The 72,089-nt window shown below is 35.4% G+C and overlaps 4 protein-coding genes across 4 annotated transcripts; 2 read left to right on the top strand and 2 right to left on the bottom strand.

Moving 5' to 3' along the window:
- Positions 1-37,642: 37,642 nt before the first annotated feature.
- On the top strand, positions 37,643-38,921 carry LOC113326353 (leucine-rich repeat extensin-like protein 2). The gene is made up of 3 exons (XM_026574099.1): positions 37,643-37,753; positions 37,910-38,802; positions 38,853-38,921. Exons 1-3 carry the CDS (start codon positions 37,690-37,692, stop codon positions 38,919-38,921), a joined length of 1,026 nt encoding a protein of 341 aa, XP_026429884.1. The 5' UTR covers positions 37,643-37,689.
- Positions 38,922-38,933: 12 nt separating this feature from the next.
- Positions 38,934-40,184, bottom strand: LOC113326352 (putative glycine-rich cell wall structural protein 1). Its single transcript, XM_026574098.1, has 4 exons — positions 39,971-40,184; positions 39,641-39,790; positions 39,288-39,469; positions 38,934-39,176 (listed from the first exon to the last, which is right to left on the bottom strand). The coding sequence occupies exons 1-4, from the start codon at positions 40,182-40,184 to the stop codon at positions 38,934-38,936; spliced, it is 789 nt and encodes a 262-aa protein (XP_026429883.1).
- A 435-nt stretch (positions 40,185-40,619) lies between these two features.
- On the bottom strand, positions 40,620-41,207 carry LOC113326351 (glycine-rich protein DOT1-like). The gene is made up of 2 exons (XM_026574097.1): positions 40,937-41,207; positions 40,620-40,819 (listed from the first exon to the last, which is right to left on the bottom strand). The coding sequence occupies exons 1-2, from the start codon at positions 41,205-41,207 to the stop codon at positions 40,620-40,622; spliced, it is 471 nt and encodes a 156-aa protein (XP_026429882.1).
- Positions 41,208-45,282: 4,075 nt separating this feature from the next.
- LOC113326090 lies at positions 45,283-46,212 on the top strand. Its single transcript, XM_026573890.1, has 2 exons — positions 45,283-45,423; positions 45,551-46,212. The coding sequence occupies exons 1-2, from the start codon at positions 45,348-45,350 to the stop codon at positions 46,009-46,011; spliced, it is 537 nt and encodes a 178-aa protein (XP_026429675.1). The 5' UTR covers positions 45,283-45,347; the 3' UTR covers positions 46,012-46,212.
- Positions 46,213-72,089: the final 25,877 nt, after the last annotated feature.

Below are 72,089 nucleotides of genomic sequence, written 5' to 3'. Positions count from 1 at the left end.
TTTGTGGGCCAAGTTTGCGATGATGACTGTGAAGTTGTGCTTACGAAAAACAATTGGAAAGTGAAGAAATTATGGTAATATGACTCAAATCGAACCGTCCTAAGTTAGAAAGTCGTCAATTAATTGATACCACCGTTAACGACTCAAACCTGCAACTTTTTCAGATTATGAAAAATCGTCATGGTAATATGATGAACACCGACGATTCTAACAAGGGTCGTTATCTAAAAAATTTCACATTAACGACCCTCAAAATCAACGACTCCAACAAGGATCTTTAATGGACAATTAATTCTAATAAAGGGTCGTTAGCTTGAAAGATCTTTATAACAAAGAGTCGTTAGCTTGTTAGCTTCTAAACTCTTTGGTCGTTAGCTTCTAAGAGCTCTTTGGTCGGTACCTTCTAAGCGCTTTGGTCGTTAGCTTCTAAGAGCTCTTTGGTCATTAGCTTCTAAGCTTTTTGTAGAAAAATTTCTTCTTGACGACCCTTGTTACTTGGCCACCGTCTTTTTCTTTCTTTTCGCATGGAGTCGTAACTTTCAAAATGATCACCGTTTTTTTGCTTTCTTTACTCGTTGCGTCGTTAACTTTTAAAATGGGGTCGTTCGCAAAGGATCGTTATATGTTTCTATGTTTCGGTAACGACTCTAATTTAGAGCAAAAAAAATAAAAAACCAGAATTAGGGTCGTTATCTCCCTCCTCATATATCCTAACGATTTTTCATAGTCTCTACATGTATATCAAAAATCGTTAGGCTTTAGGATTTTCAGGTTGACGAACCTTTAACTGTCAATGATTTTTTTTCTTCGTATCGTCAATGAGATAGTTGAGAGAGGGAGAGAGATTCCATTTTCTTTGTTAAAATATGGAGATGAAATAAAGGTTTGGGGTTAAGGGTGAATAGAGTTTTAAGTTTTATTATTAACGAAGGACAAAATAGGATTTTCACTATATTTTGGAACCCCTAATATAAATGGAGTGGGTATAAATTTGGTGAGGCGCAGATGTAAATAATGTACCCAATAAATTTTCCTTTCAAAATTTGCCGGGAATGAAAAGTCGTTAATAGCTTGCCAATGGTAAGGTTTTCAATCAACTACCACATTTCCATTGAATTGTCAATGATAAGGTTTGTCCACTTGTCACGCAAATCACTTTCTCTTTTTTGTTTCCCCAAAAGAGGATGTGACATACATTTGTTCTTCTATTCCATTCGCTTGAGAAGAGATAGATCAGTATGCAATTCAGATGTTAACTTCATATATAGTTGGTTTGAATTGGAGTCTTATATAACTAAGCTGTAAAGAACTTAAGCCCACCTTACTGATTAGTGTTGCAGCGACATATGAGAAGTGATGGCCGATAATGGCCAAGTCCCCTATCATGGTGTCGTGAGTTCTTTTTTTCTTTTTTCTACGCCTATCATGAGCGCCCTTTTGACAATTCCGTGACAATATTATGAATGAGAACATATTAACAGTTCTACCAAGAGTCGTGAGGGTGCAAGCCATTTATTTATTTATTTTTTATCTTTTTTTGTAAGTTAAGTGCATTCAAAAGAACTAATTTAGGAAGTTAGTAATCCTTACATCATGATAAGTAGAGCCATCCAATATAGGATTGGAGATATCCATCATAACATTAGATTTATCTACTTCAAGAGCATTTTTAATACAAGAGGGAGGAGATTTACTCCAAATCAAATTCTGTCTAAAGTATTTAGCCTCCGTGGCTAAGATATCCGCTGCATTATTTGCAGCTCTAGGTACATAAAAAAAATCTAAAAATTTCGACAAAGATTAAATTCACTCTTGACTTCCTCCATTAATTATGGATTGGTTTTTCCATTCAATTCCTGATTCTTTTCCATTCAGATAGTCAGTGAGATTTTTGCAGTCTCCTTCCACCAAAAAGTTGGCCAGTCCATATTCAACTGCCCATTTCGCTCCTTGTCTCATACCTATTGCTTCCGCTTCTTCAGGGGTAGAAGCTGAGATTGGTCCTGCTCTGCTTTGCTCAAAATCACCTGCATCATTACGGAGAATTAAAGAAGAACCTGCAGGCAAAGTCTTAGAATTCCAGGCTGCATCAATATTGATCTTCAATTGATTTTTCTTTGGAGGTGACCAAGTACTAGAAATCAAATCCTTATCTTTCACCTGTGTATTAGAATGATTACTCCAAAAATCTAAGTATCTTTGAATTTCTAAACTTAACTGAGCACTAGATTGTTTAGTTTTTTCAAAAACCCTATTGCATCTCTCCTTCCATATAAACCAAGCTTTTGTTAAAATGAGCTCTATAGTGATAGTTGGGTTTAATTTTCCCATCCAATGTTTACAGATGTCTAGGAAGGTTATAGAACTATGAAAACATGGTGCTACAGGATTTGTCTTAGAAGCCCAAACAGCTTTAGCATAAGGACAGAAAATCAGAATATGCTTTATAGATTCCTCTTCAGAGCATCCAAAAGAACAGTAAGGATGAACATCTTCCATAAATTTGGATAATTTCAAATTTGTTGACATGGAATTTTGTAAGCATTTCCATGCGAAATTATTTATTATATCAGAAATATCTAGACTCCAAAGTTTTTCCCAGAAAGAATCAGGTTGTCCTAAGTTACAATGAGTCAATGTTTTCTCATTCAATTTATTGTACATGGATTTAACAGAAAAAATTCCAGACTTAGTAAGAAGCCATCTTAAAGTATCAGGTTTGCCTTTTGCTATCCTAGTATTAATAATTTTTTCAGCTATATGACTAGGGAACATTTCCAGAATTAAAGTAGAATTCCACTTCTCTGTGATTGGATCAATAAAATCTTTCACAAGTGTTAAATGATTGTTAATGACTGTTTTCCAATTACTAAGGTTATTTTCTAAGTCAGGGATCCACTTGTCATCCCAAATACTAGTATTGTTACCATCCCCTATTTCCCAAATGCTATTCTGTTCTACTAATTGTATACCTTTGTAAATGCCTTTCCAAATCCAAGAGCTAGTTGTTGGCTTTTTTGCCTTGAAGGATGAAGTGTTTCTAAAATATCTAGGTTTTAAGTGAGAAACCCAAAGTGCTTTTGGTTCTGTTAAGAGTCTCCAAGCTAGTTTAGCTATCATAGCTAGGTTAAATTTATGGGCATTCCTTAGACCTAACCCTCCCTTGTGTTTTGGTTTACAGAGACAAGAGTAAGATCTAGGGTAGTATCCCTTATAGTCTGTTTCTTTGCCCCACCAAAAATCTCTCTGTAATGCATCTATTTTATTTGTAATTTTCTTAGGTAGTATAAAGCAGCTCATTTGATAGCTAGCCATACTAGCTAAGGATGCTTTGTTTAGGACAAGTTCGCTTGTTTGAGCAAGCATTTTGCCCATCCAAATTTTTATTTTATTTTCCATCTTAGAAACTAAATCCTCGAACAGTTTTATTTTTGCCTTAGTAATGAAAAGAGGGGTTCCTATGTATGAGTCTAGGGGGCTAATCTTTTTTATTTTTAGGAGTTTACTTATCATTCTTTGGTGTTTAGGTTGTACTTTTTTACTCAAGAATATCCCAGATTTCTCAAAATTTATTAGTTTCCTGATGCTTTTCCAAAGGAGTCAATTGGAGTCAGAATGTTGTGACATCCCTTTAAGTCTGATCTAATGAATAACAAGCAGTCATCAGCAAAAAATAGATGTGAAATAGGACTATTCTTAGGGGTAATTTTTACACCATTTATTAATTTCTCTTCATCTCCTGATAAAAGCATTATGGAGAAGATCTCCATACAAATGATGAATAAATATGGAGATAGAGGGTCCCCTTGCCTGAGTCCCATAGAAGGTTTGAGATAATCTCCTGAACTTCTATTGAGTAAAACGACAATGGAATATGTAGAAATACATTGGTAAATGAGGTTACAAGAGGTATCATCAAAACCAAATGCTTTCATAGAGGACATCAGGAAATTCCAATCAATTATGTTAAAGGCCTTAGACATATCAATCTTTATGCCCATTCCAGCATGTTTAGCCTTCTTCTTCTTAAAGGAATGAATTATCTCTTGAGCAATTATGATGTTGTCAGAGATTTGTCTTTTAGATAGAAAAGCATCTTGGAATGGGGAGATTAAAGAATTGTGAAGAGGTTTCATCCTATTTGATAATATTTTAACAATGATTTTATAGATAGTATTGTAGAGACCAATTGGTCTAAAACCACTAGGATCTTTAGGATGCCTACTTTTTGGGATTAAGAATAAGAATGTTTTATTAAGTTCAGGGTGTAAAACACATGTTTCAAAGAAACACTGGATAGAAGAAACAAATTGATCACCCAAAATTTCCCAATTTAGTTTAAAGAAACTGATTGGGAAACCATCTGGTCCAGGGGACTTATTTGGTTTCAATTTTTTTATAACTTGCCAGATTTCCTCAACAAAAGAAATAGAGTTAACGGATATATTCATCTCAGGGGTAATGCAAGAATAATGTTCTAGAAGATCATAGGATTAGGAGAGGGAGGAGGAGAAGGGACACAGAAAATATTTGAGAAGTAAGCTTTTAAAGATTCTTGAATTTCTTCTCTTTTAAAGGAAATTTCATTATCGTTTCTCTTAAGGCATTCTATACTGTTCCACTTTATTCTTTTTAGAGTTTTAGTGTGGAAAAATTTAGTATTTTTCTCACCTAGCTGTACTAGGTTGTCTCTAGATTGTTGTTTTGCTATGGCTTCTTGAGTTGCATAGAGGTTTTCTAACTGAGAAAGTTTTTCTTTGATTTTGGTTGCCTTTTGGTAGACAAAATTAGACTTGTGTAAATTGTCTATTTGTACTAGCAATTGTTTTATTTTCTTTCAAGGAAGGCCAAAGATATGCTTTCTCCAGTAATCTAAGTTAATTTGAACAATCTTGAGATTCAAGATCAGAGAGTTTGTAGGATTCTCATTTATGATATGGTTTCATGATTCTCTGACAGTTTGAACACAAGTACTATCCTTTTTCCAAGTATCATAAAATTTAAAAGTAGAGGTTGTTTTAGTACATGTAGTATCTAGGTTTAAAGCTATAGGGCAATGATCAGAACCTACATCCACAAGATGTGACAATTCAACATTATGGAATTTATCACTCCATTCTATATTGGCTACAACTCTATCAAGCCTCTCTTGAATGTTAGCTGTCAGCTCTCTATGGTTATTCCAGGTATAGTCATAACCTTTGAAACCTATGTCACTGAGGCCTGCCTTGTCTAGAATATTTTGATAGTAATCACTATCAGTCTTCTTGAAAGGTAAACCTCCTAATTTATCATCCTGACTAAAAATCATATTGAGGTCTCCAAGCAAAACCCAAGGCATTGAGGTTCTATTAACTTGGATGGCTATGTATGAGAGGAAGTCCCAAGCGAAATTTCTATTAGAGGGATAAGGACTACCATAAAAGCAAGTCAGAAGCCAAGGGGAAGAATCAAAAATAGTTTGAACTAAAATGTTTATCATATTAAGGTTCCATTTGACTATTTCAAAATAGAAGCCATCTACCCATCCTATTGCTAAACCTCCGGCTAACCCAACCGGATCAACTGTATGGGTGTTAGGGAATTCGTTAAGAATTTTTTTGACTAGGTGTCGTTTAGATTTTGTTTCAGACAAGAATAACATTTTAGGTTTATCATTATTAATCAACTGGTTTAAATGATTTGCGTAAAGGGGTTACCATACCCTTGAACATTCCAAGCAATGATTTTCAAAATGCATACAAGGAAGAGAACTAAATTCTATAAAGTCAGGAGTTTTACACTAGGTGACTCTAAGATTTGTGTAATCTACCTAACAAGCTATGGATGAAATTAGAGAAATTTTTTTACTTAAGTCAAAATAAAGGCAAGCATGTAATTATATTGCAGTATTAAATCATCAATAATGTATCAAAAAATTCAAGAGAGTAGAAATTAAGAATAAAACAGCTATAGTTCAGAAGTTATTAGGGTTACCTGATTTTCAACTTTAGGCACTAATGGGGAATCTAGATAGAAGGAAATTGGTATGTAACCTTCCATTGATTGATTCTGTTCTTTGAGATTGGAACCATATTGGTTGAATGAATGCAAATTTTCAGCACTAGAAACCAAGATTCGAAACTCTTCAGATGAAGAAGAAGATAAGAAATCCGGGACTGATAAAGAAAATGCTGACTTAGGATGAGTTAATGGAGATGCAATATGTGGGTGAAATGCAATTATGCTATGAAATAGAAGAAGATGCAATGGATTCCACAGAGAGAGTAGGGGAAAGGTGTTCATTTGCATCAACAAAGAAGGGAGAAGAAAAGGAAAGTCTACAGTTAACTTGAATTGGTTCTGGTTCAGGCCTAATGGTCTCCGGAGTAGCTAATACTTGTTGCAGCTCAAAAACTTGTTCCGGGCTACTATGAATCGGTTCCATAGCCCTGATTACTCTATGAGTCTCAGAGTTACCCGATTCCACCGACTCAGATCTTGAACCATGAAGCGGAATGAAATTTTCTGGCAAGTTAAATGGGAAGGTTCTCTTTCCTAAGATTGAGTTAGACGCTAAAGGCATCTCTTCCTCATAAGTTACCGGACCTAAAACTTCATATTCACGATTTGAAACAGGCTGATGCCGGATAGGTTGTTCAGGCAATGGATGTTCTTCCCTGTAAAGATCATATAAAGTCTCTCTAGTTCCAAGCAAAGGCAAAAACTTCTCTAGTAAACCCATTTTCCCATGAGCATCAGCATTATCTTGTGGATTCCAAATTTGTATCGGAGTATTATCTAGGACAAAAATATCATCAGCCGACCCCGGGGATGACATGGAGATATCATATATATCTTCTGAAGGTCTGTGCTGGATAATGGCGCACTGATTAATCTTGTGGCCAAATTGGTTGCAGTGAGAGAAAAACTTGGATGGTAGGTTGAGATAAGAAAAGTATAGTTCTCTGACAGGGTAGTTAGCGACTCTAACTAGGAGTTTCTTAACCAATGGATTTTCTATGTTAACCCAGACTAAATCTCTTGGTTGAGCCCCCAAAAATGTCGAAGAACACTTCTAATGTCTTCAGTTTTATAGGTTTCAGTTGAAAAAAGTCTAGCTAGGATACTATTCTCTTTAATACCAAAGTCTCTCATTAACGCAGGCGGGGTAGGTAGAATACCAACATTTGTGTAGTTGGCATATCTTTGAGATACTGATATCCCACTGAGATGCTTGTATAAATTGTAATCACTCATAATGAATAAGAAAAATGAGGAAAGGAGCAGGAGAAGTAACTATGCAAGAGAAAAGGGGGAGAAGAAGAGAATGCAGAGTAAAAGCAAAGCAGGAAATGTTTAAGTAAATGAAACCGTGTCCGGAAAACACCACAAATTTGAATTCTTGGAAAACACAAAAAGAATAAATAAAAGAGAAGTTTAAGGATTAAATCTCGACCAATCAAAAACCGACAGCAAAAGCTAAAGGCTGCTAGCCTTCAGGGAGCAATTAATGCCAATTTAAGAGGATCAAAAAGTATCACAAAACAAAGACAGGATTACACAACATAAATCGAAAGTCGCATAAGAAAGAGTACCAAAGTCAGAATGACTAAACCACACGTTACACCAAAGACAGTTAAAAAAGAAATTATAAGCTTAGAGAGGGATAGGGATTCTATGAAAAGAGAATATCAAAACACAAGGACAAGACGAGGGATGAATGCAGATAATATCTGGGCCAACGACTTAAGAAAAGTCTAAGATATCCTGAATTCCATCAATGCACCGTTCCATTGCCCAACGATGCAAGGAATACGAAGAACACAAGAAGATAATGGAGCTGAATAGAATTAAATCAAAACATAAGAAAATGGGAACAAATTAATGCAGAGGAAAAACCAAGAGATCACAGGACTTATAAATTAGATCCCTGCTACCAGAAAGCAACCCACAACTGAGAAATTTAGAGAAGAAGAACAAAGATAGAAATGGCATGCAATCATTTTAGGATTTCTTTAGGAGCTCCAATATCATCAACTAAGGCCATACGTTGTCAAGAAGGCCAATTACATCGACTACAATATTATAGATGCATAGTTTGTCAACGGGAAGCATTTTTATATCCCGCTCAGACACAGAGGCTGGCTTTATGTAATTTGAGCCCAGTAGAGAAAGAAAGGTTGAGAAAACAGGTTATCAAAGACTTGCATACTCGATTGGCTACCGGTGTACCAGTAACTTCAACCTTTTTCTTAACAGAGTTTCCATCCTGTGTGGATTATGCCTATGCACATGAAAAATCCGTAATATATCAACAGGAAAGAGAGGGGGTTAATTGAGATAGACGATTCAGATGAAGAAGACCAAGAAGCCTAGGAGCCAGGGAGAAAGAAAGGCCACATATCAAGCAGAAGAAAAAGATATTTATCGTTTTATTTATTTGGTTATCTAATAGCTTAAGAACTTGTCTTTAAATTTCTAGTTTCTAATCGTTTTGTCTACCTAGGGTTCGAAATTTCTAGTTTTTGGTGCAAGCCTTATGTGGGTATTCTGATTATTTTTCTTAGCGAAAAATCCACCTTGATAAGTACAAATAATTTAGAAGATAAATGTATAAATGCATTGGCTCAAAAACAAAAACAAAAAAAGTATTAATATATGCCATCATAATATCATATCATTACCAACGCACAAGCTGCATTATTTTATAGTTTTCGGAAACAATTTGGAATTGATGTGGTCGTCGTTGAGATTAAGTTTAGTGTATATATTACATGTACATGGAATTGTAGATTCATCGATCAATTCATAGAGTTGGCCATCTTTCCCTTTCCCATGTTTGCATTTTCCACTAGTTTACACCGCACAAACTCACACTTATTTTTAACTCTTTGGATAGTTTCTTGCCAATGGTGTGCATATTTGATTGGACAATACAGAGGAAGAGATGTTCTTCTCTTTTTATATTAGAATGATTTGGACTTTGATTAGTCATAACAAATTACTTACTTCCACATCGACATTAACACGTTAACTTATATTCACAATTATTGTTATATTCTTCTACTGTTATTTCTATGAGGAATATATAGTTTAAGAAGAAATGAGAAACACATTTTTGATTAACATATACCCGTTGGAAATATTGTCATTGACATTCTTTTGTTGATTTCACATCTACCTAATTAAATTCGAATTAGGTTGGAATAGGAATCAGAGATGAGGCATAAGTAAGTTATGGCATGCAATGACATTGCAAAGTTTGAAGTACTGGTTTATCTATGGTGTCTGTCTATACTATGACTGTAATCCATTTGGAGATGATCCAAATTGACTAGTTAATCATGTGATCATGTATTGTGGGATTTACACACAATGTAGGAATAGAATATCGCAAATGTGTTATATGCGAGTAAAGGACAATCAGATGTGTGCGAAGGTTGTCGCTCAGCTGAGATGTGGTGATGTATTGAATGATGTCAGCCTAGTCACAAGTAAAGTGTGAAGATCTGTGCGAAGCTTGTAGAGTCTGTGAATATAACTAACGTACATGTGCGATAATAACGCACAGGGATTCCGAAAATAAAAGATCTCTTAGCTGTCATCCACTATGCAATACCCTATATAAAGAGTAGATGGTCCATGAAAAGAGGGAGTTCTTCTTAGAATCCTTGGTCAAGAAATCAGGAAAGAGAAAGATTGTATAGAGAGAGAATAAACTTAGAGTTTCCATTATCTTGTAATTGTTCTTGTGATTTTGATTAATAAAGAGATGATTTACATTGAGATCGGTTAATCATTATTAGATTCTCATACTTGTGTGGTTGTAGGATTTCCTGCAACTACACACAATGCACACGAGTTAACTGTGCATGACTAGTTTTTTTTTTTTTTCTTTTTCTTTTTCTTCTGGCTTATGCTTTATTTCTTTCGACGAGAGCAAGTCTTCTGTTGCAAATCCTCCAAGTTTCAAGTTCCATGAGACCTTTGCATTTGGAATGGATCTTAGAGGGTTACAAAAAGTTCAAAAGCTTCAGGTTTATCAATGTTGAGGGGCACTCCATTTTAAATCACCAGATCAACAGCCAAAAAACTTTAACCGAATAAACGCTCCAAAACCGCCGTACTAAGCATCGACATACTTGATACTTTAAGTTGGATGCGCCAAGCTATATCTTCCAGGTAACTTAACTTAAAGAAATGATGTTTGGAACTCTTCCATCAGAAAAATAAATAAATAAAATGTTTGGAACTCTACAACAATTAGACTTGATCCTCTACAAGTGTTTATGTATTTTGTACCCTAACTAATTACTTGGTTGCAAAACCACCGGTTTCAGCAAGTTCCATAGACATGCGTAAAAACTTACATGCATGCAACTTGTAAGTTTTTTTTTCTTCCAATTGTACCTGTTTTCCGCCTGTTTCTTTTTCCTCCGATAATAGTAGATACATGGGTTATCAACTTGACAAATTTCCATTGACACGTAACATGTGACCCACGTGAAATCTATAGCCGCATAATAAATCACCAATAATTGTTGTCATGATCTTTATTTTTTCTCCATAGTTTGTTGGTACCAACCAACCACCGTATCATAAAATTTATGCATTTGAAAATTTTATTGGTTTAATCTTCATTTCCAGTTCTCATAAAGGATATTCCAAACGGAAAATGGGTCATTTATCCAAATATGTTTAAATCACGGTTCAAATAGACGAGTAAAAAATAGTTTGGGTGAAATGGCCAAAAAGAAAATAGTAAGGATGAAACTGGTTCCATCATAGCTTGAATTTAAAAAATAGTAAGGATGAAACTGGATACATCTTGTATAAATTAAAAATAAGAAAAAATATTTGAAAATGGGCACGATGAAACTAGTTACATCCTGTCTATTTTTACATTTTTATCCATTTAAACACTATCAAAATCTAACTGTCCATTTCACCCAGGAATTGTTGATTTTGGTATTTTTAACCAATTTTGTGTATTCCAAAATGTTATTTGCCAAATTATTTTGTTATTTTTTCTTTTAAAAGAAACTTTTACATTAATGTAAATTCGAGGTTACGATGAGTATAAAATCGAAAATAAGAGAATATAAAGTAACAAGAACGTACCGTAAAATTACAATGCCGAAAAATCTGATAAGAGAAAGAGAAAGATTACCGGAGTAAGACAAATACAAGTATGAATAAGATCCGATTAAATCAGAGGAAGAATGATTTTTCTCGGAAGTAAATCCCAACCATTTAGTTTGTATTTCTTCTTTAGAAGGATATGCTCCCAAAATAGAAGTGATTTGCTCAAATTTCTTGTAACTAGTGATGAAGCTTCCGTCGTCAAAGAAATCACCGATGAAGATGAAGATTTCATCGTTGGAGAGTATCACTATCGATCTTAGAACCCAACCCAATAAACAAGAACCGCCATTAAAGCGGAGATAAACCTTAAAAAAAATAGATAAAACCACCATAATGGTGCAGATAATTAGAAAACATAATAAAAGTTAAGCTAAAACTACTAACTAACATAGAAAACAACAAATAATGAAGAAATCTGCTCAGATTAATTCAGTCCATATTTTAGACTGAATCTGAACAGAGAAGGGTTATTGTTGATGGTTTTATTGAAGAAGAAGGAGGAGTGAGAAAGAGGAAAGAGAGAGGAAAAAAAAGCTTTTAATAAACCTGGCTAAATTGGGGTCTATGCCACTTAATTGGGGACTTTAGCTACATGACAAAATAGGATTATTATGAAGTAATTTCTAGAAACCCCTTATCCACTATTTATGTTAATGCCTAATATGCCCTTATTAAATTAGTGATGATTAATTAGTGTTTGAGTTTGATGATAGTGTTAGGATTAGAATAGAAATTCATTTCCTCTTTTAAGGTTTGGAGTGAAAGAAAAAGTAGAGGGAAAATAGAAAAAACTAGGGTTTATGATTTTCTTAGCAAAAATGAAACTTTATAGTGATGATGAAGACTCTAGTAGTGATGAAGAAGTGGGTGCATCATATAATCATGATTTCGATCCTACCGAATTGGATAATTTTGTTGAATGAAGAAGAGAATGACAACCAAATAAGGCTTGAGGATATTATTCAAGCACAAAAACTATTTCTCCAGGAAGAAGAAGGTGATAATGCTTCAAATAGACAGGTATGAGTTGTAACGATATACAAACATGTATTTGCATGTCCCAATCGCCCAAAAAGGGATAATTTTTCAAAATGATAACCCAGAATCGGTTTATTCGATAGCACCACATAAACCGATTCTGGGTAAAATCCCCAAATTGGGTACAACAATTGGTTGTTGTTAGTCACTACATAAACCGATTGTAGTAAAATTTTGGGAACGATGGGTACGTGACGAAAATCGATTTTTGTTGGTTATGTGCCTAATCCGATTTCTTCACTTGAATAATCACGTAGAATACATGAAGTTCACAATTGGTTTATTTATGTGTATATGTAATCCAATTGTGGAGAAAAAAAGTTCCAGGAGAAATGAGAACAAAAATCGGATTACATGATACGCGACATGAACCGATTGTGAACTTTGATATTTTTTCGTCAAGTCCTTAATCAGACTTTATAATTGCACATATAAACCGATTCCTTACAATCGGTTGTCTCGACTGTGACACATGAACTGATTCTGAATCCTCAACTTGTCGATATATGTTGCAGATTGTTGGGGCGTTCGACAAAGATCAACCCAAACCCGTATCTCTGCTAGGTCGTGATACCTCTGCTCGCTATTTCACCGATTTGGAATGTAAATAAAGAAACGATGCAAAGCAATGTTTTATAGACAAGGTTCTAGAGATCAAATGCGCGTTAGTTTTAAGCCATCATTCAAGTGAAGATCGTTTGGAACTTGTTTGTGAGAGAGGTGGAAAGCAAGAAAGTCATTGGGTAAAGGACAAAATGTACGTGAAGAAGACGACAAGGGAATACATTACTAAATCAAAGAAGTATGGTTGCCTGTTTAAGATTATAGTTAATATACCCAAGGGGCCCAATGGTAAGGTATACAAGCTCTCTAAAGTGATGAATAGTTGTCATAATCAGGATGATCCGGAATCTCTTGTTGGACACGAGGCCGTTTGTGGGTTGAAACCACATCAATTGGAAACGGTGAGGTCGATGAAAGCGTGTAAACCAAGTGACATCCTTAGGAAGATTAAGGAGGACGATAAGGATAACTTGACCACTTTGAGGCAAATTTACACGGCAAGAGAAGCCTTTAAGAAGAGGTAATGAGATGGTAGAGCGGTTATGGAACAATCTCAGTGGTTAGCCGATCAACACAGATACACAATGAGGAAGCAGGTATTGGAAGGAAAAGTGACTCGTATTTTCTTGACTCGTATCTTTCTTAGGGCCGCTCTTTGTGATGGAAGAACGCCTAGGGATGAACGAGGTAGACCCCATGAACGTGTTACACCATATTGGAGGAGTATTACTCGAAACTTCCTGTAATCGTTAAGCCCTATGTGTTATCTACCGACGACATGGATGCAGATGGGAATTGTGGTTATCACGTTGCGTCGGAACAAATAGGCCATATAAGTTTGGCGGACGATGAGAACCTAACCCAATGTCAATACTTTAGAAAGATGATGGCCCTGCGCTTACAAGAAGACAAGGAATTTTACATATCGATGATGAAGGAAGGAAAAACAAGACAAGACAAAGAAGTGATTTTTGAAAAAATAGTTTCTAGAGTACAAGGAACAAAGGGGAATGGACCAATTAGCCGACAATATTGGATGCGTATGCCTTTATGTGGTCATCTCTTGGCGGAAACTTGGAGTTGCGTTGTTCATCTATTTGGTAAGGGATCATTCTATACATACGCACCAAAATACACCATTTGAGATGAATCTCTTAAGGATCGGAGAATTGTTTTATTCAACAATAACAACCTACATTATATCGGTCTTAGAGTACGTGATGTCTGTTCATTACCACCGGTATATAGGTTTCATGAGGTCTCGGAGGTCACCAAGGAGTGGCTAAAAAATGCGATCCCAACATGAGGCGATGAGAGGAATTGATCGGTCCGGATTAATTTGATGGTCTCCATTTGTTAGAATGAGTATTTTCCTTATGTTATATTTACAAAAATGGCTAATCTACCCTTGATTAATTACCACCAATAAATGTGATTAGGATAATTAATTTAATTAGTTAATTAGTTGATTAAAATTTTGAAATTAGGTTTTATTTTAGATTGAACTCATGGATGTGGGTAGATTTTTGAGATTTTTGAGATTTTTTTCTTTTAAAGAATTCTATTCGTAACGGAAATGAAATCGTACTACCCAAACACTTATAAATATGGGATTGTAGATCTGCTGGGCGATTTTATACTCAAAACTATAGACGGAATCAACATTTTCAGTTCTGAAAATATGAAAAGTCGGCAAGGTCTACGGATGAAGAACATGTCGAGTATATCTGGCCGGCAAGGTCTGCGGATGAAGAACATGCCGACAACTTATGGCCGGCAAGGTCGATAAAAAAATACCCTGCCGACTATAGGATTTTTGATATACAGAGAAGGTGTTACAAATGCATGATTAGTAGGCAAGGTATTAATTTCATAACTTGCCGACTAAAATATAGTCGGCAAGGTATAGAGATGGATATCTTGCCGACCCTGTAACTGCTAATTTCATAGATGAAAAGTCGGCATGGTATTCAACCTTATACCCTGCCGACTCTATTTTAGTCGGCAAGGTCGACAAAAAATACCCTGCCGACTTTTGGTTCGTTTTGATCCTTCGTTTTTTTCTTTTTTTATTTCACATGTATAGATAGAGTGTATAAGAAAGATTTTGATTTTTGTTTAATATTTTTGGTCGGCATGGTTTTTTAGTATGGGAAATTTGGTCTTTTAACACCTTTTAGACACCCCTTAGCACACTAGTTTGGTAGGAATAAAATGGGTATACCCCAATTAATCTGGGTATACACTATTTATTTTATCATTAGTACAAAACAAAACTAGGCTAAGTTAGCATGTGTTAGTGGTGCTCAGGATTTGTCCAGACAATGATAAATCAAGGGCTGTGATTCTCCTGACCACTCCTTACAACTCGCACGCGTGGCATTAATTCCAATATTATGAATGAAAAATGAATACTCAAGTCAAGATATGGATTTTCAAAAATTATAACGGGGAGGTTCGAACTCATGACCTATTGTGTCATAAGAGTGGCCTCTAACCAGTGTTCCACCTTGGTTGGAATTAATAGAAAAGATAAATCAATGGTGGTGGTTTGTTCAACTTAAATATCATAATTGCTTTATTTATTAGTGTTTCACTAATTGCACATAATAAATAATCTATTCATTATAAAGTGTTTTATTAATTAGTGTTTCACTAATTGCTCATAATAAATGACTAATCATTTTTTAATTATAAATATTTTCTTAATTAATATTAAAATATAACCTTGATTCATAGAATAAAATTACATACTTTTGGTTAGTAACCTAGCGAGAAGCTGGGATCCAACACCTTTTTGAATAGAGAAACCTAATCTATGAAAAATAAAGCTACCAACACCACTACTAGCATCATTACTAACTAAGCAGTTCTTCAGGCGCTTAAAAAAACATAAATACCAAAGTCTGAAAACATTTTAGACTTTGGTATTTAGATATTTTTCGTGTCAATAACCTAGCCGATCATTCATAATTGGTTAGGAGATCGTTTAAATTGAACTGATCCCAAACCAAAAGGACGAAAAAATGTTTTCATTTATTTCAATTCTGAAATGCATATGCAGTTGTAATTGAACCAACTTAATTAGTATTTAACTTTCTTAGAATCCTGTCTAGGGAACTGAGTCTTAGATGTATACATAAGGAAATTCGTGTGCAATTAAAAATGCAAGCACGGTTTGTGGAGGGATTGGCTAGGTCATTAATAAGTAATTATAATATTTATTTCTATTAATAAGTAATTTTGATAAACAATATCAATAGACATTTTTGACGACAATGAGTAGTAGAAGAGGTGGAGGATGAAAGATTAGTGGTGGTCAAGGGAGGCGCCAAACACAATTATATTTATTTTTGTTCTTTTATCATAAAATGGGATACAAAGTCCATTTTTCACATGTATCCAACTTGCCAAGAGTTTTTTCTCCCTCTTTCCTCAAAATCCTGGCTCTGCCCCTAGTTTGTGGTGGAAGAAGTAGTGACGGCTAGTGCTGGTGAGTAGTGATGAACAATATTAATTTTATGTTGTCGTTACAACATTGATAACATCGTAGTGTGGAAGATGTGGTTGGTTGTTTTTAACATTTTTGATAAAGGAAGGTACCATATATTTCAGGGATGATATTATACAAGATAATATTTTCATGATCGTAGTTGGATCGCCCAAATGGTACCCCTGTTATCTTTGGTACTCATGATTTTTTAATGTTCAAATTAAATTAATCTAGAATACATAGGACAGTTTGGATAACTTTGCCTATGTAAGTGGTGGTTAAGATTTACTCTCCCAAAAGATAAATCAATGGATATAGATGCTCCCACAAAAAATAAACTTACACCCATTAAATTGATGTCTCATTAATTGCTGATGATGAAAGATTTATTAAATTTTCATTTCTCTTAATTAATCTAATAAATACATAACTTCATTAATAAATTATTTTACTAGAAACTATATCAATATAAACTAATAACGGTTGTTTCTCACAAGTGATGGTTGTGATTGAGATTAGAAATGCATCCAATGGACAAAAGTTACTTATCATATCAATAATGTCTCATTATTTTTTACAATAATTTTATTATGTAATAATAAATGTCATACTAAAATTATAATAAATAAATTACTCCATTGATAATTATATAAATATACTTTTATCAACTATTGCTTAGATTTGCTAAAAATTATATAAGTTGAGTGGTGGTGGTGGTGGAGTCGGTGAGGAGTGGAGATGGCAAAAATGTTATGGCATTGTGGAAAAAGGCGGTGGAAGCTGTTTCGGTAGCAAGAGTGGTGGTGGTAATTATTGATGAACAACGGTGGCTGGTGAAACATAAAATGCGCTCATGTCCCTCAACCATAACAAAAAATATTTGATTAATCTTTTTTTGTTTCTCCAAATCAAGTTAGTTTCATAATCTTAAATCACTATCACTTTTTAGGTTGCTCATAGGTCATGTTTTATTTACTTTTCTTATATTTATATGACTTTTAATCTCAATCAGAACTAACGACTAAAAAATAAAATTGTATTTATTTCATCGAATATGGTATGATTTAGTTTAGATGTTCCATCGGGCTTTCGACAAACACATTTGGTAGGCGATGAGCTTTTTCTCAATTCTTCAATGGATTATGTTGTTTTCATGAAATTCACTTCCCCAAATATTATTTTCCAAGGTTGTCTATCTTATTTATTTTACTTTTTTTTAGCTAAACTTTGAAAAACTGAAACCCATTAAAATTTTTTTTTGAGTCTGATCGTTTTTCTTATTTATTTTTTTTATACATACTTTCTTGCATTTGTAATTCTGTTTTTTTCTACTTATTGTTTTTCCATCTTCATTTTCAGATTACTGCAAACAAAGTTCCTTAATGCTGGTGGAGATGAGTATTGAGAATCATAAATCATATATCATATACCAAACGAGAAACTCATCGTAAAGTTAACCACCTACGTATATTGTTCTTTATATGAATTAGAATGTGTTTTATATTTTGCAAATCATCCATTTCATTCGTGCTCTGACGTTCGACGTAGGGAAGGCAACAACGAGCACAATAACACTTTCAAATGCTTTATTCTTTTGTCCTACCAATTGGATAAGGGAGTCATCATCTTCGGATAACTAATTTGTTAGTGCTACTCTGTATGTTTTCTCCTCTATGATGTTAATTTAAGTCGCTTAATCCAAAATATTCTACGCACAAAAAAAAAAAATCTGTGTTTAGAAACATCCATTTCTTCATTCGACTATGTATAATTTAGATGCTTTAATACTTCAGTTTTATATTCACCTGCTAAGCTACATGGTTTGGTCAAATAACCACCCTGATAAAATCTATCGCTCATAATCTTTCTTTCTATTTAATTTTATTTCACCACAGAAATCACAAGCTAACCTTCTTATTCTTAGTCTTTATCCTATTACTAATTGTTATCCTTGAATGAATTACACTTTATTTGTTATATTCTCAAACTTTGATCACACTACTCAATATTTTATCTAACTTTGTTGTCATGGTTTTTTAGAATTTTAGTCTTTTGTAGATCACTGACAATGATATCGTGGTTTAAAAACAGTACTATTATAAATAGAACATATATTTCTTTTGCGCACATGTTTACTACTATAAGATAGTGGAAAGAAGATATTGATAACATACACATGTTTACTGCTATAATTTTGTCATCAAAATTGTTTTCCTACCTTACTAAGAGGTTTTTTTGGGCACACTTGAATGATTTTAAATTTTTAGGTAGCAAACGCAAAATAATGCCAAATGATGAGTCATAATATTGTAGTCAACAAAAATTAAGAGCTAACAAAATATGATTGTAAGAATTATTGCATCCAAGAGATTCCATAAGGCATTTCACAAAAAAATATTCCTTAACATCAATTTAATTAAATGATGGATAATTGAGTCTATTGTTATTAGGTTCAGTGGTTAACCATTTGACTAACTAGCTAACCATAGTTTCATCATTTTGTGCAGCGAATAACCACACATTTGGAAGGTCCGTAGAATGTGTAGAAGTTTTGAGGTACTAGAGATCTTATTGTGTTATTGAATTTGTAAGAACATAGAATGTGATATTTATTGTTGAGTCCATACTGATTTTTAATATCTTTGGACTATTCCTAAAAGAGAAAAAGTCAACAAGGATATGAACATTTTTAAAGCATACCCAACTATGTAGGACGAATGAACTCAGATGACATAATTTTTTTTAATAACTAACATAGTTTAATGTTTTGGTTTTGCACGGTCACTAAAATAAGGGAAATTCAGAAGTGGAGTATCATTTTAAATGACTCATATGATACCATTGTAAACTATAAAACACTATAACCTTTTTTGTTTTTAAGAAAGAGAGTGTGAAAATTAATTATGATAAACTCGTGGATTCAGGATACAACTCTAACATATTTGGGAAGATGTAAAAGTTTCAAACATACTAAAAATTAATTTTATATGGGTGCATGATAGACTGAGGACCGGAAATATCAATCAATTTTTTCTTCACTTTTAATAAGGAGGGTAACATGACAAATAATAACTATTAAATAAAAAATCTAAATGTCAGAAAATGCGTATCATCATGCCCGTGCCGTTACGGCACGGGTTAAGCCCTAGTTGCAATACAAAAAAGAATATATACACGGAAAAAAAATAATGAAACTAATCAATTAACGACATTTTGTTCAATCTAAACCTCATACATGGCATTTGTGATTGTAAATTAGAATTGCGCCAACCTACATGGGGTGGGCGGCAGTGATGGTGGCAGTGGTGGAGTCAAAATTGACATTGAGGAGGCCTACTTTAAAAGAAAAAAAAACATGTAAACTTTGGTGGACTAAACCATAAATATATATGGACAAAGTACTATTTATAAAAAAACTAAAAAATTTATGTAGTTATTAAAAATATAAGGGGTTAGAGCCAGGTTAGTCAACCCTTGGCCCTGCCACTAGGTGGTAGTGGATAAAAAAATGGGTTCATATGATGTTATGGTGGTGGCGGGTATTAGTGAACAAAAACATATTATGTTAATTTCGTAACGCCACAAAATATGTAACGTTATATTATAAAGTATAAAACGTGGTTGATCATTTTAATGTTAAAATAAACTCGATAAAACACATGTCCATTTTAAAAAATTGGTGCAATCAATTGCCATGTTATGTAATAACTAAACGAACGACACGAATCAAGATCAGAACATATGAAATTATTTACTATCGAGTGGTCAGGATTTGTCCTTGGCAAAGATAAATTTATCGCTGGGGTTTGTTTAACTTAACCATTTTTAAATGTTTTATTAATTAGTGTTTCATTGATTGTTCATAATGATTAATTAAATTTCTATTATAAATGTCGCTTTAATAATCTAACATAAATACATAATTTTATTAATAAATAATTGTACTAAAAGCTGTATTAATTCTAAAGGTGGTAGTGGAAGTATTATTAGTATAAACGGTGGCGGGTGTTTGTGAATGGTGGAGGAGGTAACATTACTATTGGTGGAAGAAATAGTGGCGGTGGGTGTTGGTAAGAGTAGTGGATAATAATAATTTTTGTTTTTTAGTGACTTTTATTGACCGAGTAAAAAAAAAAAGCTTCACAAGACATGCAACATTGTATTGTGAAAAATGTAATTGGTTGTTTTTAGCACCATTGATAAGGACAAAAATCAAATATTTCGAGGATGATACCGGAACGTATAAGACAATATGATCATGATTGTGGGGTCACTGAAACGGTATCCGTATTATATCAAGGCAATTGGTGTACCCCGCGTAAGAGAACATTATCGCTCATTCAAGTACTATTACATTTTTTTCCTGAAAGACCATCAATGTTGAGTTGTTTCGCGACAGCTACCTACAAATACAACAACTTTCACTTAATTCCCGATATAAAACATTATTGACCGGGAAAATATATTTGTATTCTAAAATATTTGTTTGAAAATTATGTTTGTTCATCAAAATCATCATAAAAAAACTCTAAATCATAAATCTAAATTTTTCCTCCGATGTTTATAGAATATTTTTTATATTTTAAATTCTCAAATCATGCGACCTCTTGATTACAAATCAACAATATCAAATTACGGATCAATATGTATAGGTTTCGTTCACTGGGTTAGAAGGTAGAGTAGATACATATGGGTAGATCACACAAAGCAGAACATGACTGAGAATACTTCAATAATTTGGTCAAGAAATAAGGTCAAAAATTTAAGATTAACTTTCTATATGACTCATTAGATTGGCTTCGATAGGAGCCGAATAAAATATGGATTAATAATAATTCCCACTAAGACAATTTCAAAACATAGTTTAGCTAACTCTACCTATGTAAAGAGTGGTCAAGATTTGTCCTTCCTCAGTTGCTATGTTATGTGAGAAGAAGGTGATATCTAAGATTGAGGTCCAATTCAAATCTATTAGATTCATACCATTTACAACTGGACGCTTTAAAAAAGATTGACGTGTTGTTATTATTATTACAGGTAAGGGATACATTGACCACACTTGCGCAAATAGCTCACTTCGCAAATGGCTGTTGCATGTACTGTCTAGAATACAACGATGAATTTGAGGAAACAAGGCACCAGAAGTAGTGTCCGGAGTATTTTGGAAATTGTAACTTAGACTCGATGTAATACTTATATTCTATTTTTTTTTAGTTTTTCCACAGTCTATTTATTTAAGAAAAATGAACATTGCATATACATAACATCAATAAAAATTAGACAGATTGCGTTTGATAATAATGGATACCGATGGTCCGGAAACGACAAAAGAAATGAATTGTTGTAGAAGAATTGTTGGGATATACGACGGATTACTTGATACGAGTGAAAGAGGTATAACTATTTCGATTCTGAAATCACATAAAGTTCACGGTAGAAGATGACATCAAGTTTAAAATTTGTAACAAACACAATATGGCTAACTAAAATGTTAAAAACAAACATGATATATAATATAAACTTAGAATGCCGTGGGACTTGAAGAGGTCAATTTCGAAAACTACAATCTTAGAAAGCAACGATCCACAATACCATAATTTTTTTTTATAAATATTCAACGTAGAAGATGTCAATTTTTGGTAAAGGATTTATTGACAACCTATAAATTTGAAATAGAATCAGGGAGTACAATGTGTTCAAGATTTTATATGAGGTAATGTGTCGCCAGATTGTATTCCAAGTGAAGTTAGGAACATATGGAAGTGACAAAATGTCCAAGACTTTTGAAATTACCAAAACTTTGTTAAGATGAACTGCTGGGCACAATACTTTGTTGAAGATTTAAGACCTAGTACTGTATAAAGGGAACACCCTTTAGTTGAAGCTGGACATTTTCTCCAATGTGTTGTATTACCAAAACTTTAATGTTTAGTCAAAATTATTCTATTGATATCTGAGATTCATAGGTACGGATTAACAAACTTAATCTATAGAATTAACAAAAAAATAAAATAAATTAGAAACATAAATAAATTGTAATTTAATTTCTTATCAAATTAGCAGTCACCCTTGGTCATTCCATATCATACTAACAGACGTATCGTATCATTATCAGTGGCTACTAATACTATACGTCTATACTGATACAAGATTTAATTTGCAAAATAACTATGGTGTCACGCGCTCAGGTTTCACAACAAAAATACATCTAGTTTTCCTATAAAAGAGTTGATGGAACACAAAAACCAAAGTCATTACCAGAAATGGCAACAACTAAAAGTTTCCCCAGTGCAGCTTTTCTTCATGTTCTTTTCATCCTTGCGATATTTGTTAGTGTGTTAGCAGGTAAGTTTAACTTTATTCACTTCTCTCATCCCAGTTAATTCAGCAAGTTCTCTTAGTTTCGAGATCATGGCAACATTTTCTCCTTTCTTGGTTTGTTTTCCTGTTAATTGATTAGCTGCCTTCGATGTTCTATGCATGTAGATATTGCAGCGGGGGACTACACTACATGTCCCTTTGGATCAAATTATAGACAAACACTCGCAGGTAACGGTGGTCGTGATTACAGATGTGGCCCCCAAACCTGCCCTGATAGATGCAACAACCTATGCGGCGGCCCACAAAGTGTACAGAAGATCCACTGCCAAGCAAACTCAGGTGCATTCGGTATCCAAACAATTTTTTGTGCATGTTGTTGTGGGGCTTCGCCTTCTCCTCCACCACCCCCACGTCAATCACCACCACCTCCTAGAGCTTCCCCACCACCACCACCACCTCCACCTCCACCTCCATCCCCACCACCACCACCTCCACCATCAGATCTACGAGATATGTGCGATGCCGGTGACACTTCTTTATCGACTGTAGTGGCAGCTTGCTCCCTTTGTCCAGCGTGTAATTGTGGTGCTGGTGTAACTCCAACACTTGAGGGGTGCATTTCTAATTACTGCAGTTGTTGTTGCCCAACTACCCTTACATCATCATCAACGACTCCTGGTTCAGCATTGTTCGCAGCAGCATAGCCAACAATATATATATATATATATATTTTGGTAAAACTATCACGCGGTGGTCATAAGCTAGCTGCAGCCAATGTGATTGTCTAATGGAGTGATCTTTATGCGTTTAATGGCAATAAAATAAGCAGCATGTAATGTATTTTATTTGTTTAAAGCATGTAGTGATCCATGAATTTTCATCTTCGATTGATGTATTTTTATTGGTACCATAAGATGCGGGTGTTGATCTACAGGTTTAGTAGACGCACTAACTAGTCATTTTATGCCTTTCGTTTAGTCTAAAGATCAAATTCAAAATTGATTTTTTGATAATTAAAGATCGGCAGTCCCCAATTATTGTTAAACTCTATCAAATCGATTGATCAACTTGTTTTCAATTGCTTCAAATTGAAATGAAATTGAAAAACCATGATGTAACACAAAAATAAAAACCGGTGGTGTAAGGCGAATTCAGTTAGGAGTGGTCATATCCATTCCGAAAAGGTGAACGTCCCAAAATACAAGAATGGTTAAAATCATATTTGAATGGCACTGATCCTTTGGCTTAAAGTTCATCACTTAATTTATTTTTCTTCACCTTTAGATGTAAGTAGATGGATGGTTGATAATAATTTTCTGGTTTTCTAAAATCCTTTTGGATATCGTTCTAATTTTTACCATCCATAAGATAAAACAACCCAGAGAGGGATATTTGTTTATCAAAAGAAATCAAACACTTAATCTCCAGAAAAAAATCTGAAAATAAATAGCGAGATAATTATTTTCTTATAAAATCTGTAAATGAGCAACACGCATCCTTGTCTCTACTCATCTCTGCATGGATATTCTATAAGGGGGAACAGATTGTTGCACTTCAATTTGTTAATGTCTAAGGGGAGCACAAAAATTATTGTAATATTTAAATGAATTATTGTGTCAATCTCACTTCAGAAATTTAATAGCAAAATAGGAAAAATCTTTAGCAAAATAAATTTTAGTGCCGCAAAATATATTTAATAACTTTATCGGAATTCTCATTTAGCCAAAAAACTCTCATACTTGTGGTTAGGTAGTTCGGATTTTTTTACAAACCCTTGTGTTTATTGATTTTTGATTCCGTGTAGAACTTGGATTTTATAAAAAATAAACACTAATTAGAATCTGGAATTTTGATAAAAATAATTCAAACTCGGCATCTATTTAGGTGAAGGAACAACCCCAATCAAGGTGGTTGTCCAAGGACATGGAAAGTATCATATTAACAAAATACTTGTAATAAAATAATTTCCTTCTTCACATTATGATACAACCCTCACAAAACAAAATATGTGTATAGTTTTTGTAAAAAGGTCCGTGTATTAATAAAAACTTCAATAGCGATACCATAACAATTAACCATGTCGAATAAATGACTTTCGGAGGAAAAATAACAAAAACAATTGGAACATTGTCAAACATATCTAGGCCTGAACACCACAACATTTATGTGCAGGTAAGCAGTTCTATAATACAGAGAGAGGAGAGCCCTCTAAATAGATAAGACGATAGATAATTTTTCTCAATTGTGATTGTCATTTTAACTGCACCCCAAGCTGAATTGATTTTTCTTCATACATATTTTTTCTCCTTAAATAAAACTTGTTTTTTCAAATAAGATTACAAATTATTTGAATTAGAAAAAATTCATATTCTCCATATTATTGATATCACGTTCATGTATTAGTAGTCGTGTTATTTCAAAATGAAAAGTTATAATGATAAAGAAAAAAAAAGGATATACAAAAGGGTGGGCATATACATATATACCCTGCTAAAATTTGTGCATAAAAAATCATGAAATCAACTTGCAAAATAAATCAAATGACATACCCAGAGTCTCGGACAAAAACACTTGCTCATACCCACTTCGATTAAAACAACCAAAAAACTAGAAAAAAAAAATCAAATTTATAGGAGCAACGGTAACCCTCCCTTGGCAAAAAAAAAAAAAAGACATACGAGAAAAGAAAAAAGAAATAACATGGGTGAGAAAGTCAACAATAAAGAAATAAGGGTGAGATTCACACATAATACTAATAATATATAATCCAAGTTTGTCAACAAGTAAACAAATAAAAATGTATGAGTGAGATGATGCTGTTATGCGGTTCAGATTTGCTCTTTTTTGTTGGTAACAATGTAGAGTTATGAAAAAAGATTATATCATCGAAATATTAGTTTTAAATTCATTGCCGTTTAAAATTTATGGAAAAAGTGATGTAAAAGTATTAAGATATTTGTGCGAGTAATGCAGTGAAAGAAAAATGACAATAGATGAAGATGGATAAAATGCTAGTTCACATGCATGAAACATTGAAATAGATTTAGATCATTGAAATTATGCTTCAAAAAAAACAAAATGATCATTAAAATTATAGGTACAACATCAGAGAATCATTGTGACTCATTTTGTTTTATGCCATGAGCAAATCTTTTTTCATTTCTACTTTGTCTTTCTAATCTTAGCGGGTTTTGGAGTATGGCATGGCACCGTGACAACTTTATGATTAGGTTAAGCCCGTGAAAATATCAATAAAACACATATAGATCCATATTTCACGATATTGTTACGGAAAAGACAACAATTTAGATGTGCTCTCAAATGGCAGTTGGGACAAAGCAATGGTCGTGACTCGTGACAGGCTGACAGCAGGCTGGACAAATTGGATTGAAGTTGGTATAGTAAAATTTCGATAAACGGAAATGCTATTCTAAGCCCCACTCAACGCCCTACTCAGCGTCCAAATGACGTGGCGGAACATGTTGTCAAAAACACAAAAAACACGTCACTTTTGAAAATTAACCGGTTTGAGCAACTTTCGGCGGAAACCAAATGTCTCGCGCGGGAACCAAATGTTTTGAAATCTGAATTATCTTTTCTTTTTAAGTCCACTTTATTCAGATCCGTTTGTCAAGGCAAATTGATTTATGCTCATGAGCAACTCCCAAAAATAATGAAGCTATTCCTCTTCCATTCCTTAACAGTTTTAAATGGAGATTTAACATCAAGATTCGAGACGAAGAATAAAGAGGAAGTTTTTTAAAAATGGAGAAATAAGGAGTGGACTTCAACTGCGAATGTAATGGTTACTATAAAATACTCTGGTTGTTGTTCTTTTCTATTTAAGAGAAATGATTTAGCAGGCTTTTAGTTTGGTCGTAAATTTCTCTGCACTAAGGGTGTGTATGGCTCTACAACTGTTTGACAAAATGTCTCCAACTCAAGATGCTAAGTTTATCTTTTTACAACTCTATAAAATGTCTGAGATTTGATTTCCTAAAACAGCTTATGTACGTAGTTTGTAGTGCTAAATTCAATTATTTTTTTCACGAACAAAAGGCAATATTACATTTCCATGTTATATGATGGCTTCTAATTAGTGAACGGTGAGCTGGTGAGTGTTGCCAGTTTTAGATGCAGCACAAGAAAGCACAATTGTGTTGTCTCCACTTAGCACACACAATGCACTAGCTAACATTTTTGTTGTTTGCACTTCTTGTGTTGCTATCATCCCCTCCCAGTTGAATGTACAATCCAATAATAATAAAAAAAACATCCCGCAGCTTGCAAGCACCACCAAATTTCAAATTGTAACTAGCATTATCAACACAAAATAACTTCAAATGAATAACAATTAAAACTGCATCACTTAATTTTCAATGTTATAAACTCATACAGTTAATAAGTAAGGTTGCTGAGTTTTGTTGTTCACATAATAACTACCAAAAAAACCAAAAATCAGCACAAGGTTAAATATTATGCACTATCCAAACTGTCCTCCAAACATCCATGGATTAAGCACGGCGGACAGATAAGAAAACGACGACCCTTGAGTCACTGCATTCGGGTCCTACAATAATCGCAACAAAAAGTTCATTACCATTCGGGTCTCACTATTACTAAGTGATCTAACTGAAAATAAGAAAGTTTAATTTTTCTAACATCTTACCATCAGCAGTCCTGCATAATTTGAATGGGGAATTGGATATAATCCCCATGGTTGGTATACAGGCGCTTGTGGTGGTACTCCATTGGACACGACACTCTCTTGTGTGGTTTTAAATTCGTTGCGCAAATTTTTTATAAAACTCATATGCATCAGTTGTAGTTTTAAATTTCATACCAAGTTGGGGATCTGTTGGTCGAATTTCATCTCCATCTCCTTTGGTAGCAATGTAATCAGACTTTCCATAGAAGTTATCCTATCACAATGAAACATTATATTAAGTACAGTAGAGACGTATTCATCTCAAAAACTTTATTACATATCTCAGATATTTATTCGAACAGTTAGTGAGCAAGACACAATTTATACTTGATTGGAACAATTTTTGAATTGAATTACATAAACCCTAACAATTCTTCCAATATCTAAAACCCAAACAAAACACTTACACTAAATTAGGTATTTCTTATGGATTTCTTAATGAGAGAAAATTTTAACTCACCTTTCCTTTGGCCTTCAATATTCTTTATTTTCTTCGTTTAGGATCACCATTAGTTAGTTATCAATGGCAAGTAACTTTCAGTCTTCTATTTCATTCATGTGCAGGAGTATGGTGGGTAAGAAATAAATAAAAGAATCGGAAAAAAGAAAAAGAAAACTTCAAATTTCGAAACAAATTTTTTTCCCGCCCAAATTTCGGTCAAATGCGCTTAAACTTCAAGAATGATGTGTTTTTTATGTTTTTGACAGCATGTTCCTCCACGTCATTTGGGCGCTGAGTAGGGCGTTGAGTGGGGCTTAGAATAGCATTTCCGTTCGATAAATTTATTTATTCCATAAATTAATAACCTTGGTAACGTGAATCTTTCTCTAGTCCCCATGTAATTATTTACTTGAATTACTTCTTCGAGAATTTCATAATCTCACTAGCTTGATAGAACTTTACGATCCCAGTTCCAATAAAAATACGGTAAGCGACTGTGTGACCCTTCTTAGGTCCTAACACCAAACCTCACCAATACCATTTAGGTTTCAAAATCTCTAATTTTCCCGAACATTTGTTTGACCACCAAGTTTTCACTCTTCAATTTTTCGCACCAACCCACTTACTTTTTATGGTAGCAGTTGGCCTGCAGGAATCATTTAATTGCAGCTTATTAAAATGGCTTCAAATTCGGCTCGGTGGCATTGTAGTGAAACTCCACCCAGTGGTACTTGTGGAAGCACATGGAACATCTCGAGGTAACGATCTTAGTTACGAATCGTGATTGTGAAACCTGGCATTGTTGAGTATAAAAAACTGCGTACATGTGCTGTTAGCCAAGTGGTAACTAAAAACAAGTGATCCAAATCCTACTCTTATTTCAAAGAAGATGATTGTTGTTTTTCTTACCATCCCTCGAGGTTTCTGACTTAAGCAGGACAAACAAAATCCGAGTCCAATCTTGTCTCTAAACGAATCTATGCATGCATCTTCTCATGGAAATAACAAAACAACAAGATTGAGATTCATAATCAAATACATGCCAGAACTTACAAAGATGGACGATGCTTATTCACATGTTTTATGACTGTGAAAGGATGAGATTCCCAATTGCTCGCAATCTCACTTGGTATATATGTAGCTATAATGTGTCCAAGTAAAATGCATGCTAAAATTAAAACAAAAAAAAAAGTGTGATTTACAACCAGTAAGATGCTTGTTCACTTTATTAATTAGTTTATTTAATTTTAAGCAAAGCCCCAAGCGAGGCTAAGGATCTGCCTGAACGGCGGTGGAAACGAAACAGGATGGTTGTGCACATGTTATATATGCATGCGGAATGGTACATTTTTTTATTTTATTTTTGACAAGAAAAGGGCAAATTTTATTAAGATATAAACTGTCACCGGAAAAGTGACAACTTACAAGAAAACATGAAAATAGTGATCAGAAATTATCAATCACAACATTCCAATTACAAATAAGCGCACTTAAAACATAGCCGTCGAAGATCTTAGTCGGCAGAGCCCAATTATAAAGAGTACATTTAACTGAGGTAATTAGATGGTCTGTATTCCTTCTTCTATTCCCACAAAGCCTTGCATTTCTTTCGTTCCAAATTGTCCACCAAACCGCAAAAGGAATAAGTCCCCATAATTTCTTTTTTTAAAATGTACGCTTTTTGTTAGGTCATTCCCAAAGAGTGGATTTTACACTATCTGCAAACACTCAGTCATGGTTAAAAGAGACAAAAACTAATTCCATATCTTGGAAGTTTCGGAACAGTGAAGGAACGGATGCATATTGGTCTATTATTCAACATTACAAAACATATATCTATCAGAATTCACTTTACCAGCTTTGAGTAAGAAATCCAACGTTGGAGCACCATTATAACAAAGAGTCCATACTAGGAAAGACACTTTTAGAGGAACCTTGGGATTCCAAAGTTGCTTATGAGGAAACACAAGAAAACCATCAACATCTAGAGAATCATAACAATTAGCAACATTATAATCATCCCCTGCTGCCCATTTCCTGTCATCTTCTATATTAGCATCACCTAAGATAGAAACTGGATCGCCAATAGTTTGAAGTAATAAAATGACTTCCCCCAGTTCATTCTCATTCAATTTCCTTTTGAAATTAAAATCCCAAGCATGATCGGAAGAAATAAAGTCTCTTATAGAAGATGATTTCTTTCTAGAAAGTTTGAAAAGAGAAGGGAAAGTACGTAGTTTGCAAGCAATTATTTTCTATCCATCTATGTTTTCAGAATTGCACTCTACACCCATTATTCACTTTAAATATGGTATTTTGAACAATATGATTATTGGATTTCAGAATCCCTGCCCATGAACTATTACCCACAGAATTAGAAGTAGAACTAGGCATAAAAGAATTATAAATACCTCCAAATTTCTCAAAAAAAATTCGCCTCCAAAGAGCTTTCTTCTCTTCCCCATATCTCCAAATCCACTTGCCGTGTAAAGCTTTATTGACAAATACCAATTCCACCTCTATTCTTTGGAACGTTAGATTTGGCCCAAGAAACCCAACTTCTTTTCTTTATAGATGTTGAAGATAGCCACAAAAAATCTCTAATGATCTTCTCCATGTCTTCAAAACTGCAACAGGCATTTGGAACATAGATAATATATTAGAAGACTTGCCAACACACTATTAATCAGCAAAATTATCCGGCCCTTCGAAAGGTGTCTCCTTTTCCAAGTTAAGAGTTTCTGATGCATTCTATGGATTATGATATCCCATATTGGTTTACACTTAGACTTACTTCCTAAAGGTATGCCAAGGTAATTCATTGGCATTTGAACAAGCTCATATCCAAAAGAAAGAGAACATTCCAATCCATTATGATTTGATCCAATACCAACAATAACACTCTTTCTAAAATTTACTCTTAAACCAGAAACTAATTCAAAAGAAAACAAAATGTACTCTTAAATTAGTTACTTGAATTTCATTGTCATACATAAAAATTAAGAGGTCATCCGCAAATTGCAAATGATGAATTATGGTACCTCCCGGAGAAACTTGAAAGCCTGATATCAATCCAAGATCACCAGACTTTTTAAGCATCAGAGATAAAACTTCTGCCACCAAAATAAACAAAAATGGGGAGATTGGATCCCCTTACCGAATCCCTTTTTGAGATTTAAACATAGAGGTAGCTTTACCATTTATGAGGATAAAAAACCTTGCGAAGGAAATACACCACTTTATCCAACTTCTCCACACATGACCAAAGCCACATTTCTCAAAAACCATGTCAATACATCCCCAATTTATGTTGTCGCATGCTTTCTTAATATCTACCTTGCACCAAATCCCCGATTTATCTTCTTTTTTTCTAGAATCTATCAACTCAGCTGCAATCAATATACCATCACTGATTTGTCTATCTAGTATGAAAGCACCCTGGTAATCTTAAATTAGAGAGGGGAGAACCGTCTTCAATCTATCAGCAAGTAGCTTAGAAATGATTTTGGTAGACTCCTCCGATTAAACTAATGGCCCTGAAGTTATGTAGAGAGACAACACCACTACATTTAGGAATCAACTTCAAGTTTGTGCAATTTAATATCCAATCGAGAGAGAAAGTAGTTTCAAACTCCTTAAACATCTTCATAAGGTCATACTTGATAATATCCCAAGCATGCTTAAAAAATTCCATTGTAAACCCGTCAGGACCCGGCGCTTTATTCTTGCCAAAATGCAGAATAACTTGTTTAACTTCCTCTTCAATAAAATGCCTTACAATATATATCTTGTCTTAAGTATATATTATAGGCATCATAAGATCATCCAAACCAGGTCTACAAGCATAATTCTAAGTAAAGAGATTAGTATAGAAATCAGTAGCTTCCTTAGCAATTCTGTTTTTATCATACGAAATATCACCATCAATATTGAGACAATTAATGCTGCTGACCTTATATTTGTAGGATGCCATCTAATGAAGGTACCGGGTGTTTCTTTCAGCATATCTGATCCACTGCACCTTGGCTCGTTGACCCCATTTCCTAGCTAAATCCAAAGCGAGAGGGGCATGTTTAATTTTAGCATTTTCTCTGGCTACAACATCAGTCACTGAGAGTTGCGAAATCTCTTCAGAGCAGTCAAGCACATCAATAAACTCTTCAATAGAATTGATCTGAAATTATAGGTTACCCAAAGATTTCTTCCAAGACTTAATGAAATGCTTCAAAGCTTGCAGATTCTTAGAAAAAACATAGCTAGGTTTACCAATCGAAGTTAAGTTATCCCACCATAACTTTAGATTATCAAGGAAAGATGGATGATATAAAATATAATTATCTAGCCTAAAAGGAGAAACATAATTGGAACCAGAGTTACAATTTATCATAACTTGTGAATGATCTGAGATGGGTCTTTTAAGTCTAGACTGAAGTAAAGCAGGGAATTGTGTCATCCAATCATCGGTGACAAGAAGTCTATCCAACCTCACCAGCAGAGGTGGTTGTTGACTGTTAGTCCATGTGAATCTACCACCATTACTTCATTGGGTACATTCTTTCTTTTTTTTTTTTTGATAAGAAGAAAAGATGTATTAAATATAGAAGAATATACAAACTTTCTACAAGAAGTAGATAAAAAATGGAAAGATTACATCAAAGCTAAACAAAAGGGTCTTCCCAATTATTAAAAACAGTACAAGCAAACTTTAGATGAACAATCTTTCCTGCCACATTCTCCCATGAAAGGATTAAGGATTCCACTTCCATCTCTAGATCATAATTTGTCTTGAATGTGTGATTTGACTCAAGCTCTATACAAAATTCCTTGCGTTGGAAAAGTTTCCATGATGCAAACCAAGAGCTAACATTCTCATAGTTCTAGGTATAACCCAGGACCAACAGTTGCTAGGAATTACCGAAGACCAAAGATTATGTGCTATTTTGCACTGAAGAAATATATGATCATGTGACTCTATATAGTCTCCACAAAGAACACAAGAATTGTATATATCCACCCCCTTATCCTGTAACATATAGACAGTATTAAGCTTTTCATGCATTAAGCACCATACTAGAAAGTTAACCTTTGAAGGAACTGACTTCTTCCATACGAATTGATATGGAAAATCTTGAATGCCACAATCTTCAACCATCTTGGCATATAGAGTTTTAACGCTAAATAAACCTGAGATGTGAAGGGACCATCTCCTGGTATCTTGCAGGCCATCTAAAACTGCAGGATAATCACCAATCCTAAGCATGAACTCAGCGAAAATATTTTGTTTCAAACTCTGTGAAGTACTGTGTAAAGTTGAAATACCAATTTCTGTCAGGAGATATCACTTCTGCAAGCTTAGAGTACTTGTTTCCAGCAATCTTATAAAGAGAGGGGAAAGAAGAAGCAAGCGATATGTTTCCACACCAAACATCATTCCAGAAAGAAATATTCCTTCCAGAGTGGATAATTAGCACTGAATTAAGACTTACCAGATGAGCAGTCTCTGCAATTGTCCCCCAACAGGAAACGTCATGTGAAGATTTAATATTTTTTGGCACCAAGCAAGAGTAATCATCACCATACTTGTCAGAAATAATTCTATACCACAACCAATTTTTTTTCTTGACCAAACCTCCCGCACCATTTAACAAACATTGCCAAATTCATTAATCTCAAATTACAAACACCCAAACCACCTTTCTCTTTATCAGCACAAACTAATCTCCAGTTTATAAGGTGGGAAACTTTTGAACCAGCACCATGTTCCCATAAAAAGTTTCTCATTTTCCGCTCTAGAATTTTAATAACAGAAGTAGGGGATTTGAAAAGAGAGAAATAGTAAATAGGCAGTGAACTAAGGATGCATTTAAGTCTAACAAGTTTACCTCCTTTAGAAAGTGAAATTTGTCTCCGAAGTGACAGTCTCTCCTCAAATTTTTCAATAATGGGATCCCATATACGCTTGGAAGTTTCCTTAGCACCAACAGGCATGCCGAAAACCAAGTTCAGAATCCCAAACAGATAACTCTGGCACATCGCCAATTGCTATGAGTCTTGTCTTGGAAGTATTAACTTTGAGACCACCAATATACTCAAAACACTTGAGAGCTGAGAAGAGATTATGTAATTCCTAAACATAATGCAAGTGGTTTACAGTAATACTAGAAGGATTACTGAGAAGCCACTGCAAATACTGAGTTGAGAAGATTTATCCATGAATCTAGGGAAACCCTCCATGGAAATATTAAAGAGAAGAGGAGAAACAAGACAACCTTGTCTCACACCCCTTGAGCTAGTGAAGTAGCCAAAAGAAGAACCATTGATTAACACTGAAAAAGTTGAAGTAGAATAACAAAACCTCAGCCACTTACACATTTTACTACCAAAACCCATTTTATGAATAATGAACTCCAGATATCTCCAATTAATCATGTCAAAAGCCTTTTCAAGATCAATTTTGCAAATAATACCATCTTTACCAGATCTAAGTCTAGAGTCCACAAGTTCATTGGCAATCAATGTACCATCTATATTTGTCTTCCTTCTTTATAAGCACATTGAACATGAGATATAAGTTTGTCCATTACCAACTTGAATCTTGCATGATGCTAATACTATGGAAATTGTTTTGTAAACACTTGTTAAGAGACAAATAGGTCTACAATCCTTAATTGTCTCAATGTAATCTTTTTTTGGAATCAAAGTGATGAAAGTGGAGATGTACTTACTATAAATTTGACATGTAGAACAAAACTCGTTCACAATATTCATAATACCATCTTTAAGAAAACTCCAACATTTGCTAACAAAAATGATTGAAAAACCATCTGGACCTGGGGCTTTATCATTTCCCAAATCTTGAATAACATGAATTACTACTTCTTCAGTGAAATTTGCTTCTAAGATTTCACTTTCTTGGGTATTTATCTTATCAAAAGTAATATTTTCAAGTTCAGGTCTAATTACCTCCTCATCAGTGGATAAAGAGTTGTAATACTCCACAATATGCTCCTGAAGTATCTTCTTGTCATCCACCAACACACCATTAATGTAGAGATGCTTGATTCTGTTGTGACTCCTTCTAGCTGAAGCTTTTCTCATGAAAAAAGAAGTATTTCTATCACCTTCTTGAAGCCACTGTGTTTTTGATTTAATCTTCCACGTGAGTTGTTTTCTCAAATTCAGTCTTTAAAGATAGCATATTGTTGATATCGTCTTCAGATAAAGTGTTGTCCTCAACAATACTATCAATACATTGTATTTCTTTCAAGATTTCACTAACTCTGGTATTTGTATACTTGAAACTTCCTTGTTCCATATGCTTAACTCCTCCTTTAGGGCTTTTAGCTTCATCCAAAGTACAGGACTGGGAGCACCTGCAAAATCAAAAGAAATCCACCGATTTTCTAGTAATTATAAAAAACCATTCTCCAAAAACCACATTACTTCAAACATAAAAGGACTAGGGACCAAACTAGGATCAAAATATCAAGAAGAATATGAATGTGATCATAGGTAGGCATGGATTTGGCAAGTTGGGAGATGAAAGGGAAATCAGTTTCAAAAGAAGGGGAAATGATGAATATATCTAGTTTGCACATCACTGGGTTTGATTGTCCATTGGACCACGTATATCTCGCACCCTTGAGAGGAAGGTCTATAAGATCATGTTACTCAATGAACAAATTGAACTGAGTCATGCTCCTTGGAATCTTAGTACCTTCTTCTTTTCATCGCACTTTTTGATAATGTTGAAGTAACCCCGAATGCACCAAGGAAAATCCTATAATCTGCAAGCATTGTCTAATTCAACCCAAAATTCAGTTCCCTCCACTGGATTATTTGGACCATAGACGTTAGTCAACATCCACTTGAAATTGTCTGATTTGTTGGTACAAGAGACAGAAAAAGTGTAATCTCCCACAAGTGAATCATTGATCTCCATTTTACTCTATTTTATCAACCGATTGTTTTTCTTCAAACAAATGGTCAAGGCATGTTACATGATATATAAGACTGTCGGATTGTACTTTTGGGTTTTGTTTATCTATTCTGTTCGGTTTATCTATATCATATAGTTTTAGTTGATTGGAACTTCTATATAAAATATAGACTGGTTTATCATTTACTACAGGTTCAAAACATTAGTTAACATTTCAATAATTTCACCCAATTAGAGAAAAGCAAAAATTTCACCCAATTAGAGAAAATCAAGTGGCATGCGCAAATTTTTACCATTCCCACCCACCCCAAAGTGGAAAGGGAAATTGGTCAAAGTGGATGGGCTAAGGTTTTACCTACGCAAAGTGGATGCGCAAAGTAAAAATGTTTATATACTTCTGCAAGTTCAGGTAAAGTATAAAAACATGAAATATAACTCCGCAGCGGACTACATTGCAAAAGAAGCTCGAGTAATGCATCTTCAGCACAGGGTTTTAAAATCTATTGTTATTTCCAATGTTTTTGATAAAAATGAGTTCATAAACATTTTGTACTATATTTCTTGATTAATTTAAATCCTTTTTACATCAAAAGAAGAAGAAGATGGGATTCGGTTTTACCGCTCGTCTTAATTTGAGGTTATATTTGGTGTAATAAGTGATTTAGCAGTAACGAAAAACTTAGGAGGAATGACAAAAAACAAAATATGCGAGTTTCAAGCACGAAGCATGCATGTTCAGCGGGGAAGCCAAGATTCGAACGACGGAGTGGCCATTTTCCAATCAACTTGTGACAAAAATAAAATCGAAAAATGCCTCCGCCACTGTGCATGTTCCATGCAAACTCAGAAAGCTGAACCGATATATAACCCTGATCTGTCGACATGATATCAAGTACCAAAGGAATCACCTTACGAGACTATAAATGTTTCTCAATAACCTGGGTCTCCTTATTCTTCACCAGAAATAAACTCAAACCCTCAACCCAATACTAGCGGATCCCAATAGAAAAATTATAATAGTAATGTTAATGGAAATGTAGAAAGATATGATGGACCAGGTAATAAAAAGGAAAAAAGGAACAACAGTCAGCTCAAGACGCCGCACAATCATCAACATTCAAGAGCTTTTTAAAAAGCAGGAAAAAATCAATGGCGTTAAAATAGTAGAGCATATGTACATGTCAAGACCGTCACCGAAGAGTTAGTTGTTAAGATGGTTACCAAGTTATCAGTATTAAATTGATTGGAAAAAAACGATTATTGATAAGGGGAAAGTTTTTCGTTAAATCCACCCAAAATCGATTTTTCGTCTAATAAAATTGGCTTTACCCTTAACAATTATCAGGAAAAGCAGTTCATATCCCCGACTATGGGTTTATTTGATTACGTAGAATTATATTTAACGTCTTATTGTTTTTTTTAGATAACTATTTAACGTCTTATTGTGATGCTTTACGTTTCCTACGTTGGCACCAAAATTTATTTTTCCAATTTTACACTATTTCAGTTTTTCCCGTTCGCACGGTAGAATTCATGAGGCAGCCAGGAGAAGTGGAAACCGAAATCTGGCCCTGGCCCTGGCCCAAAGAAATGATAAAGCTCATTCTACTTCACTTTCTCAAGTCTCAACAACCGTCCATGGGTTTACTAGGCATGGCCTGCCTTTTCAATCTCACCCTCCTCCTTCCAATATGGATTGGCGATATATGTTTAAGCTTCCACATAGAAGATGGATCAAAATATTTACTGATTATATAAAAACAAATACACGATTAGAAAACGACGGAAATAGAGAAATGAATTTTATGTAGTAAAACAAATCTACAATTTGCTGTTTTTTGTTTTGATTCTTAGTTCAATTGAATTTTAATCTGCACAACTCTGGCATGTTTATTAAAAAAATTAACACCATAACAAAAAATAATTTTGAGTTACGTACTCTTGTAGATCTAAGTGGGCAGTTAAGTGGTACAACTTCTGTTTTATAAATAGACAAGTTGATTGATCACAGAAATCCACCCTAAAACCTAAGTGGGTATCTCATTACTAACATCATAATGATCACCATGATGCCTTCGAGGGTTTTCCTCTTTGCAATACTTGCTTTGTCTGCCTATTCACGTAAGTATTCACAAGCCTTACATAAGGCAAAGTGATACCTCTTTATATCATTTAATCGTATAAGTTATTGTCTATATTGATTAGTTCCAAATTGTTATTGGTATTGAATAAGGAGGGATGTGTCTAATGGTTTTCGTTGATCCTTTCACTATGCAGAGATTGCATCTTCACAATGCATGACAGGAGAAGTCTATGCCCAATACAAATCACCTTCAGACATGGAGGATTGCGGTTGGTGTACAAACCAATGTGAGAGTATATGCTCTAAGATCGGCAGATCTGCTGTTAGAGATGTTTGCGAAATCAAGTCTACTGGTTTATTCATAAAAAGACCCTATGTAGACTGCAAATGTTGTTGTGAAGCACCTCCTGAGACGGACGCAATAAAGTCTGCAGCATCACTTTCTCTCCCATCTGCATTACCCCAAGATAAGACCTTGTCACTATTATATACGTCCGTAATAGAAGATATATGTAAAGCAGAAGGAAACTTGTACGAAGAGATTTCGTTTTATGTTGGCAGCCCAAGATGCAGCCAATGTGCTGGTAGCTGTGAGGAAACATGTGAAAACAAGAATCTTGTTAATACAAATTTATATTGTGCAACAAAACCACCAGGATCTTCTGCTTTGATAACGTGCGAGTGTTGTTGCAGCCCTCCCCCTCCATCCCCACCACCTCCTCCACCTTCACCCCCACCTCCATCACCATCACCTCCTCCACCTTCACCTCCACCTCCACCTCCATCACCACCCCCACCATCACCTTCGCCTCCACCTCCTTATCCTTCACCACCACCACCTCCTCCACCATCACCCTCTCCCCCACCCCCATCTCCACCGCCACCTACTCCATCACCCCCGCCACCATCACAATCGCCACCTCCCCCTCCCCCATCTCTGTCACCTCCTCCACCATCTCCCTCATCCCCACCTCCTTCATCACTCCCTCCTCCGTCTTCATCACCTCCACCACCTTCACCCTTACCCCCACCTCCTTCTCCATCACCACCGCCTCCATCTCCACCACCTCCTCCTACATTTTGTGATGTTGAACCTTTGAATTTGACAATCACAGACTGTAGCATTTGTGAAAGTAGATGTCAAAGAGGATGTTCCGTATCCGGAAGTTTATTGGAAAAGAATCAATGTTTACCAACAGGTACTGATCGATTTTTATGTCAATGTTGTTGTGCAACCATAACACCACTCTCGCCACCTCCTCCATCTTCATCATCTCCACCACCTTCACCTTCGCCACCTTCTCCCTCTCCATCACCTCCACCACATTCGCCTTCACCTCCACCTACATCAGCATCACCGCCACCACCAAGTCCACCTTCGTCACCACCTCCATCCCCATCACCCCCTCCTCCCTTTTGTGATGTGGAACCATTAAATCTAACAGTCACGGATTGTAAAATCTGTCAGAGTAGATGTCAAAGAGGATGTTCCATATCCGGAAGTTCTCTAGAAAAGAGTCAATGTTTACCAACAAATGTCGGTCGATTTTTATGTCAATGTTGTTGTACAACCGTGAAACCATCCTCTCCCCCTCCTCCATCTTCATCACCTCCACTACCTTCACCCTCCCCCCCATCTCCTTCTCCATCACCTCCATCACCTTTACCTTCACCTCCATCTCCATCACAATCACCACCACCAAGTCCAACTTCATCACCACCTCCATCCCCATCACCTCCTACTCCTTTTTGTACTGAGGAAACGTTAAATTTAACAATCACAAATTGTAACATTTGTGAAAGTAGATGTCAAAGAGGATGTTCCATATCTGGAAGTTCACTCGAAAAAAGTCAATGTTTACCAGCAGATACCGATCGATTTTTATGTCAATGTTGTTGTGCAACCGTGACACCACCCTCGCCACCTTCTCCATCTTCATCACCTCCACCACCTTTACCCTCTCCACCTTCTCCCTCTCCATCACCTTCACCGCCTTCACCTACACTCTCACCCCCACCTCCATCACCATCGGTACCACCAAGTCCACCTTCGTCACCACCACCATCCCCATCACCTCCTCATCCTTTTTGTAATGTGGAACCATTAAATCTAACAATCACAGATTGTAACATCTGTGAAAGTAGATGTCAAAGAGGATGTTCCGTATCTGGAAGTTCATTAGAAAAGAGCCAATGTTTATCCACAAATACCGATCGATTTTTATGTCAATGTTGTTGTGCAACCGTGACACCACCCTCTCCACCTCCTCCATCTTCATCACCTCCACTACCTTCACCCTCGCCCCCATCTTCTTCTACATCACCTCCACCACCTTTACCCTCTCCTTCACCTCCATCACCATCACCACCACCGCAAAGTCCACCTTCGGCACCACCTTCATCCCCATCACCCCCTCCTCCTTTTTGTAATGTGGAACCGTTAAATCTAACAATCACGAATTGTAGCATTTGTGAAAGTCGATGTCAAAGAGGTTGTTCTGTATCCGGAAGTTCACTAGAAAAGAGTCAATGTTTACCAACAGATACCGGTCGATTTTTATGTCAATGTTGTTGTGCAACTGCGACACCTCCGCCGCCCACTCCTCCATCTTCGTCACCTCCACCACCTTTACCATCGCCACCTTCTCCCTTTCCATCACCTTCACCGCCTTCACCCACACTCTCACCCCCACCTCCATCACCATTGCTACCACCACCAAGTCCACCTTCAACACCGCCTCCATCCCCATCACCCCCTCCTCCATTTTGTAATGTGGAACCATTAAATCTAACAATCACAGATTGTAGCATTTGTGAAAATAGATGTCAAAGAGGATGTTCCGCATCCGGAAGTTCATTAGAAAAGAGCCAATGTTTACCATCAGATACCGGTCGATTTTTATGTCAATGTTGTTGTGCAACCGTGACACCACCCTCGCCCACTCCTCCATCTTCATCACCTCCACCACCTTTACCCTCGCCACCTTCTCCCTCTCCATCACCTTCACCGCCTTCACCCACACTCTCACCCCCACCTCCATCACCATTGCTACCACCACCAAGTCCACCTTCAACACCACCTCCATCCCCATCACCTCCTCCTCCTTTTTGTAATGTGGAAATATTAAATCTAACAATCACAGATTGTAACATTTGTGAAAGTCGATGTCAAAGAGGATGTTCTGTATCCGGAAGTTCATTAGAAAAGAGTCAATGTTTACCAACAGATACCGATCGATTTTTATGCCAATGTTGTTGTGCAATGGTGACACCACCATCGCCCACTCCTCCATCTTCATCACCTCCACCACCTTTACCCTCACCCCCTTCTCCTACTCCATCACCTTCACCTCCCTCACCCCCACCTCCATCACCTTCACCCTCACCCTCTGCCCCACCTCCATCACCATCATCAACTCCGCCATCTCCTTCACCACCCACTCCACCACCACCACCCTGTCCTAGCCCTTGTTGTCCCGTAGAGTTCACCATGCAAGTACCAGGTCAGAAACCATGCAAGTACGTGTTATCAGGAGAACCGTCAATGTCGTCAACTCCACATGATGATTCTGGTTCACTACTATTCGCTGCAATATAGTGAATTATTATGTAGTTAGACTATTATCCTGGTATTAGTTAGAAAGATGGCTGCAACTGGAGTAACCAACATGCAGCAACAACCAACATGGACTTCAGTTTGTTTGGTAAATCTGTACTTCGTTTATTTTCTTTGAATATCGATTGATATATTCATGTGATTATATCAAATTGATCGTAGGTAAGCATTTACTTTTGCAATTTTATGTTTTTAAAGTTTTCTTATTTTTTTGATATAAGAAAGGTTGTGTTGGCACTAGCCACTATAGATTAATTATGTCCGGTCGAAAAGAGCACCAATCCCACAAATAAGTTTGGCTATTAGATTTTCGGATTGATATCCGTCCTAATAATATCGGCACACGCCTTTAACAAACATATAAACAAGCATGCAATATGCATCGACACTTCTCCAATTCGATTTAAACTTCAGGACCCAGACTTCACGTTGACTGTGATGTGATAGATAAATATTCACTTCAAACCAACCAGTTGAGAACATAAAATTCATCCATTTATTCAATATATCAATTTCAAATAATAAGAGGAGAAGAAGTAGTATCTAACATAAAAATAAAAATCCACACTAGACAACAGTTTACGGATGGTCTAGGATGGGGTCTTATAGAAATATTTTTCTTAACATGGTGGCGTTGATCATGAACACCATTAACCTTATAAAAGTTAATTACATCCATTAACCTTATAAAAGTTACACCGATTCTCCAAAATCCAAACGAACACCACCTGCACCATTAACTCCACCAACAAAACCCAAGAGGACCGACAACTCATCTCAGAAATTTTATACAGTACCATAGAATGCCTCCTCCTGTCTGTTTTAAGAAAAATAAATTGGTTTCTGATTTTTTTAACACTATGCTCTGATTTCCGAATCAACAAATGTATCAACACCATTACTATAAAGAAGAAAGAAGACCTTGCTTGTAGAGAAGTTTTAATGGTTCCCCATTAGACTTAACTGCTCTAATTGATGATGCAGAAATCAAAAAAAAAAAAAAAAGAGATTTGTTTTCTTTTGAAGAATCAATATTACGGGGACTTGGATCGAATCATGAGTATAGGTTAAAGAGGGTACCACGGAGAAGAATCTTTAACGGGAATTGATTTTTTTTGTTTTTGTTTTTTTCTTTGTGATCATCGAAGGCAACGTCTTTTTTGTGGCAAAATCAATATCAGATTAATCTCTCGTATTCATCTGTCAAAATCCAAAACAGGAAGAACTCATATTGATTTACACATCAATTAATGGAGGAACCCCATGTTCTTAGAGAACCATACAAGAACCAAAATAACATAGTAAATATCAATGGAGGAAGAAAAATATCTGTGTAGATTTAGTCGGCTCGAATTAGGTTTTGGTGGTATGGGGAAAAAGTGCGTGACTGTGGGTTATTGAACAGGATAGTTTGGTCCAAAGTAAAAAAATATTTCTACTAGTATAACGATTTTTGCACTCCTCCCTCTAACAAAAGTCAAAAAAAAAAAAAGAAAAAAAAAGACACTGATGTTTATTTTAAAATAGTGATTTACAATCTGATTTTTCCTCGGTTGATTGGATGATGGAAGAACGAAATTAGTCCAACTCATTTTGAGGTTTGTTACCTTTAGTGGGAGAAGTACCTCAGTGGGATAAAAAATCTTTGATCATTTTGATTGAAATCTTTGAATCTTTAAGGGGAGACTTAGTTGAAGTGTAATCATTGGATGAAACAAGAGTTGCCATTGCTGATGGTTTCAACAGTTTGTATCATAGATCTTCAAAATCTATTCATGAACTATTCCAAAATGGGTTTATAATTATTTTTATTTCTTAGCTTTTTGATCATATGTTTTGCATGTAAAACAATTTTGTTTGGGAAAACAGAGAAACAAAGTTTTTTTCTCGGGTCTCTCCAGATTATTCAGCTAATTTGATCAAACCTTGACCATTAAATTTACATAATCCAACAATGGCGTTTCTTCCCCTTTTTAGCGATATTCCGTCCATGTTTAAGAGGTAGAAAACTACATTCAATATCTTATAGGAGAGAAGTCATTGACAGCTAACAATATTTGTGGAAGGATAAATCGGGTGAATACTTTAATTGATTAAAAATGGTAAGGAAAAAAAGAACAAATGTACAACTCCTATTCGTCCATATTTACGCTCATCAAAATTTTTCTCAGATACATACCCCAAAACCTAACTATGAGATAACAAGATGCTCTATTTCACATGCATGCTGCATGAAATATATAATCTGGCGCCACCCCATTTGTATGTGTTCTCCTTGCGGATCGTAGTGTGATGACAATCAAAAATCTTAGATTTTCGAAACGATTAACCATCGAGGTGAATATTGTAATCGTTATGGTTTAGAGCTAACCACGTTGAAATAGCGATCAACACGGATCACCAAGTCCCAAGTTGCCTTACATTTTTGGATACGACAAGCGTCAAAGTTTCCTGACTGTTCACATGGTTTATGACTTATAAATAGCCAAATTGCCGGATCGCCATATCGGAATCTCTGTCTATTTTGTTTGAGCCTTCTATATAAAATGACACTCTTACTTGCCTCTCTATTGTATTTGCTGTCCTTTTCAGATTATATGCATACTCATCTTTGTCGACAAAAGTTTGAAAAATGGTAGATGCACATTACCATGGTCGAGAAATGTCGGATTGCAGCGTTGGGTTCTGTTTATTTTGTTTGATTCCGATTGATCCACCAAATTTTGAGTTTTGAGCTTACATTTATAATATATGGCATATGGCTCTGAAAGAACTGAGATTCTAGATGTCGATAACATGATCACTTGATACCTTTATAACTCATAAATTAATTTGTCCGAAAAATAGATCTTGATCGAACAAATTTTACATTTTTCCCTCGGACAAATTACTTATGTGTATTTTTAATTTTTTATCGTTTAATTACAGAAGGAAAAATTATACAGAAACAAGTGGGTAAGTAAATAACAAAAATTCCCCTTTTGTTTTGATTCTCTGTTATACTAACATGTACGCACAATAATTTTATATGAATAAAACAAAAACTTGACTTTTGCTTCTTTTGTTTTGTTTCTCTGTCGAGTTTGATTTTTAATTAATCACAGGTCTGGCTTTTAGATTAAACAAGAATAAGTAAGTTAATCTGAAAAAAATATCATGGTTAAGATCTTAGCAGTAAATTTTATGTTCTTACCTAAGCAGTCATGTGCTTGGTGATGGCGATTATCCATGTCCTCAATTCTTCTTTTTTATTTACCGGACATTCATCCTGACAGATTTTTATAAGAAACTAATTAGAAGTGACCATGTAGAATTGTGCACGAACATACATTTAAAAGCGTGTTTACCCATTATAGACTTATGTTCGTGTTTACCCCTACCTAGTTAGTAATTCTACGAATAATTCTCGAATGATTCGCGAACATATCCGAACTGACCGAATCCGAGTGATATTTCCAAACTATTTGAATTGCGAACCTAGTTCGCGGATTATATGGAACTCACGAATGATTCGCGAACGTATCCGAACTGACCGAATCCGAATGATATTTCCGAACTAGAACTCCGAACGTAGTTCGCACCCAACCTCGTTCTCCCATAGGGTAACTCTCTGACTAGAGTTTTGTTGATTGGTTTTTGTTTGATTTTGTATATACTTTATATTTAAATATAATTATTCAATTAAAATTTTTTATTGTTAGTTGTTTAACCAGTGTTTTATGTGTTAATTTTTGTTTTAAAGTCTATAAACTCGTGTTATAATACATTTATGCGGTTAAATTGTTTATTTCTTGTTAAATAATCACGCTAAAATGTTTTTTTCCATCTTATAAATCATATACAAATCCGACTTATCTGAATCCGTATAATTTCCGTACGTATGCCGTCCGGAACTACTATTCGTACCCTGAATTGCTAACTAGAGTTTACCCTCATGCATGGACTTATGTTCTATATATAGACCGATATTTGATCATATAATCCTCCATTAAAGTTTAATATCTAACTCGATCACTATGATCATGATGTCTTCCAAGATTTCTCCGATTAGGATTTTTCTCTTTGCTATACTAGCTCTGTCTGTCTGTTTAGGTAAGTAATCAGCAATACAATTAACACCTTCTAGTGTTTGTAATAGATCTACATTCATCTTTGATAGCTTTTATTCTTTTGTAATTTGCTAATGAACTTTTTTTTTTTTTTGCTTTTCATTTTGTAGAGACGGTATCAGCCCAATGTAAACCTGAGCAACTTTTTAACCTTCAATACGCCGAGAGCTGTGCCGGATGTGAAAAAAAATGTATTAGTGTATGTTCAGAGATTGGTAGTGGGATTGTTACGCTTGTATGCTCAGGGGTATCTCCTCCACTTCTCCCAGATCGGAGTCATGAATGCATGTGTTGTTGCGCACCTAAACCCCCAGTACCAGTCCCATCTCCACCGGCAGCTCCGTCAAATATATGCAGAACCGGTCAAATTTATTCAGAGATCGTCATGCCCGGTGATAATGGTTGTAGTGTTTGTACATCTGGTTGCAGAAGTGAATGTTCAAAATTGAACACTAGATTGGCGAAAGTTTCGTGCAGGAAAGAAGATTTATCTTCGTTACTGTGTGAGTGTTGTTGCAGGAGCAGTACCCCATCAATTATGAATTCAGTTATGCAAGCTCTTGGTTACTGATTAGCTACAGACGCAGCTAATTTGATATTGAAATACAAGTAATGAGCAGCATGTACTTCAATTTATCTTTTTTTCATTATGTAAACGTACGTATTCTCCTCTTTCGATTGTAGTATTGATGGCGATATAACATTTGACAAGGGTTGATGAAGCTACATGTGTACCATTTCAGTTTCCATCTAATAAAATTTTCTCATCAGAGAAAGGGAAGGGCTTCTTAACAACTTAATTTAAACCCGAAGTTCCATTAGAATCGTATGGTTCAACTCATCATCGTGAAGTTTGATGACTAACGCTATAGACCACATGCCAAATACCACGGTTCGTGAAAAACTGTGGTTTATAGCAGTCGAGTTTATATTAAAGTTAGGATAAAGTAAAGAGAAGAATAGGGTTTAGGAGAGCGTTCTCTGTTATTTAATATTTTTCAATGTGCTTAATACAAGAGATCGACCAGATGTATATATGGACAGGTTCTTTAGAATCCTAAAATACATAAAGACTTGTAGTACAAGTATTTCCTAAGTTTAACCTTTCCTAGAATATAAGACATTCTAAGTTTAAGAACTTCTAGAATATTACGTAACTGAGGTTGTCCTAACACCCTCCCGCAAGCGTAACGGATCATCTTGAACCGTCAACTTGAGTCTTAGAGATGCAAACTTGTCCTTAGCAAGAGGTTTTGTAAAAATATCTGCCACTTGATCCTTTGAGGAAATAAATCGAACATCCAGTTGTTTAGAAGCAACTCGATCACGAACAAAATGATAATCTATTTCGATATGTTTCGTACGGGCATGAAATATAGGATTAACTGTAAGATATGTTGCTCCAAGATTATCACACCATAAAACAGGTGGAGACTTGGTCGATACTTGTAATTCCGAAAGAAGAGATTGAATCCACATTATTTCAGCAGTAGAAATAGCAAGACCACGATATTCAGCTTCAGTGCTGGAACGAGATATTGTTTTCTGTTTACGAGCACTCCAAGAAATAATATTACCTCCCAAAAAGAATACAATAGCCACTAGTAGAAAAACGATCTTCCAAAGAACCAGCCCAATCTGAATCCGTATAAGCAGTGAAAGATAATTTTAAAGTATTGGCAGGTCTACGAAAAATTACAAACGTAGAAGTATCCTTCAAGTAACGTATTATACGTTTAACTAAACCCCAATGATATTCTGTTGGAGCGTGCATGAACTGACAAACTTTATTAAAGTGCTACGGTCAGAGGACATATCTCCAGTTATGCTGAGTGGAGTTTGAATTGGTTTGACACCATCCATTTTTGATCGAATGAGAAGATCTTGAACATACCTCCTTTGTGTAAGAAATAATCCAAAAGATGTACGCTTTGCTTCGATTCCAAGAAAATAAGATAAAGAACCAATATCTTTAATCTTAAACTCAGTTTGTAAAAAAGTACGACTAGATTGTAACCCTGATGAACTTGAACCAGTAAGAATAATGTCATCAACATAAACTAACAAGAAAACAATCCCAGTATCATCACGCCGAATAAAGAGGGAAGAATCATATTTAGAAGTAACAAATCCATTCTGCAACAAGAAAGTACTCAGTCGATGGTACCAGGCACGTTGAGCTTGTTTCAATCCATAAAGAGATCGATGAAGTTTACAGACATATGTAGGAAAATTAGGATCAACATATCCTGGTGGTTGTTTCATATAAACTTCCTCTTCAAGATTGCCATGTAAAAAGGCATTTTGAACATCAAACTGATTAATAGACCAATTATGAGAGAGATCCAATGTAAGAATAACTCGTATGGTACAAGGCTTTACAACTGGACTATAAGTTTCACCATAATCAACACCTTCCTGTTGGTTATATCCTTTAGCCACTAAACGAGCTTTATGACATTCAATAGTACCATCTGCTTTTCTTTTAATTCGATAAACCCATTTACAACCAATGAGATTCATAGAAGGATGATATGGTACTAGAGTCCACGTACCGTTTTGAAGCAATGCATTATATTTCGTATCAGAAGCTTCTCGCCAGTCTGGAATTGCCTGAGCTTGTGAATAGCAAGTTGGTTGAAGTTGAGAATCAGCAACAAGTGCATATTTAGAAGTATTTGGTTTGAAAATCCCATATTTCTCTCGAGTAACCATGGGATGACTAGGAGTAACGGAAGTAGTGGACGTAGACTGTGTAGAGTCCTCTTGGGCAAATGAACAAGCATCAGATGAAGGAGGCAGTACGGAGTCCAAGTTTAACCTTTCCGACGAAGACTGTGTAGTTTCTGACGAAGACTGTATAGTATTCGGCTGTATATACCCCGAGTCTAATGTCGTTGATGAAGGCCGTAGACTGTCAGCTGATGCGGTAATGAGCAGCAATGGCTCATCTGGATATAAGACACCAACTGTTGGTGACGTAAGTGCCGCACCATTATTGGAAGATGGGGCATATTGCATGATATTATGTGATGAACTCACAAAAAATGGTAGATCACTCATAGAGGTGGAGATTACCTGATCAGTAACTGGTAGAGATGTCGACGACGCAGCAAAGGGAAAAGTAGTCTCATTGAACACAACATGACGACTGATATAAATTCGACCAGTAGGAATGTGAAGACACTTGTAACCTTTATGCATGTGACTGTATCCTATGAAAACACAAGGGGAAGATAATGGTTCCATATTATGAGATCTGTATGGACGAAGATGAGGGTAGCACAGACAACCAAAAACACGTAAAGAAGTGTAGTCAGGTAACACACCAAATAGCGTCTCATAAGGAGACGTTTGTGCAAGTGCCGAAGATGGCACGCGGTTCATTAGGTAACATGCCATAAAGAATGCATCATACCAGTAGGAAGAAGGGATGGAAGCCATAGATAGTAAAGTAAGACCAGTTTCACGTATTGACGATGTCTACGTTCAACTAAACCATTCTATTCAGAGGTATGTGGACAAGAAAACCTATGAAAAATACTATTCTGTTAAAGATAAGGAGTGAGTTTCCGATATTCAGCAGCATTGTCAGACTGGAAAATTTTGATTTTTCGATTAAAAAGGTTTTCAACATGTTTCTGAAACACAAGAAAAATGGAATAGACATCGGATTTGTGAGATAAAGGAAACATCCAATTAAAATGACTGTGTGCATCAATAAAAATAATATAGTATCGATAACCTTTATTAGACAAAACATGAGAAGGACCCCAGACATCTGAAACAATCAAGTCTAAAGGATGTAAATATTTAGTCATACTAGAAGAAAGGGGTAACTTATGACTTATATGCTCATGACAAGAAGAGAAAAAAGTTATAGTTTTACTAGAAACTGGAAGAGAAAATTTTGAAATAATATGATGCACAGTTCGCATCATAGGATGTCCTAGTCTAGAGTGCCAATTATGTAAACTGTCTCTTTCACCAACACAAGCTTTTGGAGAAACCGACGAAGCATCTAGTTCATAGAGACCACCCTCCCTATGGCCGCGTAGAAGAACCTTCCCTGTACACCGATCCTTTACAAGACAATAGTTAGGATGAAATTCAAACAACACATTGTTATCACTTGTAAGTCGAGCAACCGACAAAAAATTATGAGAAATATGGGGAGTATAAAATGTGTTGGAAAGGTGTAACTTACAATCAGGTGTGCTCAAAATTGATGAACCAACATGAGAGATTGGAATAGAATCACCATTACCCAATTTGATTTGATCAGAGACGCTATATTCTGAATGAATATGTAGTCTAGAAAGATCATTAGTTATATGGTAGGTAGCTCCACTATCTGGAACCCAAGGAGCACTGGAAGGATAACTTGACGCCTGAGAAATATAAGCACGAGAAGGCTGAGCAGTTGAAGCTGGTGACCGACGAGGTGGTTGCGGTTTAAAATTTCTATTAAAACGCTGCCAACACATGGGAGCTTGATGACCTGATTTATCACACAATTGACAAGGTACTGTTGGACGAGTCCCTTTATTCTGTGGATGTACAGAGATGGTACGTTGTTGGTAAGCAGCAGTAGAATTTGTAGAAGAAACAACATTGGCAACAGGCTGAGAATGCAAAGATTTGTTCTGTTGTTCAACTCGCAGCTCAAAGGTGAAAAAGTAAGTGATAAAGTCTTCAAGATTCATAGTTCCCATGGATGTAGTAAGATATGTTACTATGGCATCATAAGACGAATCTATACCAGTTAAGAAACAATGTCGTAGCTCAGTATTAGTAACAGTGGTATCAGCGGCAGCAAGGTTGTCGACGATATCATGAGCACGATCTATGTAATCTCTCATAGAAAGAGGTCCTTTCTTCAAGGCACGTAATTCACATTGGAGATGATGAATATGTGCATCAGACTTAGAAGGAATAGGGATTCAAGAGACGACCAAACCTCACGGGAAGTATTCAGGCGATGAACCTTCCTTAAAACAGGAGGAGTTAAAGAGGAAAAGATCCACCCAAGAAGAATTCGATCATGTTTTATCCAGGGAGCATAATCAGGATTAGGGTCTTCGGTATTTGGAAGGGTTGCAGAAGGGCAGGGTTTGTCACCATTAACATAACCATCTAGGTCGTATCCTTGAAGGTAGGGTAGAAACTGCGCACGCCAAAGAGAATAGTTTGTTTCATCTAGTTTGACAGTAATGATGTGATGTGGTTGAGAGAAAACAGAAGAAGCCATCATAGATTGAGAGGAACCAATAATTGTAGAAATTGTACTAATTGAAGAAGATGCGGAAGACATGGAGAATCGAACGAGGATGATACCAAGTCGAGTTTATATTAAAGTTAGGATAAAGTAAAGAGAAGAGAAGAAGAGGGTTTAGGAGAACGTTCTCTGTTATTCAATATTTTTCAATGTGCTTAATACAAGAGATCGACCAGATATATATATGTACAGGTTCTTTAGAATCCTAAAATACACAAAGACTTGTAATACAAGTATTTCCTAAGTTTAACCTTTCCTAGAATACAAGACATTCTAAGTTTAATAACTTCTAGAATATTACGTAACTGAGGTTGTCCTAACAATAGTCATTTTCTTTTCTTTAGTTTCCTTTTGATGACTTGGGCATAGACTTGCCCCTGACAGCACTGAAGCCACCGATCCAGCTCCTCTTGAGCAGGCCTAACCCAATCCTCATATTTATCCACAATACCCTCCCAACCCTATCTAGTTGCACAACTCAAAGTTCGGATTTCACATTTGTTAGGCAAGATATCCCACTAAAGGTTGGAATCCGGGAGTGTTTTACTGTAACATCACTAGGTTTTTTGTGATCTAATCACAAAATATATTGTCCATAGACGACACTTTTTTTCTCACGTATACCATTAGAGAACATCACAAGTTGACATATCATTTTTAGGGACCACTCAAAAGAAATTAGGGACCGTTCTTTTATTCCCAACCATTGAAGAGGGTTAAGGGGTGTCTTAAAAAGTAAGGAATTGTCAATATTGTCCTTCACCTTTATACTAAATCTAAACCTATATCCTTTATTTTCATAATCATATCATTCCTCTTCTTCTTCTCTTTTCTACCCATTGAAAAAAAATTTCATCGTTTTAATTTTGATTGAAATCAAAGATTGTCGATCAAACTAATTTTGTGATTGATTGTTTAAAATTAAAACCCAAAATTAATTGACCTTAAAGTTGAAACATAGAACATAAAAAAAAAAAACACGAGTTAAACAAACAAAACGGATAGATGATATTATAATTGTGATCCAAAGTTAGGATTTTTTTGCTTAAATCAAAAATTTGATCAGAATTTTTTCTAGCATTTACAGTAGCAGAAACATAATCGGTAGATAATAATCTATTTTACCTACCGATTATGGTTGATGTTCTTTGGAAATGAAGAACATCAACCATAATTGGTAGGTAAATTGTTTGTTATCTACCGATTATGGTTGATGTTCTGAATTGTGTCTACCGATTATGTTCCTGCTACTGTTTTAAATTTTCTGTATTAAAATTAAACACAATCGGTAGATAATGAGCATAGTTTACTACCGATTATGGTAGTACCACAAATTCCAAAATTGAATATATTCGGAAGTAAACGTAACACAATTTACTACCGCTTATGATTAGTACAAAACTCGAAAATTTGAGATTTTTCCAAAATTTAATTTTTGAGACATTTTGTATTCGGAGGTTCGAGTAACAATATAAACCTCCGAATATAGTATTTCCAAGGCTCTATATGCCGACGCTCATGGTGGTTCCAAAGCCCTATATGCCAAGGAACATGGTGGTTCTCATTTGGGAGCCAACACATATTCGGAAGTCAAATGAATTACTTGGTCTTCCGATTATGACTAGTACAAAACTCAAAAATTTGAGTTTTTTTTCCAAATTATGATTTTTGGGCCACTCTATATTCGGAGGTTCGAGTAACGATTTAAACCTCCGAATATAGTAGTGCCAAGGCTTTATACGCCGAGGCTCATGGTGGTTCCAAATCCCTATATGCCAAGGCTCATGGTGGTTCTCATTTGGGAGCCAACACATATTCGGAAGTCAAATGAATTACTTGGTCTTCCTATTATGACTAGTACAAAACTCGAAAATTTGAGTTTTTTTTCCAAATTATGATTTTTGGGCCACTCTATATTCGGAGGTTCGCGTAACAATATAAACCTCTGAATATAGTAGTGCCAAGGCTCTATATGCGGAGGCTGATGGTGGTTCCAAATCCCTATATACCAAGTCTCATGGTGGTTCTCATTTGGGAGCCAACACATATTGGGATTTTTTTTCAAAAATTCTGATTTTTCGACCATTGTACATTCGGAAGTTTATGCAAATGCAATATCTTCTGAATATGCTTGTTGCATAACAAACAATGCCATGGCTCTAATTGGTTCCAAGAGGCGCAAACCTAAGGATTTTTGAAGGTTAGCCAACATACATACGGAAGTTTATGCAAATGCAATATCTTCCGATTATTACAAGTTCAAAACCAGAAAAATTTTGGTTTTTCAAAAATTCTGGTTTTTAGGCCATCGTATGTTCGGGAGTTTATGCAAATGACATATCTTCCCAATATGACTGTGGCAGATCCTACCATGCCATGGCTCTAGGTGGTTTCAAGGGCCATTTTAGAAGGTTAGGCAACATATATTCGGGAGTTTATGTAAATTATATTTCCTCCGATTATTACAAGTTCAAAATTTGAAAAATCTTCGTTTTTAAAATTCTGATTTTTAGGCCATCGTATATTCAGGAGTTTATTCAAATGATATATATTCCGAATATGACTGTGGCTGATTCTACCATGCCCTGGCTTTAACTCAAAAATCAAAAGAAATGAAAAATGAAACAAAATTCATTCAAATACTATAACCACTACATTCGGACGCATGCTTCTTATCTTGTCTACCGAATGCATTCGGAGGATAAAAACAATATATTATCTTCCGATTATCTAAGGACAATTTTGCCATTATAAATTACACGGAATAAGGGATGGCTACATTTTACGTTTGGGTGACCTTTTTTGTTTTATTGGTGGCCCTTAAATCCTTTTCAATGGCCCCTAAAAACGCCAGGCAAGTTAAATCATTGGTCTAATAACTAAGTACATAAGGCTTTTCAAATAAAACTTGGAAAGAAAAAATATTTCAATTTCATATATTTACCGAGGCCCAAAATTACCAATATATAATAAGTACCTATGTCTTCATATTCCGTCATCCTCACTATAATTCCTTTTCAAGAAAAGTTTCATCGTTGTAAGGATAAATTCAAAAAATTGTTCACAATTAATCTTAAAAATCAAGAATGATATCTAGTATAATCCAATATATATTTTCTTGGATAGTAATGTTTGTTCAGATCCGGTCCTGAGTCTAGAAGGCCCATGTGCGAAATATTTTTGCAGGGCCTTTTATAAAGTCGATTATTATTATTTTTTGATATAACGACGTTAAACAAGAAGTCTCAATAACTTGCACTTAATTTGAAAAATTATAGACAATGCTGCACATTTTGTTAATGTCCACCTACAAGAACAAGAATACCCGAAAGAAGGTTTTAGAAGATTGCATGCATCACAATAAATCTTCTAAAGATTTCGGTGAATAAATTCATTGTAGATATTGACAGTACAACTATTCGGGTGAAACATCATCTCCGCCTGCACACGGATAATAGAAACACCATCCGCCTAAAACAAGAAACTTCTTTTTCCTGGTTTAGCTTTTGTCATCCGTATATAGACCAAGAATCCAGACGATAGAAGCAGGGGGGCTCAAGCAACCCAAAATTTCCAAAGACCGAATAAAAGTTCTCAATTTCATCTTATATTTTGTATTTAGAGCACCATATATATCTAAAAACCCTTAGATTTTTATAATTTTTTGTTGTTGCTTGTTTGTAAGTTTTTTCTAGCTCCGCCACTGGATAGAAGAAAAAAAAACACAAACTCAGTACCTCTTCACCACCAAATCCAAGGTTTCAGCTAATGTTTTGAGTGTAAGTGGAGAATGTTTGAATGATAGACGCATTTATGTGTCTAATATATCTCAATTGTATATATTGTTAGTGCTCGATTTTAAACTTATTTGGTTATTTTATGTCTTTGTAGGTGTTTTTGGAGAAATAAGATTTTGCGGGAAAATTGGCTCGAAAAGTGGTATTTGCGCTCGTGGGAGAAAATCACTAAAGGCACCCCTCATTTGGATAAGGGGCCCTCACTTACTAAGGGGAAACCACTTGCTATTTACACCCAGGACACCCCAAGTCTTAAAGGCACCCTGGATTTGGATATGGGCACTTCATCTTTTCCCATTTGAAATTTGGCAGGAAAATATAACCTCACCTGCATAAACCATACAGTCATTGTGTATTACTTTGGAAGGATTTTGGGTCGATATTTTCTTGGATTTGGACCCGGATATGGACTGGGATTAACACTAGACCTCAAAGCAGGTTTGGTAATTCTCTTGGATTCGGAAAAACAGGGATAAGTTCACCGATTTGATAAAACAGGAAAGAAACGAAGTTGACGGGATTTTATTTGTATTTTTGGAAGTTACGTGAAAAGATAGGAAAGATTACTCTATATTGATTTAGTTTTATCCTTGAGAGATTCAGGGACGTCAGATTGGACTAAAAAGACTCGTAAAGAAAACTTGAAGAGGATTATTCGCAACTTGGCAGCGAAGAAAAGAAGAAACAAAAGATTTCCGGGAGGTTTTATTGGTACTGAGGTGTATATAAGAGCGTCCGGAAGTTCAGAGAAGGGAGTCGAGGAGTTTGGGGCCTTTACGTAGTTTAGAGGAGGCTCTGGTACGAAGAAATCACACTGCAGATAAAGTTGCAGCAGCAGGAGGAAGAAGACGAAGCTAAAGAACATTGGACGACCCAAGTCAGTCGCAGAAAAGTGTGGTTTATCCACGACACACATAGTATCGTTCCAGCAGTCTTACATCTTATGTATCGTTAGTAACAGTCGATCTGCCACGCATATAAACGTTGCAATTGATCTGTTTTGGTGATTTTCCTTGTACTTCCATCTTTAAACACTCTTTGAGCCATGTTTCTATCTTTTGAGAGTTTGTACGACATCATGAGATAAACCCCAACACTAGGATGACGGAGGAAGCCATATTTCATACGTGTGGTAATTATATTTAATTCTTTCATGACTTTTTGCATGGATTATTAATTGTTTTATGGTTTTTATTGAACGGTTGTGATTTCAATTGATGGGTTATACTTAGGTTAAGTCTTTTGATATCCCATGCTTTAGATTTATAGTCGTTGCTTTTCAAAAATCTACCTTGGCAAAGAAACAGAGTCAATATTCTATTTGGGCTATAATTGTCTAGAATAACTATATGAATCGCATGAATGGATTTATTGGTGGAATCCTGAGTCCCAGTCTCTCGTAACATTAAGTGAAACCAAAATTAAGTCTGAAATCAAATCTTTACAAGTATTTGAACGAACTTCTACTTATCACTTTAAAAACTACATCAATGTTTGGCGCCGCCGACGCGGATTTGTATTTAGATTTGTTTTAGGTTTATTTTTATTTTTATTATTTTTTGTTCTTTTTTACACGTTTTTGTATTTTTCGATTCTTTTCAGATTTGGAACGAAGCTACAAGGAAAGAAAAAGTGTTATAAAAGGAAAGCATCGTCAAAGAAGGAAAGAAAAGAGGAATCCGAAAGGGGTGAAGAAGAAGATTTTGTATATAGTTGTTTTGTTTATTTTTAGAAACTGTAAATAGGATTTTATTTTTGTAATTTTTCTTTTCCTTTTTGGACATTTTTATTTTTGGACTTTTTTTTTGGACTGGACATTATTATTATTTTGAAACCCTAAGGAAGGGTTAAAAATTAAATATAAACTGTTTGCAGGGAAGGACGACAATTACGATACTGTCTCGAACCCTCGGGTTCGTACACTGATATTGAAGTCGGTGGCCTGAGTCGACTTCAAAGGTTCATCGCCCGTCTGGTACAGGAGGTAAGACTCTATCCACCCACGAATCCCCTGTAAGTGGGTTTTATTTTGTGTGACAACTCACACCCCTGCAGTAGAATGTCGAACTGGTATTACAATAGCCAATACAACGAATATCCGACTGAGTTTCAAAATGGACGTTACTACTTTGACCATAGTGTGAATAGTGGTTGGGAACATCAGCCTTTTGAAGATTATGGTCCATACCATGGTGAGCCCAATTACTATCCACAAACGCACTGGTCATATGAGCAAAATTCTTATATTTCTCCTTTAGAAGAGTCTCTCAGGAAATTAGAAGAGTCGACACGTACGATAGCTGAGATGAATAACTTAGTTTATGACGAAAGAAAACTTTCTATAGAGGAATCCCTCAAGCTGATAGCTGAGACGAACGAAAGAATTGCTCGAAATAATCTTAATTTTCAATACAGTGTCTCCAATAATACCCTTGAAAATGAGGATAGTTATTTGCATAAACAGGATGACGAGGATATAATTGGTAACACTACTTGTTGTTTAGATGAGGTTCAACCATTTTCATGTTATTATAATGATTATGATGAGGATAGTGTTGATGAAGAATTTGAAATAAATAGGCATAGTGATCAGGAATTTGCTACTCCAATTGAGCTTAATAATAATATTATTTCTAGTTCAAATCCAAATAATTTTAATAATTATTCACCTATTCAAAAGGACGAGGATTTGACTAGAGATACCCCTGTTTTAGACGATGTAGTATTTTTTTTGGATTACGGAGCTAATAATGGTTTAGAGGAACGAGTATATTTTGAGTCTAGCGATTTAGAAACAATAGACTTAGAAAAAGAAAATGAATTCTTCGAGATGAGTGAGGATGTACCCGACTTAGAAGAATCAATTGACCATTTTCATGAATTAGATGACCTTGAAATTAGGGAAGTTGTGACTAGTCTTTCTAGAGATACTGAAAACTCTAAGTTTGGAGGTGATTATCATTCTCCATGTGATTTAACTCTTATAAAGGTCCCTCACTTGGGACTTGACATATGTGCCTTAACCATTTTACAAGATTATGTTCATACACGTTTTCCTGAACCTAGTGATGTCCACAAGAAATTTCAGTTATTAGAAACCCATCCTCTGGTTGATGTGGTTTACCAGGCTATGATACCCAGATTGACTTTGTTTTCCCACCAAATATTAAGTTTTGAGACTAAACCTAATTACTTTAGGAGATTAGGGTCGACATACTTGTTTGAGGAAGATCACCACTCTCATTGTGGTCAGCTGTGTAAGTCAGATCTGATTGACTTAGAGGATCCTCAGTTATTCAGGTTATTATTATGTGCTTCTAAGTTTTTATTTGAGTTTTTCGAAACTCTAATACCTGAATCAGATCTTATCTACGAGGAAACGCAACCCATGAAAATATTGTATTTGGACCCAGTTATAGAACTTGAACCTGAACCAAAACTAGATGTAGTTGTCTTAAACATGAAACTAGAAAAGGGTGTGCTTTATTTGTTCATTTTCTTGGCATGTTGCAGATTCCTTTTACTTGTGATAGCTCTATTTGGTTTTGATGACCCACAGATATTTCGGCTATTACTTTATGATTCTATGAGGTGACTAATCTTTTCTTAGTCTAGCTGAAGACATTAAACTTAGCACTTCTTGGGAGGTAACCCATTCTCATGGAACACGGTAATATCTTTCCTTATCTCTTTTGCTTCAAATGGTAACAGTTTCTCCTTGTTCATGCTTTTAATTTGATCTTTAGAACCTTGAGGACAATGTTAGATTTAAGTTTGGGGGTATATGAGAAACTTTTTAGTTACATGATCAAACTCCAGAGCCTAGAAATTTATGCCTATTAAGGATGGCACTGACCAATCTAAGTGGATGGAAGAATTTTGGTTATAGGAGTTGAGGAACCAATTTGACTAGATGGCAACATCTAAAGAGTCTATTCATAAAAGCACAAATCTCAGGTGTTAGAAATAACATGATAGTTTCACCATATCTCGTTGAGTCCTTTTCACTTCTGTTTTTATTTTGTTTTGTTTTTAAACTATGTTTCTCTAAGTGATTAGGTGAGGCTCACGATTCAAGTTGTTACCAATGCTAGGGTGAATTAGAGTGATTGAGATTCAAAAAAAAAAAAACCAGACCATCAGACCAACTGGAATAAATTAAATAAATTCGACCACTGGAACCCTTGTATATGCCAGATGTGTTGACCTAGAGTTAGGATTATCGACCACTGGTACCCTTGTATATGCCAGTGTGTTGATATTAGTCAGACCGATATCTCATTCCATTAGGATAGGTTCATTTTGGCGGAGGCTTTTAGACAGATATGAGAAACATCGTTCACCTAGTAAACATCAAAACCATCTATGTTTTCCTATATCCATCTTCTTGATCTATCCATGGGATTAGTTTTGACTCCGGATATTGATGTCCATAGTGCGACTATCTGAGTAGAGCTCTGTCACTTCATATGAATTTTAGTATGCTTGAGTGCAAACTCGTGTACAACAATTGGAATTTCGCATCAGGGTACTTCCTCCTGTAGTCAATAAGTATGCTAACCAAGGAGATTCTTTAGTGCCTTCCAAGGTTCTGTGTAGATATCTAGGGTACGGAGTATAAAGGTTTTGTGGGTATACCTATGGTAATCCCTCCGGAGACAACACTCCGCCACTAGAAACACCTAGGGGTTTAAAGTCTTATTGCATACGCTAAATGCAATCGACGATGCCTGCGACAGTGAGTTAGGATTTTATTTTACTTGATTTGCTCGAGGATTAGCAAATAATAAGTTTGGGGGTATTTGATAGACGCATTTATGTGTCTAATATATCTCAATTGTATATATTGTTAGTGCTCGATTTTAAACTTATTTGGTTATTTTATGTCTTTGAAGGTGTTTTTGGAGAAATAAGCTTTTGCGGGAAAATTGGCTCGAAAAGTGGTATTTGCGCTCGTGGGAGAAAATCACTAAAGGAAACCCTCATTTGGATAAGGGTCCCTCACTTACTAAGGGGAAACCACTTGCTATTTACACCCAGGACACCCCAAGTCTTAAAGGCACCCTGGATTTGGATATGGGCACTTCATCTTTTCCCATTTGAAATTTGGCGGGAAAATATAACCTCACCTGCATAAACCATACAGTCACTGTGTATTACTTTGGAATGATATTGGGTCGATATTTTCTTGGATTTGGACCCGGATATGGACTGGGATTAACACTAGACCTCAAAGCAGGTTTGGTAATTCTCTTGGATTCGTAAAAACAGGGATAAGTTCACCGATTTGATAAAACAGGGAAGAAACGAAGTTGACGGGATTTTATTTGTATTTTTGGAAGTTACGTGAAAAGATAGGAAAGATTACTCTATGTTGATTTAGTTTTATCCTTGAGAGATTCAGGGACGTCAGATTGGACTAAAAAGACTCGTAAAGAAAACTTGGAGAGGATTATTCGCAACTTGGCAGCGAAGAAAAGAAGAGAAGAAACAAAAGATTTACGGGAGGTTTTATTGGTACTGAGGTGTATATAAGAACGGCCGAAAGTTCAGAGAAGGGAGTCGAGGAGTTTGGGGCCTTTACGTAGTTTAGAGGAGGCTCTGGTACGAAGAAATCACGCTGCAGAGAAAGTTGCAGCAGCAGGAGGAAGATGACGAAGCTGGAGAACATTGGACGACCCAAGTCAATCGCAGAAAAGTGTGGTTTATCCACGACACACATAGTATCGTTCCAGCAGTCTTACATCTTATGTATCGTTAGTAACAGTCGATCTGCCACGCATATAAACGTTGCAATTGATCTGTTTTGGTGATTTTCCTTGTACTTCCATCTTTAAACACTCTTTGAGCCATGTTTCTATCTTTTGAGAGTTTGTACGACATCATGAGATAAACCCCAACACTGGGATGACGGAGGAAGCCATATTTCATACGTGTGGTAATTATATTTAATTCTTTCATGACTTTTTGCATGGATTATTAATTGTTTTATGGTTTTTATTGAACGGTTGTGATTTCAATTGATGGGTTATACTTAGGTTAAGTCTTTTGATATCCCATGCTTTAGATTTATAGTCGTTGCTTTTCAAAAATCTACCTTGGCAAAGAAACAGAGTCAATATTCTATTTGGGCTATAATTGTCTAGAATAACTATATGAATCGCATGAATGGATTTATTGGTGGAATCCTGAGTCCCAGTCTCTCGTAACATTAAGTGAAACCAAAATTAAGTCTGAAATCAAATCTTTACAAGTCTTTGAACTAACTTCTACTTATCACTTTAAAAACTACATCAGTGAATATGGTTCCCATTGTTCAGGAATCAGGTTCTGGAAGGATAAATGGTTAGATAGAGGAAGATTGAAAGAATTATTCCTGCTATTGCTGATATGATTTTCAACAACAATTGGAGTTGTGAATTCAGGAGGGTTTTGAATGCGAACGAGAAGCGGGAAAGGGATTTGCTTAGACGTGACGTCTCTACTATACCGGTGTTGGTGGCAGAAGAGGATGAATTGGTTATTATGGAGGAGTTCAGTACCCAAAAGTTCGATGAAGTTTTGTCAGGTTCTTTCGATAATTGTAGCTTATACAAACACCTTTGGAAAGGATATATCCCTAATAAGGTTAGCTTCATCCTTTGGGATTGTTTTCATGATTCACTTCGGACTAGAGACATGCTAGCACATTGAGCATAGACATTGATAGTGACTTGTGTGTGCTTTGCAATGAACGAAAAATATACGCCTGATCATATGTTTATGCATTATTCCTACTCCTTTGAAATTTGGGATTATATTATCTTGGCCTATGCCGAGAACCATGTTTCTATTGTTTGAAGTGTGGTCGACGAATGCGCTGTTTGGAATAGGTAAAGAAGTTTGGAAGATTATCCATTATGGTATTTGTTGGACATTGTGGAATTAGAGAAATAGGAGATTGTTTGGTGGTCGTCAGAAAGCATAAAGGAGACTATTGATATCATAAAACAGCTTGTAGTCTTATGGTCATGTGACACCAATGCTTTCAAATTTGTTAATCCTAGTGTTATTCAGAGCAATTGGGAAGCTCTCATGAGTGACTGATTTCCTTTGTTTTTTGTAAAGGTTTTTCTCTTTTTAATTAGATTTTTGCCCGTACCACGCATTGGGAATTTTCTTCTTTTAACTTGGTGTGCGCAGGGCTTCGCCCCGCCCCGTGGTAATGCCTTTTTGATTTGGTGTGCCGTGGCCGATGCATTTCTGATTTTGTGTGGCGGGGCGAATACATTAAATACGTGGAGAAAACATAGGACATGTGTGGATTTTATTTATTTTTTCCATTTATTTCCCCAAAAAATATACGTTTTTTTTCCCTTCATGTACCAATACGGAAAAAAAAGTCTTAACATGGTAGGTACTCGGCTTCCAAACACAATAAGTTAAGTTTTATTTGAAGGATTAACTGGGATATACCGGAAATGATTGAGGGATATTTTATTATTCATGCCGGCATGGAAAACCAATGCCGATTTTTATTACTAGCATTGAAAAACCATTCCGACATGAACAGTAAAATATCCCTAATTATTTTCGATATACCCCAATTAATCGTTGTTTTCTTTGACCCTCTGATTTCCACCTCATGAAAGATATAGATAATATGATAGAAGCTTCAAAAACATCTAAAGGCTTAAAGGCCTAGACAAATAAAATTCTCACGTTGAACGGTGAGGAAACCATCGCTTCCTATTGACCGAAATAGGTCTTTTTTGAATTTTGTGAAACGGGAGTTTAAATAAGGACACTTGGCAGCGTGTAATTTTCTTAGAAAAAAGAGTCACGTTGGGAAAAGGAAATACAAATTAAAAAGGGAAACGTAACCTATCGTTGGTATTTGGAATTCTATGAAAATCCAAATTATGTATTAATTTGGGTCCGCCAAAGCTTAGGAAAGCCGTTAGCAACTTGGAGGTTTCTCCTATTGGAGTTGATCTCATAGGCTACATGGTTTCCATGATTTTGGCATAAAGACTATGGAAGGAAAATTTTGGCATACTTTTACGATTTTGATTTCCATGATTTTGGCAAACTTTTACAATAAGAATCTTTGTATGGTTCCCAATATTTTGTTTTCAATTGAGTTTGGATTTGCTTGAGTTCACGCTTGGTTTAACATTAAGTTTACCGAGCAAAGAAAAAAGATTTTTTTTTTTGATAACATTCTTTGTTGACTGGATGTCTTTTTTTACAGTTGAAAAGTTCAGCTAGACCTTCGCATATGCCTTCATTACCATTCAAGTACACTTGTCGTAGATTTCGTCGAAGGTGTTATTTACCATGGGGTATACATCAAACTAACTGCAGTACTATAGGGAGTCTAGAGTGTTATCATGACGCTGTTTCACCATTAAAGAGTTTGATCGTGGAATTTTGTGGTATATATATATGTTAAGTACCTGCCTATCGACGGTAATGTTTCCTACTTATTTTCAAACTGAAACCCTATAATTGTTTTTGTTTTTGGTACTACTAAGCTGTTAATGTGGTGATGAATTGTAGATAGTGATTTATTGTTGTTGCTTGGAAGTGATTCATGAGGTTTCTTTTTCAAGCTTCAAACTTTACAGAATACTACAAATGGCAATTCCAAGCTCTTTGCCAGAAGAAGCATCAAAAAGATTGCAGGAAGCTTTGCGAGTTCGATCTCCAGCTGCGAGGTTCGTCTTTCGAATTTTCAATAACTTTCCTAGGGTTAGGAGTTTGCTTCGCATTTAACTTCTAAACAGAAAGTTACCTGAACAGGGGAACCCGTTCGATTGAAGTCCATTCGAGGTTAGTGCCCATGGTATTTTGAATGTAAGGGCTGATACAACGCATATGGATAGTAGGAAGTGATAGTTCAGGTGTTTTATATGTTTTTATATTACTTTCAGTGTTCTTTAAAGGATCTGGAGGTTCTGTTATGTAGTTACTTAAACTTGCTAGCTATATTTATTACATTAGATTTCCTGGGGCTTTAAGTTGTCCCATAGATATAGTTGTATACCTTTTTAGGTTTCAGAGAGTTGGCACCACCTCAAACAAATTGTTAATTTGAAACCACTGCGAAGGTGCGACGGTGGAGTCCTGAAACAGTTAACAAAGGTTTCAATGCCTAAACATGTCCCCGTGGTCAGAAATGGTATTAGACGTAAGGGAAAACCACTTCAAAGTTCGTATTTATAATTTTGCTCTGATAGAAATAAAAGATCTATCATGACTTCTCCTTTTCTTTTTATGGATCAGGTTATGTTGTCTTGCGAATATGGTCGTCCTGTAGATGAAAAAATCTTTAGTAAAATTTTTATAGATCGAGTGAAACAGAGATGTGGTATCTGAGTTTTCTGGAGATCATTTCTTGTGAATATGGTCAACTCCCAAGTAACAAACTGTATTTGACGGTTGAGCTCGAACAAAACAAAAATTACACGGGTATTTTCTTGTTGTAAAATCATTCCCTTTAACATAATTTTAAGATATGTGTCATTACTGCAGCACTGATATTATCTATGGCCTGATAGGCTGCATTTATGATCTATCTCATATCTTCTAAGTTCTGATGCTATTAGTGTGAAATCATGTTTAACCATTTTTTTTTTTTAACTGGAAGTAGGGTAACGTTTAGGATTAATAGCTCTTTGTTGGACTTTTCATATTGAGAAGATGTGTTGTAGTTAGTGACTTATGCTACAACTGTGTCCGGGTTATGTGGGGTTAGAAAAGCTGAAAATTTTTTTTTTTTTTTTTTTTTTGATAAAAAGAGATATATTAAGAGAGAAAATAAGAGATGTACAGAGGCACCTTAAAAGGAGTAAGAGGCAAAACAGAGAAAGAAAAATACAAATTTAAATGAAGATGACATCCCAATTATGGACGATGCTACCATGATTTCCCGTACTTGCTACTGGAAAATCTATGTTGATTCTTAGGAGATATATTCTCTAACTGACCCGATACTTGCTATTGGAAAAGATTTTGGATTTCGCTACCATGATTTCCCTCCTGAAAAGCTGAAAATCCTTCTCAAACTCAAAAAGTATGTCCCGAGTTCAGGCTCCGGATATATCTACTTTAGTTATGAAATGAAGGTGAGATTTTGCTGATAGAAGTGTTTGATTTTTTATACGGATTTAGGATGTTGTTTGGTGAGATTTGCTTTGGATTTTTAAGCTTATATTTGCTTTACGAGGAAAAAGTAAGTAAACTACGCACATATTCTCCACCTATTTAATGTATTTGCTCCACCATACCAAATCAACAATACATCGTCACGGGCAGGATTTGTGCACACCAAATTAAAAAATCATCACCACAGGACAGGGGGGAGGGGAGCCCCGCACACACCAAATCAAAACTGCATTTCCACGGGTTGGGTGAAGCCCCGCTCGCACCAAATCAAAATGCATAGCCACGCCCCGTGCATGCCAAGTTAAAAAGATGTGTCCGGTGTATAGCACGGGCAGAAATCTAGTATAGCTTATATGTAGAGTCAATAGCACGTAGAGTTAACCAAACAAAAGTAGTGAAAAGATAAAATATTAGAATATGATTCAAGAGTTTATCTTCCTCTTTGGTTAGGTTACAAAAGAAAATAAAAAAACAAAAATAAAATGAATGTTACAATCAATAACACAAAATTTAATCAAATAAAATTACTGGTGGCAAAAAACGTAGGTGAGATGGGCGAGTAAAACAAAATTATTCCGAAGAGACGGTGTTTGCTGGAGTTTAGGAGTCCCTGTATTACACTTTCCGTGTTATAATTACACGGTTTAGGGATCCATTAATAAGCGGATCTTAGAAATTATTACACGTTTTTCGGTATAAAATTAAGAACAACCGTATTAGACGGTCGATCGTTGGTGGTAGGTGTTAGATCGTAGCTTAAGCAACTCGGTATTAAATTGAATTTGAAAAATTTTACTCTTAAGCAACTCGGTGTTAAATTTTGAATATAGTGAAAAAGCTTTCCGCGGTTTGGCGTAAGTATTGGCCCCTTGAAATAGTGTTATTGACGTACAGTTAAGTATTTGGTATAAACACGGTGTAACGAAATTAATTAGATTAAAATTCTGACGGAAGTGTTGTCCACCAACTTTTTATCGACCCCATTACTAACTAACAGTTAAATATTTAATGTAAACAAAGTGTAACCAAATTTCTAATATTCCGACTAATAGAGTTATGCTAATGTCCTTATCATAACTTCTATATTAGAAAAGGTCTATTTCAGCCAATAGGAAACGAGGATTTCATCACCGTTCAACATGAGAGGTTATTTTGTCACGGCCTTTGAGGGGTAGATGTAACCTTTTCTTCCGGGGGGAAATAACACTGCTGCAATGCTTTGATATTTGTTGTATGCCAAATATAAATGTACATATCACTGCATGTAGATCGTTTCTTCCTGTTTAGCAAAAAAACAGATGGTTTCTTCCTATTTCGGACCAATCTTTTTTGTTGTGATGGAACGCGCAGCTCGTGGTAACCTTGGGCCAGATGCTGCTGGGTTTTAGAGTTGGTATAAGTATATGGTTTGCTCTTTTGTAGCGTCGAATCCATACGCTAATTCATTAGTTTTTGTGTAAATTGCAACATGGTTATATCTTCGAGCAACGATGAAATGGCTCTTAAATCGCTAAAATAGTGAAGTGCTGCACAAGTAAAGAAAATCCACGATGAAATGACAGAGGAGACAAGTTATTAAAATTGTGGAAAAATGACTTGTCGATCAATCAGGACCGACCATCCATGCTAGGACTAGGAGTCGTTCATAGTAACACGTCATGAAGCCCAAATTTTCAGTTATGGTGGGTCATATAAGATCGAGCCCAATAATGAATTCTATTGTCAGTTCTGACTTTTGAGTCTGACTGGCCAACGAAGGGGATGGGCTAATTTCTTTCTTTTCCTTACGAGCCCATGAGGAGAAACCCTTCTCTAGTTCTAGTGTTCTACTGCTGCGGTGAACATGGTCCGGTGTCCGCCTCATCCATATCTAGTGTAATGTATAGCGGGTTTCAATGTTTTGACATCTGTATTAGATCCAACATCTGATGGATGATGCGGATGACCAATGGGTTTTCTCGATATTTAATATTTAACATAAAACTAATAAAAATGTTTTATAGTATACCGTTACCATTACCATAATTTCTAATATTAATTCAGTAAACACAAACTATTAACATTTCCTTTACTCATCATCAAATACTAGTAAAAAAATTCATCTCTCGTCTGACACTAGCTAATAAAACTTCTAATTTTATCTAGTATAAGGGGTTGGTGTCCAGCTTGTTGCTAGTATAATAAAACCTCTAATTATTATTTCTAGTATAAAAAAAAAAATTAGTACTTTAATTAAGCTAATATCCGTATTAGTGAGCAAATACGCATGCCGGTAACGAATAAGTATTAGCTTAGTGGATGTGGATGTCCAACGCATTTTTGGTTCCACACCCGCATCCATTAGTCTGCAGACTGGACATCCATCTACGATAATACAAATGGGATGGTTCCAATCCGCAAATTTGATCCCAAATGCTCACCACTAAAAGTCGATCTAAATTTCTGCAAATCCAACGGGCCCATCATTTGTTTTGAACTTAAATTATTATTATTAATAATAATAATAATAATAATAATAATAATAATGCAATTATGATGATTTTATTGCTTTTTTGAACCGGTTGAGAAATTGCTTAACCAATTATGATGCTAATTCTAAGATAGGCAGTTTTCTTTTTCATAGGATAGGTTTAGCTATTCAAAAAGGAGTTGGGGCGCAACTTGTTGTTAGGCTCCCAACCAACCCCATGTAAATAGAAAAAAAAATACAGGAATCTAGATCTAGTAAATGTTGGAAAATAATAATAATAATAATAATAATAATTTTGGTAATTTTGGTGATAAAAAAAATAAAAAAAAATAATAAATAATAATAAGAAGAAGAACAAGAAGAAGAAGAACAAGAAGATGATGATTTCAGGTGAATTTCCTTTGTTGAAGTTAAAACATGAACAAAGCTCTCTTCCTAGAGTTTCTGGCCCCACCAGAAAATTTTTCGACCAATAGAAAAAAATTGTTATTTCACACCACCAATGTTTCGTATTTTAGAATCCTATTAGAGGGTTTTGATTTTTTTTATCCCTATGGCGTACAAAAGCAAAGGAAACCCTAATGCATTTTTTCTTCGCCTCTGCCTCTTATTTTACTGTATCCTTTTTTCTCAGCTTTTCTTCTTCTTCGTTCTACCTGTAATTTTCAATTGGTTTCTTTTTTTCTTTTTCTTTTTCTTTTTCTTTTATACTGCAGGTAATAAGATACATGAAAACAAGTTATCCATATAGGAGGAAAAATTGGATCGACACAACTGAAATCGTTCTTGGATTCAAAGAACAACCGGATGGTGTATGAAATCCTTGCACTCAAGTCTGTAAATAATTTTTCTCTCTGATTTTTTTGTTATTTTTTTGTGTGATCTTTATGAAATGAAATAAGAAGATCCCTTTTCTCGTATTTCTGATTTCTTGCTCTATTTTATGTAAAATTTAATATGTATGAATTAGGGTTTTTTTGAATTGTGTATTTCAGAATATAACACTAGTATCAGATGGTATGCTTTCTCTATGAAAGTTCATGAGTTTCTGCATCTATGTTTGTTTGCATGGAGTAATATACATTTGCATTACCCCATTTTCTTTGATTCTCCTTTTTTTTATATTTATTTTATTTCGTCTTATTTTTTGGGTATAACTAGCGAGGGGGTCTTGAGCCTATAAATAGGCTCTCAATGATATTATTACTACATGTTAGTTTGAGAAAAAAATCCTATCATTTGTTGGTAAGCCCTGATTTACATCTTTCATGTGTTTTTTTACAGGGATTTTTGTTGTTTTTGGAGTTTCTAAAATTATATTCAATATCTTTTGTTTCAATCTAACTATCGTTCGATCTAAAATCAAATTCTTTTATGATTACTTTTGATTATCTTTTTGTGGGGGTAATTTTCTTTTCAGTGCCGATGATGACCATAACGAACAATTAGATGGTGCTTTTAAGTCAGGGATCAGTTTTATTGTGCTACTCATGATGAGATACTTATCCAGGAGGCTGGTGAGCTGAATTTAGTGAAGTGTAAGCTCTTTCGTACTTATCTCCTTGTGAGACTCCCACTTAGTTTTGATTGGAGACTCGGCGAAATTAGCTCTGCGACTCGGCGACGAACTCAGTCATTTAATTTTCAAATTCTTCTCGTTTTCTGCGAATTCTTTCATTATTCAGGTGTTTTTCTCAGAGATCTGATGATTGGTGGTATTACTATATGGATCTTGATCATTAAATGTTAATACATTTTTCAGGAAATAGATTACAAATGGATTCTGGATCAAAATCCAATTCAAAATATTTTAGTTCAACCTTTAGGGTTTCTTCGGAAAACAATCAAAGCATACCATCTCTGTTTATCCCGGATGAAATTATTGATGAGAGTTTAGATGAATGGATGTTCAACTTAATTGGTAGATTGGATTTCGTGAAATTGAAGATGGAGATTGCAGAATCGGCCTTACGCAAACAATGGATACTCAAAGGTAATTTTCAACTAATTCCTTTACGTAAAGGTTTTTTCATAATAAAATTAGATAATGATGATGATAAGAGATCTATCTGGGGTGGCTTCTGGAAGGTTGAGAATCAAATTTTGAAAATCAGACCATGGGAACCTAATTTCAATCCTGATGACAAAAAATCTTCTTCAGCTTTTGTTTGGGTTAACTTTCGTGGTCTAATTATCGAATATTGGAAGGATAATAGAATCTTACATATGGGATCTGCGTTAGGTCGAGCGATTAAAGTTGATGAAACTACATTAAAAAGAGTTATTGGATATAATGTTAGTGTTTTGGTGGAGATTCACTTAGAAAAAGTAATTCCAAGTAAAATTTGGGTTGAAAGTAAGTATAGAAAATTTAAACAAGTTGTTCAGATACCTATTGGTAAAGTTCTGTAATCACTGTAAAGTTGTAGGTAGAGCTGCACATGGGTCGGGCGGGTCGGGTTTTAGCTAATACCAACTACCAACCCAACTATAACGGGTTCTTATTTTCATAACCAACCCCGCACCCACAAACAGCGGGCGGGTTTTTGACCCGCCCGCTACGAGTCGGTCGGGTTTGGGTTTAAACCCGCTTAGGAGAATTACTTAAAAAAACAAACATTGTTTAATTTAAACATATTTCTTACCTAAGTTCTTAATTACTTAGAAAAAAAAACCATAAACATAAGTCCTCATTGTTAAGCTAATACCAATGGTGTATATTTAGCATAGAGAAAGAGGGTTATCTTATCTACTAGTATCACTAGGGTTTCAATAAAGGACGGCTAGGATTAGTTTAATCAATGGTGTATATTTAGCGGGTTTTTTAGGCGGGTTCGGGCGGGTTTTATCTACTACCAACCCAACTATAGCGGGTTTTTATTTTCATAACCAACCCTGCACCCACAACGGGCGTGTTCGGATTAAAAACCCACGTGTTTAGCGGGTACGGGAGGGTCTTGTGCAGCTCTAGTTGTAGGGCATCATGGTGCTGAATGTCGATCTAAAAGAAGTGAAAATGCTTAGAATTAAGTAGATGTTGAGGTGAATGTGAACAAACCAAAGGAACAATGGAGACCTAACGAGGTAACTTCAACTACTGAAAAGTTTGATATATGTTTCACTCTACCTGCTCAGAATTTTTCTAAATCTCTTGAAACTATTAAGGGTTAATCTTCTCAGTGAAGATAAATTGATAGATGTTATTGTTCCTCCAATGTCAAACCAAGTTGAAACTTCTTATGGGAGATTTCATACTCAACAACCTAAAAATGAAGAGTTCAATGGTGATTTGAACTTTCAAAAAGATTTTCCTAATCAGTGGATAAACTTCTCAAGATCAACTCAAATGTTCCTTCAACAAGAAATGTGATTAAGTTTCATCCTCTTATTGATATGATTCTAGACAATACTAATTTTATTGTTGAAGTAGTGGCATCTCTAATTGCAAAGAATTTATCTAAAGAAAAAACTACTAAAGCAACTAGTATCATTACCACAAGAAAACAAGCAGATGCTTTACTTTCAAAAGGTGGTACAATGGAAAATAATGGTAGTAAGAAATCTCAAGTTATGAGAAGTACTGATACTTCTCAAACTTCTTCTTCTCAATGAGAATTATTTATTGGAATGTCATGGGCTTAAGAAGATCTCAAGCCATTGACAAACTTCGAAGTTTTGTATCATCTTTTTGTCCTTATTTTGTGTGGATTGTTGATAAGTGCATAATTCATATGATTTTAGTGTCCATTCCATACTTGCTTTAGCTATTATTCTTGCATATATTCGTATTATTACTATTGTTTTCTCTTATTTGCCTCTAATAGGTGAATCATCCAAAAAGGAGCTACCAATTTCTGAAAATAACTATGAAGAGAAGTATTCCAAGTATCCAAGTGCCCAAGTCCAATAGAAGTGGAAGAAGTGCGACGAAAAGGAGCAAAACGCTCAAAATCAAGAGAAGGGCCAAATAAAGATATTAACTCATTCAAATTAAGTATTTCTCATAACCATCTTGAATACAATTGAAAGATAAAAAGAATGCAAAAATAATGAGATCATTCCGAGTTCGGAAGAAGAAGTTGTGGCCAAATCGACTTTTTATCGAATACTTGAAATCCGAAAATATCTGCTGGAATTTGAGTTACGCGTACATAGCAAGTAGGAAAACGTGTATAAACTCCTTGGAAGGCCTAAGGTCACGTTTGGGGTCGTGATTTCGTTACTTCGGGTCGGGTCTATTAACCAACTAGGATACGTGAAGACCAAGCAATGTAAACCTATAAAAAGGTATTAGTTTATGTAAAAGAGAATTGAACAATCTCATATTATACTTTTGTTCTTCATAAAATATTCTAGGGTTTACCCCTTAGGAGGAAACCGAGTAATTGTGTAATCATGAGAAACTAAACCTTTGTTGATTAAGGATGAATTCAATGTTCTAAGCTTGAAGCTTTATTAATAATACAAATCTATAGAGAGTTTTTATCATCATCGTTTGTCTTTACCATATCTAGGGTTTATGAGTGATTCTTCGATGATTTGAGATGCATACTAGATTAGTTTATTAATCGTTCTATTGCTAGTAGAAGTTATGAGATAAGTAATCATCGAATAACTCTCTACACAAGTAGAAATCACGAGACCTTATAGAGGGATTCTGTGGAGGAATCGTGTGTAAAGATAACACCAGCAAGTAAACCTTGATCTAAGAGTTTAACTACTGAGATTAACCTAATTCACAAAGCTTAAAGCGTTCGAGCGGATTACACCTTGAGTGAGCTACTACTTGGTGGTTCGGTTGAATAGAGTCTGATATTGTAGAGCTTCCGTATCCGAGGTATAAGGAGTTTTGGGGATAGCACTGAGCTAGCTGCTATTCTACGGTAGGTGATGAATGGTTCTTACGAACGATAGATAAGTATTTTAATCCTGTTAACGCTTGGTAACGACGAAGA

The sequence above is a fragment of the Papaver somniferum genome, unplaced genomic scaffold (genome assembly GCF_003573695.1).
Source record: "Papaver somniferum cultivar HN1 unplaced genomic scaffold, ASM357369v1 unplaced-scaffold_10, whole genome shotgun sequence".
NCBI classification, from domain to species: domain Eukaryota; kingdom Viridiplantae; phylum Streptophyta; class Magnoliopsida; order Ranunculales; family Papaveraceae; genus Papaver; species Papaver somniferum.
The sequence above is the reverse complement of the archived record's forward strand: the minus strand, read 5'-3'. Positions and strand labels throughout refer to the sequence as shown.

What these genes read in the sequence shown, in the direction of transcription:
- LOC113326353 (XM_026574099.1), top strand. Translation starts at nt 37,690, where the DNA reads ATGATCACCATGATGCCTTCGAGGGTTTTCCTCTTTGCAATACTTGCT. An exon ending in TGCTTTGTCTGCCTATTCAC is followed by an intron (nt 37,754 to 37,909) that starts GTAAGTATTCAC and finishes TTCACTATGCAG; the next exon opens with AGATTGCATCTTCACAATGC. An exon ending in CTCCTCCTACATTTTGTGAT is followed by an intron (nt 38,803 to 38,852) that starts GTTGAACCTTTG and finishes TTGTGAAAGTAG; the next exon opens with ATGTCAAAGAGGATGTTCCG.
- LOC113326352 (XM_026574098.1), bottom strand. Translation starts at nt 40,184, where the DNA reads ATGCTACAATTCGTGATTGTTAGATTTAACGGTTCCACATTACAAAAA. An exon ending in AGATGGAGGAGGTGGAGAGG is followed by an intron (nt 39,791 to 39,970) that starts GTGGTGTCACGG and finishes AAGGATGAGGAG; the next exon opens with GTGATGGGGATGGTGGTGGT. An exon ending in GGGGAGAGGATGGTTTCACG is followed by an intron (nt 39,177 to 39,287) that starts GTTGTACAACAA and finishes CTACTCTGACAG; the next exon opens with ATTTTACAATCCGTGACTGT.
- LOC113326351 (XM_026574097.1), bottom strand. Translation starts at nt 41,207, where the DNA reads ATGGTGAACTCTACGGGACAACAAGGGCTAGGACAGGGTGGTGGTGGT. An exon ending in AAATCGATCGGTATCTGTTG is followed by an intron (nt 40,820 to 40,936) that starts GTAAACATTGAC and finishes CATTACAAAAAG; the next exon opens with GAGGAGGAGGTGATGGGGAT.
- LOC113326090 (XM_026573890.1), top strand. Translation starts at nt 45,348, where the DNA reads ATGATCATGATGTCTTCCAAGATTTCTCCGATTAGGATTTTTCTCTTT. An exon ending in AGCTCTGTCTGTCTGTTTAG is followed by an intron (nt 45,424 to 45,550) that starts GTAAGTAATCAG and finishes TTCATTTTGTAG; the next exon opens with AGACGGTATCAGCCCAATGT.